This window comes from Simochromis diagramma, unplaced genomic scaffold, assembly GCF_900408965.1.
Source record: "Simochromis diagramma unplaced genomic scaffold, fSimDia1.1 OVJJ01000576.1, whole genome shotgun sequence".
In the NCBI taxonomy this organism is placed as follows: domain Eukaryota; kingdom Metazoa; phylum Chordata; class Actinopteri; order Cichliformes; family Cichlidae; genus Simochromis; species Simochromis diagramma.
In genome coordinates this window covers 242,829-309,329 of record NW_024387394.1, presented here as the reverse complement: position 1 = coordinate 309,329, position 66,501 = coordinate 242,829, and the positions used below count along the sequence as shown (strand labels likewise).

General features: G+C 42.2%; 1 protein-coding gene and 1 long non-coding RNA gene across 2 annotated transcripts; one reads left to right on the top strand and one right to left on the bottom strand.

Annotated features, from left to right (window-relative positions):
• The first annotated feature begins 7,475 nt into the window (after positions 1-7,475).
• LOC120720316 lies at positions 7,476-13,265 on the top strand. The gene is made up of 2 exons (XR_005692883.1): positions 7,476-9,621; positions 10,159-13,265. It is a non-coding gene; the product is annotated as an uncharacterized LOC120720316 (long non-coding RNA).
• A 4,146-nt stretch (positions 13,266-17,411) lies between these two features.
• Positions 17,412-36,796, bottom strand: LOC120720319 (transient receptor potential channel pyrexia-like). The gene is made up of 18 exons (XM_040009935.1): positions 36,505-36,796; positions 36,234-36,336; positions 36,005-36,165; positions 35,537-35,920; positions 35,293-35,454; positions 34,186-34,295; positions 33,997-34,108; positions 33,839-33,867; positions 27,736-27,827; positions 27,543-27,657; positions 27,274-27,444; positions 27,131-27,201; positions 20,126-20,293; positions 19,935-20,053; positions 19,655-19,859; positions 18,104-18,311; positions 17,972-18,030; positions 17,412-17,893 (listed from the first exon to the last, which is right to left on the bottom strand). The coding sequence occupies exons 4-18, from the start codon at positions 35,658-35,660 to the stop codon at positions 17,659-17,661; spliced, it is 1,980 nt and encodes a 659-aa protein (XP_039865869.1). The 5' UTR covers positions 35,661-35,920; positions 36,005-36,165; positions 36,234-36,336; positions 36,505-36,796; the 3' UTR covers positions 17,412-17,658.
• Between the last annotated feature and the right edge of the window lie 29,705 nt (positions 36,797-66,501).

The window sequence follows — 66,501 nt, the reverse complement described above, 5'->3', positions numbered from 1 at the left end:
TTAAGCCATGTAACACTTTTTAAAACAATGTAAACTTATACAATTCTTTAAATTATAATGAAGAGGATAAAAGTTATTGAATAGTGTTGAAATAAACTGACAGAATTGAAGGATTAAAATATTCCAGGAGCTCAACTTACTCCATCTGAACATGTTTCAATCGTGTTTTATGAACACAAAATGCACAGGTTTACTAAATATGAAAAGGTTGTGTTGATTTAACTCAGTTGTTTAAGTTTCTGCCAAAGCAAAACATTTGTGTGCAACCAGTGTCCCCTATTGAATCAAGTAAATCCAACATGTTTTTTCAGTGCAAAAAGGAATTACGGTGCCTGTATTCCTGCACAATATTGTCCCGGGAGCGAGAAAAACTTTCTGGTGAAGTTTTGGTTGATTTTTGGGTTTTGCTTGACACTAGCTTTATTTTATTAGTGAGGTTTGGATTGTTTTCTTTCTCTAAGAGAGAGAAAGATGGCTTTATGCTTGGACATGTTTGCAATGGGCCCCAGTATTTGTTATTATATGAGTATTTTATTGGTTACGTTTGTTTTTGCTTTTGTTACCGTGCACTGAAATAAGAACATCTGAGAGGTGTGATCCACCGGTGGCGATATTTTGGTATTTTGTGAGTTCCTGATTTAACAAATCAGCTCTTTAATCCAGGCCTGAGAGATTGAACTTTAAAGCGCTATAAAATATTCTTACTGAAAACAGTCGCAACGTATTTTTCTCCATGATTGTAATGGGCTCTGGAGAAATTCACTTATATGGGACATTGATCACATGAGAAGTTCTGAACCCAAAAGGATTGCAGCGAGTCAATCCAGTCCAAAGAAGGAAAAACAAACAAGGAACTGTTTCCTTTAAAATGATGACGTCATCTTGCTGGTGAGGGAGGCTCGAATAGGTTGCGCGTGAGACTCCATTATCAGCAATATCTGGAATGAATGTGTGTGGATGTATGCATGTGACTGGACTGTGATGGACTGATGACTAAAAGTTTTAACTGACTTGATACTGAGAAAAAAACGGTACCGACTTTAGGATTAGTAAATGTCCACAAACAATTCACCCAGCCTGTAAAAGAAGGGTGGATGTTTTGTCTTGCTTTGTTTTGTTTTTACAGGAACAGAAGGATGACAGAGACTAAAGGGGGAGGCTGTGGCTTCACATGAGTGTGAACTGCAGACTTAACCCTTTGGTTGCTAATTTTGAGTTACTGATGTTTGCATTAAGAAAAGTGTGTTTTAGTAGCTGTGTTTCGATTAATGTATCACATTATATTGTTGGGAAGGTTAAATGCTAAAGTGAAGAAAAGCTTTGATTTCACTCATGACTGAACATGTTATTATTAACCATAGCGGGCCACTGTAAAAAGTCAATTAACTGTTATAGAGGGGGGGGGAAGCCAAAAAACTCTATTAACTCATTCACTGCCAGCCATTTTCAAATCAGGTAACTCCCCACTGCCAGGGTTTTTGAGCATTTTTGCTCATTTTTGAAGAGCCACAGAAAACTGTGTGTTATAATCATATAAACGCTGAACCTACCAAAATGAAGAACAGACTCTCTTCTTTCATCCAAAAATAAAAGCTTGTTTCTACCATTTTCCATTCTTTAGTAATCAGCTGTAGAAGACAGGTGGGTTCCACCAAAAATGCCTGTTTTGACCAAAAAAAGGGAGAAAACGAGCTTTTTGTGAAAAATACATTTCAAGCAGAAAAGTGCCTTTGACACTAATATTTCTTGCTTTGTGACACCTCTAACATATAAAATAGTTTTTCACTTCTATAAAACAGAAATAACACTGAGAAAGGTTATGTTTTATCAAAACAATTTAATTACAAATATATGAAAAAATAAAATGTACATAGTGAAACATTTATTCACAATGAATAATTCATTGCCTCCCATTGAAAAACGTAATTGACGTCTATAGACGTCAATGGCAGTCAACGTAAGTTTTTCAATTGACGTCTATAGACGTCAATGGCAGTCAACGTAAGTTTTTCAATTGATGTCTATAGACGTCAATGGCAGTCAACGTAAGTTTTTCAATTGACGTCTATAGACGTCAATGGCAGTGAATGAGTTAATATCTATGGATAACAGGGAAATGGTAGGCTTGTCACATTCAAAATGGAGATATGTAATAATAAACACTGGTCCCCGTTTTTTAGGTGCTTTCTTGAAATAGTCAGCAATTTAAAAGTAGGATAGAACCGACAGGGGCATGTGCTGAGAGGTGGTGCTGCACAAGAACAAGAGCAAAATAAAGAAAAATTATTGTGTTTAGCTTTGATAAATTCAAATTAAAATGTACCATTACACTCAGAGGATCAATATGAAATCAAATATATGCTAATTTTGTATGAAGTACATGACTGATAACTGTTCTGTCCTGAGCTTTTGTTTTTACAGCACCCACTTGACCACACCAACAGTTTCTTGCCACCAAAAGGAGGTACTTGCAAAGAATAGGGAGGAATATCATCAACACTAGGAAAGGTAAGCCCCGAAGGGGGTGATGATACCATAAATTTCACTTATGGTCAAATTCTCAAAATTTGACCCCAAACATGAAAAATTCTTCAAACATTTAGAGACAGAGTGGATAAACATAATGTCGCAAACCACATAAGGATGGAGCATTGGAATCGATAAGATGGTGAAATAACACGCAGTAAAATGTTGATCATGTTGATTATGTTTATTCCAGTGTGCAGAGCAAGGTTATTATCATTAACGAAAACTAACGAAATAACGAAAACTAGAAGTGAAAAAACATTTTCGTTAACGAAAATAAAAATAAAATTAAAAAAAGGAAAACTAACTAAAACTGTAATGAGTGTTCACAAAACTAACTAAAATTAACTGAATTTATAGCAAAAATGTGTTTAGTTTCATTGATGTGTGTGTGTCCTACAATAGTCAAGGGTGAAAATGAAGTTTAGTTTCCAGATTTTTTCTTGCTGGCTCGTTATGCCAGCAGGTGGCAGTACGTTAGTCGAGTCGTCTGTGTTACCGCTCCGTCCACGCGCAGAATCATGTCAGGAAAAGTCGGGAGAAAGCGCCAGAGTCCAATTTGGGATTACTTTGAGTATGACTGTGCTTTGGATAAAGCAAGTGTCTTGTAGTGGAAAGAGACAAATTATGAGGGACATTTCTAAAGGGAAAAAATCCCACAAACCTTAAAGTGCACTTGAAAAGCTCACACAAGAAGGCTAACCTAGCTTACCTTGAAAAGGTAAGGGGGAGCACACTCCCCCTCCTCAAAGAGCTCCCCCCACTCAACCCTCATCCCCAGAAACAGAAGCTAACCCCATGCAAGGCAGCGTGATGAATCCCGAGACAACAGGACGGGGACATCTACATAACTGTGTGAGTCAATTGCCTTCAAAAAGTTTATTAATTCACTTGAACCAAAATTACGAACACCCGGTGCGGCAAGAGTTAATAGTCTCAATACCCAAGGATAAGCAGAAGAGCATGACTGGTTGCATGAATTTTTGCAAACACAACTAAAAATATAACGGAAACTAATCAAAACTAAACTGAAACTAAGGATTTTCAAAAAAAAAAAAATAGAAACTAAACTAAACTAGCAAACAATTGGTAAAAACTAATTACAACTGACATAAAATTTAAAATCTGAAGTCGAAACTAAATAAAAATAAAAACTAATGAAAATTGCAAAACTATTAAAACCTTGGTCCAGACTAAGATGGCGTTGGACATCTTCAGGGCGGAAAAGGGTTAGTGTGACCAAGGTGTGGTTTGGCTTGTTGTATGTATATTTCAAGATGATCTGGCTCTGGATGGACCAGTTACCAGGGCATGGAAGGAGGACGGACTCATTAAATAAGGAGAAGGAATTTTCTGGGATTGGAAATCCTCTGGGTGAGTGGTTGACTAAAAGCATGCATAAAATAAAAGCTATTTTTCATTATTGATTGGTAATAGATTGATAATTGGCCACATTTACAGCTGTATTGACTTGTTGTGGACGTAGTCTACTTCATGTTTAAGCACTCTAATTAACAGATTGGAAATAGTGACATTAAAGGACGAGTATGCAGCGCCACTCTGTCAGTTGCCAGTGACGGTGGGGCTCAGTGATGAATCAGGTGAGCTGCATTCATGGCTGAATCAAAACAAAGCTTCCCCTGCTGTGGTCAGTGAGGGGAAAACAGGGGGAAATATAATTTAAAAGAGGCATTTATAAACGTTTATGTGTGAAGTTTATGAACGGGATAAAAGGGGGTGTTTTACTGTTATTTCAGCATCAGCATTATCGTTACATCAGAATCATATAACAAGCATTGCATTAAACATTGCTTGAAGCTATTGACATTACATTAACATTTGTATTACAGTGATTGCTATAACCTCAGGTTAATCTTCTATTTACAGGTGTCAGGATAATCATATGATCTTTCATTGCAGGTGTAACCATGATAATTTTTATACATATTGCAGTTTGTTGCTCATTATAGAGTTGTGCTCAAGTTAATAAGGGTTAAAAGCTACAGTCAGCGCGATGTTTGGCTGATCTATGGACTGGAGTGACTTCGAGCGCTGAAGGCCGCACGTGCTTACATAACACTGATATCATGCTTTTCTTTGTGATCTTTTATTCAGTTATATCTTTTGCTAAGTTTTAAGTAGTGGCAGTTGATTAAACAACATTCATTTAATTTTACATACCTGATTCAGAGCATTATACAGATAAACTTAACAATCTGCAAAACCTTGTAGCTGCAATGTTGTGTCTCCATAAGGGACAGTTGGCTCCAGGAGATAAGTGGGAGTCAGTGCCTGTCCTCGAGAAGGAGAGCATGTTCCTTTGCTGTGTCGACATGTTCATATTCAAGTGAAGTTCATATTAATACAGGTTTTGTTTCATGGCAATTCTGCGGACGCAGGCTCTGGGCGGAGCCAGGAGTTGAACAGATCTAACATGACAATTAAATTGACTTCATTCCCTGGCACAGGATGACAGAACTGGAGCAACAACACTGGATAGGAGAAGGTCTCATACTTTCTAAGATATGAGGTCACTAACCTTTTCTTTTAATTTTCTAGCTCCGTTGATTTGACACATGGGAATGTGTCAAAAAAAGGGGGGGGGGGGGGGAACGGGGGGGCAAATGTTAGAATTAAAAATGGCTAATTTGTTTTTGATGTCTTTTGTTAAAATGAGTGGTTTTAATAATTTTCAGACACACCTTGCAAATGTGCTTATAATGAGTTGGCACTCGGTCTTTTGAAGGTCATAAGCTTCGTTCGGCGTGATGGTCCGGACTGATAAAGTGTAGGAAATGCCTTGAGTGCAGAGGGCTAAATGCAAACACGCTTACACACACATAGGATATGATTAGAATAAGTCCCTGGGACATTCTGAATATTCTAAACCAATTCTGAATCGCCAGAAGATCAGTAGATAACAACATTAGATTATTAGAGCTAGGCAGAGAGGTGTTTTGGTTTTCTGTCTCTTACAGAGAAAGGAACAGACACCAGACGAGGTCACAGATATACGAGGATCCCTCGCAGCAGAGACAGACACAGTGACTGGGTTCAAGTGTCATGGCATTTGGGCTCCGATTAGTCACCTCAAAGGATGGATCCCATAAACACAGCAATAACCATGAAGGGGTTGGCGGAAATCCAGGAACACCAGACCAACAAGGTTCGAGAGGCTCTTGGTCAAAGGGGGGACGCGTTCCTGTTGCTTTTTCTGGAGGATACACAGATCGTTGTTTGAAATCGGGGCAGAATAATCCCCTGATCTGTGCAATGACTGAAGGGTTGTCTAACCCCTGAGGTTGAAGAAAGAAGAGCAGAGGATCACCCAACTGGAAGACACTGGTGGCTGCAGCAATAAAATAAAGGCTAAAAGCTCCTTGGACAGAGGTTCTAGTCTGAGTACGTTTGAAGGGTATAAGGTAGCACCAAAATAAAGCTGTGGGAGAATTGGGGAGTGTCATCTGTACCTGCTACTGTTGTAATAATAGTTTTTCTTGCATCTGAACTGCACAAACACAGAGGTCATCTCACATATGGTTCACCCAACAGGGGGACAAAGGACCTCAGGAGTGAGAAGAAATGAACCCGGCCACACTGAATTGCAGGGTGTAGGTGAGCTCTTTATTCTAAAGAGCTCATCAGGGGGACTGTGGGATTATAATATTATTTTATGCCATGTTAGACCCCTAATTAAAGATTGTGAATTATTATGTAGTTTTTGTTTGCATTATTCTCCTGAATTAGAAGAAGGTGATAACTATTGCATTTGTTAAACTGATTTGCATTGCATTAGACTGCTGATTTATTGTGAATGAATGATATTGTTTTATGATGCATTATACTGCTGAGTTATAAGAAATACTGTTTGCAGAAAGTCATGGCCTTATTTGTCTGATTAGAAGAGAACAGAACATACTGGAGTTTTCTGCCCCATCTCGGCAGGAGCAGATAAACAGGGAGCCAAGGTCGTAGCGTAGGCGCCGTGTGAGAGAAAGCATGTGAATGTTTAGGCTTTTATGATTAGGTGGGGGCCACTAGAGGCTATAAGAGTTTGATCAATGCTCCACCATTTTGAGATCTGATGCTGTCTGCGTACGGTGTCCATCTCCCACGCGTGTGATCATTAAAATCATCGTTTGACTTGACCCGGCCGGACCAGTGTTGTTATTGTGGTTTTTCCTCTTGTATCCATCCCCAATATTTGAATTCGTAACAGCGTCCAGAGTTCAGCTGAGACAGTGTCCTTCGCCCTGCCAGGCTAAGTAAAGAGTCTTCCAGCCGACCCAGGTGGCCTTGCTTCAGTCTCTGCTTCTGTTCTGACCCCAATCTGCAGCAACCACCTCTTCCCTGGTGGACTCCTCCTTCTGTGGCTTCTTTGAAGCCTCACAGTAAGGCTCTAATATCACAAATATATACTTTAATTATGGCATCGGGCAATTACTCAACCAAAAAAATTGCTTCAAGTTGGGAACAGGGACTGGGTCTTAAGCTTGGGGAAGGTTACTGGGACAAAGTAATTGACAAAATTCATACCTCAGCCTCATGTGCAAGACTCTCTCTTATTCAGTTTAAGACTGTATACAGATTATACTTCTCAAGATCTAGACTATCTAAAATATACCCCGGCATTCCTAACCTGTGATTTAACTCATATGTTTTTTGCCTGCCCGACACTTCAGTTATACTGGACTATTGTTTTTGAAGTGCTTTCTCATGTTTTGAGCGTTACACTCAAACCATGCCCATTAGTTGCCATTTTTGGTGTTTCTGAAGATGCCAGCCTAAACCTTAGTTGTAAGCAGCTGGATGTTATCGCTTTCACTTCACTGCTGGCACACCGTAGAATTTTGCTGTCTTGGAAAGCTCCTCACCCTCCAGCCCGATCATGTTGGCTGGAAGATGTCATGTTCTTTTTTAAAATGGAGAAAATAAAATTCAGACTGTGGAGCAGGGAAATTATTTTACTGCTATTGTTAAGTAATTGTCATCATTACCATTGCATTAATAATATAATCTGGAGTTTATATTGCGTTTAGAGGTTGAACAGTGTGTGTGTCTTTCAGAAAGACTAAGTGGCAGGAAACAGGCTTGGAGAGAGTTTGCAGAAGTGAAAGTTATTTTGAGCAGCAGGCTAAGACGAGGCTTTAACAATGTAACAGATAGCTTTAAGAAGGCCTTAAGATGTTATGCATACAGTTATTATGTTAACCTTGTATTTCAGGTGCAGTTATAACTATTTTATACATATTGCATATCTGTGCTTATTAAAGAGTTGGAGCTCGGTCAATTAATTGGGGGTTGGAAGCTTTGTTCGGCGCGATGTCCGGACAATCTATTGTGCAAGTGACTTGGAGCTATAGAAGGTTAAAACTGCAATACATGCTTACAAAACACTTATATCAGGTCATTTTATATTAAGCTTTTAGTAGAGGTTCTTGATTAAAACATTTATTTAACAGATGATATATCCATAGTTTCAGTTCGATTATTACATATACGAGAGTGGTTTCTGTCTCTCTGTCTGGTTAGAGGTCAGGAGCTAGTCGCGAGGTGAAACAGGGTGCGATTGTGGTTAGCACACAGACACAGACACACATACACTCAGTTAGAGAGAATCATTTATAGGGGAAAGTTTAATTATGTTTTGCTGAGGTTGCAAAAAGCAGTTTGTCGCAGAACTGCTGCTGAGGTGTCAAGATGACAAGCGAGCATCCGGCAGTGACAGGATGCACCTGCTATGAAGATGGAAGACGATGCTCTTTTAAAAACTGTGTTAAAAGTTATTGTGGTGTTGATTTGACGTATGTCTATATCCTGTCTGTGACGTTAAAGGGGCGTCAGTAAATTTAAGCCCTGACGGTATAAAATATCTGTTCATGCTTTGATTAAGTCGAAGATCAATTGCTGTCTGCGTACAGAGTTGTCTTCCCACGCGTGTATTCATTAAAATCATCGTTTGACTTCACCCGGCCGGATCAGTGTGGTTATTCTTCGATCACCTCTTGTACCCTTCCTCAATATTGAACCCTTAACATTTTGGGGGCTCGTCCGGTTATTGAGGAGGGAGAGTTGGAGGTTTAGACGGAGAAATCCGGGGTCCAAGGTGGTCGGACGGGCAGACATGAGTGCCAGTGGTCGAAGTGAGTGGGCATAGGCCGGCTTATCCAAAGGTAAGGCACTACCTGTTGAATTATTTCCAAAGTGTGCCAAATTGGACATGATAAAATTTAAGTCTACTCACTGAAATTACTGGTGGATGTCTGTTTTGATTTTGATGAAAAATCTCATGAGTTGAAGCAGTTAGAGTTCTGCTAAGAAGAAATGAAAGCAGTTAGAGTCTGCTAAAGCAGTTAGAGTCTGCCAGGAAAAGTTTAAATACTGGGTTGAAGTCCCAAAGAAATTGAGTTAGAGTCTCAAGTAGTTTGGTAGGGAATTTGGTCATTTTGTGGGTTAAAGTCCCGGTTGGTCATTAGGTCAGACCTTTGTTGGTCATTTTGTGGGTTAGAGTCCCCATTGTCCATCAGGGTAGATCTGCCTCAGTCATACACTTGTTTTGGGTGTTGATTGTTGTTTCAAAGTGTTATAAATTATTCTAGAACGGCAGTTAGAGTCTGCTAGGAAGCGCAGTGCTCAGAGGTAACGCTTGCCAATGCCAAGGACGCTTAGGCATTGTCCTCGAAGAGGGATAGTCAGTTGGTCACTGTGGAGCTTGGGGCACTCCAGAATAACTAGGAGTTAGAGTCTCCTTACCGTTTGGAACGGTAGTCTGCGCTTTTTTGGTCAGCAGAAGTTGGACTTCGGGCGTGTAACTTTAACTTAAAACTTCGGGGTAAGCCTTGGCTGTGAAATGCCAAAAATAGAGCTTCAGGCAAAGTTTGGGTTGGTTGACGCTTTTAAATTAACTTAGGGATGTTAGAGATTAGACCAGAAACAGTTAGAGTCTGATACTGGTGAATTGATCGCAAAAAACTGAGAGTTTATCCGCTGGGCGGTTATTTTAAATTTGTCGAAATTGTTTAGGCGCTAAAGCTGACAGATCTGACAGTGGTTGTAAATATAAGACGTCTTTGTAATATAAAATAAGCGAGTTTGGTGTGAGAGGAGGCTGTGTGTGTCGAGTCAGCAATGCACTGACTGCCTGCTGCTATTTTTAGACGGTATGTGTGTGAGTGAAAATGCAAATGAGTAAGCAGTGAACTGTTTAAACCACAGTTGGTTTTACAAATACTGCTGCAAACATTGTTGAGTGTGTGTTTAAAATGCCATTTATGTTTATTAGAGGACTATAAATAAAGTTTTGAGTTGCCGTAGTGGATGTATAGTAATTGACTGAGTTTGAATGTAGATATATAAACATAGAATGCACTGTGTATATTTAAGATTAACATATTACTTTCAGTAGTAACTTCTCTCCAGCAATAGTTGCTGGTGTGTTTTATTTTTTCAATTTCTTGTGTGTGCTGTGAGAATTAATAGAGGTTTCAATTGTTTTTTACTTGCTCTTTCTGATTATGACAAGCATGTCTAAAATACTCTTAGGAAAGTGTGTTTTGAGTTATATTCCTCAACTCTGGTCACAGTTTAAGTGTGTGAATGCGGTGACTAGAAGGTTTTGAAGGATGAATAAAGGTGTGAGAGGTATTTCTTTGGTGATGTAAAGTAGGAGGTTTTAAACTTTGAAAGTGTTTTTAATTTAAGAGATGCATGAGTGATGTTATAAGAGTTTGAGTTTCTTTTTCTTTCAGTTCAAAAACGCATAAGTACATACACTTGGTACACCCATTTACTCTTTGACTTTATTAAAACAGACGGTGTATTTGAGTTTGAATTTCAGTAATTGTATGTTGATATGGTAATTTAGTTTTATGTTAGGTGAAGGAGATGTCCATCTCTGCGTCTTGCAGGATTGAAAGTGAGCACGTTGAAGGTTGTGATGTGAATGCTGTGAGTACTCGATTTGAATGATTCTGTGTGATTTGTACAAAATAATAAAGAACTAATAATAACTCATAGGCAAGTGTGTGAACAGAGGAAGTCTGAGAGAGAAGTGTGTGCGTAGGCAAACTGCAGAGTGTGCGTGAAATAAGGGTGTATTGTTTACATGAAGATTTAGTAGAACTAAAGTAGAACGTTACAAACAAACAGATAAAAAAGTAAAATGAAGAGAGAAAATAACTGACAATTACATTAATGAATAGAAAACACACATACACAAAGTGCCATATGTGAAATTATTCGAGGAAAGAATCAGAAGTGAGATAGTTTAATATAAGATGCAATGAAGGAAGCAGCTAACACTCCTTTAATTTCCAGAGCCAGTGTGTTCCCTCCCCTGCCCACTTGGGCCCCGTATCAGGCGAGTATGGAAGGCTGGATAGCCCATGACGGGTAAGATCCCACCTCGAAACCCTGGGACAACCTAAGGCAGGCACAGTCACAATTACTCGGCCCCACTCAGTCCCTGTGAGCTCAGACTCACTGGTGAGATGAAGTGAAGAAGACGGGACCTCAAGGGTAAAGCCGCTGGGCTAAGGCGGAGGTGGAAAGTGGCAAGTGGAGCCCTAACTTCTGGCTGAGGACCAGGAATGCTGTTAATAAGGTGGGAACTTAAAATTTGGGTTGGCAAATTTGGGAAAGAAAACTGACGGCTTAAGTGGAGAATTGTGGAAGAGTCTGACATACTGCGAAAGCAACATATGCAAATTTACATACACAAGCAGAAAATGCATTAACCTTACAAGGACAAGCTCGTGGAGATTAATGCATAGACACTGATTAAACCTGGCTAAGAACACAAACATACGCAATGAAGAACAGCTTGCTATTTGTATGAGTGATAGAATGGTGTGAATGTTTAATAAAATACATTTGAGTTTGTAGTTGAGGAATAACTCAAAGAAGCTATATGACAAAGGGAGTGAGTTATGAAAACAAAGAGGTGATTAAAGTAGTTTTAAAAAAGAGTGACTTAGGAGTGCTCTGGTACTGAGTGATCAACAGTAGTGATCACTGTAGAAAGAAATAAAATAATTTAATAAGTTGGTAATGTTTAAACATATGTTTCTCTTGTTACGGCAACTCATTGAGATATGACTCAGTATGCAAATTAGCTGGAGTGAGTGGTGACGAAGGAGCTTCCTGTGTGTGTGACTGAGGCTTTCAGGAGAGGAAGCATGGCAGAGAAGAGGAGTGCAGATTTGGATAGGAAATTTATAGTTTAGTGATTATATGTTGTTGTAAGGGGGTTATGTCTTATGCTGAATCTAAGTATGTTAAAATGCATAAAGGGGGTGATTGCTGTGTGCAAATTGTGTGGTTTTATTGAGACTTTCGGTGTATTGAGGAGGTGAAATTATGTGGTGGCAAGACTTGTGTGTTTAAGGTTGTTGAGGTTGTTGTGGTGATGGGGTTGATTCTGTCAGTTAAGTTCGGGTTGTTGTTGTTTTTGTTTTTAATAAAGGGAGTTTGATTAAACATGGACATGTTTGAGGGGCCCATTATTTTGTAACGGTGCACTTAAAGAAAACCTGTCAGGTGATTTTGTTTTGTGTTTTGTGAGCTAATAATCAGCTCTATTTTCTCATTTCTGTTCTAAGCAGGCCTGCAACAGAACTGAAAATTCTCGGGAAGAGCAAATATAAGGGGGCTTTCCAGATTACAACTGGCTGAGGAGAAAGCTACCTGTGGGGACTGATCAGGTCCTAAGTCCCTGTCTAAAAGGATTGTAGCGAGTCAATCCAGTCCAAAAGCATAAAGAAATATTTTCCTATGGAAAATAAAAAATGAATGAGCTCATTTTGCTGAGGGTGGAGAATCTGATCGTGCGGGAAGCTCCACTATTAGCAAATATATGGTGTGACTGCATGTGAGTGAAGGTGTGACTGGATGAAGGTGAGGATGAATAAATGTGGACAAACAATTGGCTTTTACCAGAGAAAATTTCTGTTTTGTAGACTGGGGTTAGATTGTGGGATTATAGTATATTGTTGGGAGAATGCCAAATGTTAAAGGGGAAACATTTTTTGATGTAACTCATGTTACCATTAATTGAAGAAAAGACATGACGGATAATTGTTCTGTTTTAAGTTTATTTTTATGACATAGATTGGATCGTGAGTGGGGAAAACTGAGCATTTTAAGTTTTGTATAGTATTTTGACACATGAAATGTGTCAAAATAAAGGGGGAATTTAGGGTTTAATAATTTAATTGTTTAATAGTTTAGGATCATTTTAGGACTTTTGTGGTTCTTATTATGCGTAATTATGTTTGGGGGTTTGTTGATCATTTGGGTATGGTAAAACTGGAACTGTTATTTTTATGTTAAGGTTAAAGGATTAAAGTGAACTGAATCCTGTTTAGAAGATACAATGCCGGTTTTTCAAAGCTGTGAATAAATCTTAGAGGGAAAATTAGTGAGGGTTGAAGGAGGAGAACAGGTTTGATTTCTTTTTGATTTCTAGAAGAAGTGGTTATAATGTAGGCGTACATATACAGATATTATATAGATTTATTTTTAGGATAAAGGGGAGAGTTTATAAATAGAAATGATTTTTATACATATTGCATTTTGTGCTTTTAAAGGAGTTGTGGCTCAATCCGTCTTTTGAGGGTCACGAGCCTTTGGCTAGCGCTATGATTAGCCAATCTACTGTGAGGATGATATGAGTCATTGAAGGATTGCACACGCTTACAGACACAGAGTCCAGAAACACACATGACAGTATTGATTCCAGGCAAAAGGCCTCAAATTCATTTAGCTTTTAACTGAACTTAAAGAAGGACCAAAGAGGAAGGAAAGCATATATTTTTGTTAAGTCTGATAAATTAGAATTAGAAGGTATTTTTACATTAAAAGGAGCAAAATGAAATAAAAGGCTATACCAAAAACAGGTTATAACATAGAAAATGTGAGGTTTCAAAATGAAGTTAGGGTAATACACAGGAGTTGTTTCTAGGCAGCATTTAGCTATGATGAGATGTATGCAGGAGTAATTGCTTATATGCTTAAACTTAATTGATTAAAGTGGTTGTTTTCTTTTGGATCTTTTAGTAGAATAGGCTTTATAATGATTTTCTTGTTAAATAGGTGACTTCAGATTAGAATAGAGGAACTGGCAGCAGCAACTGTTTGTGTACAGGAAGTTGATGATCAGATAAGGGAAAAATAGAGCGAGCAACCGAACGTGAAAGCAGCGCTTAAAGAGTTTTAAAGTGATGAGTAACGTTGAAGAATATATAAATACAAGTCAATAAGTTAAGAACATAATTAGGATCAGGCTTTTGATTATAGAGTCCCAAATAGGATGAGTTAGGGAGGTGCAGGAAAAGGTGTTTTGCTTCCTTTGCAGAAGATCTCGGCGAGGATCCTGGAGGTCTCGAGGCCTGATGAACCACAAGAGAGGGACCGAGAAAACCAAAGCTTACACATGGAGTGTTCTCGAAGGGGAGCTGGTGTTTATTACCGGACCAATTAGATGACATGAGGTTGTCTGACTTGCTGAGCGAGGACACAATGTATTGCGACCTCTGGTGTGCCAGAGGTCGAGAGAGGGAATGTGGAGCAGGGAAATTATTTTACTGCTATTGTTAAGTAATTGTCATCATTACCATTGCATTAATAATATAATCTGGAGTTTATATTGCGTTTAGAGGTTGAACAGTGTGTGTGTCTTTCAGAAAGACTAAGTGGCAGGAAACAGGCTTGGAGAGAGTTTGCAGAAGTGAAAGTTATTTTGAGCAGCAGGCTAAGACGAGGCTTTAACAATGTAACAGATAGCTTTAAGAAGGCCTTAAGATGTTATGCATACAGTTATTATGTTAACCTTGTATTTCAGGTGCAGTTATAACTATTTTATACATATTGCATATCTGTGCTTATTAAAGAGTTGGAGCTCGGTCAATTAATTGGGGGTTGGAAGCTTTGTTCGGCGCGATGTCCGGACAATCTATTGTGCAAGTGACTTGGAGCTATAGAAGGTTAAAACTGCAATACATGCTTACAAAACACTTATATCAGGTCATTTTATATTAAGCTTTTAGTAGAGGTTCTTGATTAAAACATTTATTTAACAGATGATATATCCATAGTTTCAGTTCGATTATTACATATACGAGAGTGGTTTCTGTCTCTCTGTCTGGTTAGAGGTCAGGAGCTAGTCGCGAGGTGAAACAGGGTGCGATTGTGGTTAGCACACAGACACAGACACACATACACTCAGTTAGAGAGAATCATTTATAGGGGAAAGTTTAATTATGTTTTGCTGAGGTTGCAAAAAGCAGTTTGTCGCAGAACTGCTGCTGAGGTGTCAAGATGACAAGCGAGCATCCGGCAGTGACAGGATGCACCTGCTATGAAGATGGAAGACGATGCTCTTTTAAAAACTGTGTTAAAAGTTATTGTGGTGTTGATTTGACGTATGTCTATATCCTGTCTGTGACGTTAAAGGGGCGTCAGTAAATTTAAGCCCTGACGGTATAAAATATCTGTTCATGCTTTGATTAAGTCGAAGATCAATTGCTGTCTGCGTACAGAGTTGTCTTCCCACGCGTGTATTCATTAAAATCATCGTTTGACTTCACCCGGCCGGATCAGTGTGGTTATTCTTCGATCACCTCTTGTACCCTTCCTCAATATTGAACCCTTAACAAGACTCAGAGGAAATGTTAAGTTCTCACGGTCGAGTCTGGCATTAATATTTGACATCACAACAGAGAGGTCGAGTCTGGCATTAATATTTGACATCGTTTGGTTTTTTCCCTTTTTCCTTTTTTTTTCTTTATTTTTATTTTATTTGTTTTATTGTTATCATCCAAATTTTAATGGCCTAATCTGTATTGAGATATGTCTTTGTATTGGTTGGTACTTGCTTTATTGGGCCTGATATGTCAACTTACATGTAAAAACTCTATAAATAAAGAGGAAAAAAAACTTGGCCAGTTTCCTTTCCATGGGCACAGAGAGTCTCCAATCCAGTGTTTTTAATCCCAGCAGAGCCACACAAATCCTAATTAAAATGAGTCCTCCCCCCAACATCCTTGGATTATTTTAAAAGCAAAACCAGGCCAGGTTAAAAATCCATTCCCTTAAAATGTGCACACTTCATCCTGGAGTCTCAGAGGCTTCCCTGCTGCACCAGTGTCCTACTAAAAGTACAACAACCCCCCTTCCCGTTTCCTCTCCCCTTTATAGAGAAGGGCTTCAATCCTTCCCAATCAGCTGCTCCCTGTACTCGACTCCAAATAACTGGCAGCTGGACTAGAGTAGAATCTCCACTCCCACCTCACACCAAACACACACAAAAACACCAAAGCATGTAATTAATACAAAAAAACTAAAGTAATGCCAACCCAAAAGTTTAGTGGGGGATTCTCTCCATTCTTTTCCACCATGCTATACTCCGCAACAGTTGATTTGTTTTGTGTGTCAGTGAGGGCACTAATGAATTCACAAAGGCACTTTGCAGTGTGCAGGTAGAAACCCAGCGGAGTGATACACCTCCTGCTGTCAGGCCTGCAGGTTTATCCCTGTGCTGTTCTCCTGTCTTGTGATGGACAAATTTTTATGTTTTTTTTACTGGCACACATAATTTGTGGGGCATCTTATTGCAAAACCTGATTGTTCTCTCGTGTTAGTTTTAGTAATATTTTTAAATAGTTGTGGCCAAATGTGTTTACAAAATGTGTGCATAAATTTTCAAAATGTACAATTTATATTTGCATTTTAAGTTATAAAAATAATTTAGTCAACACGTCTGTGGTTTTTGCAGTAAAAAAAACAAACTTCTAGGATTTTAAGTTCTTTGTGTGATTTCATATCAATTGTGTTAACACAGTATGTCAATGAAAAAACAACTAAATTCAGACACGTGAGGTTGAGCTGAAAATAATGATACCAAGCAAGGCAGGAAAAAAATAAAATGAAACAATTTGAAGGTGAAATACAAATGTCAAAAATGACCAGTTATATTTTGGACCTCGGAGGGTGACTCCAACAAATCATGAAGAATTAGGTTTACATTTTTGTTCTTGACAGTGCAGATTTCTGACATTTTGTGTAATTTAAGCGTGTAACACTTTGATTATTTTCTAACTGGAGTTAGACCTGTGTTTGTAAATGAACCGCCCCATGTTGTGTAGCTTTTCTGGATACTTATTGGGCTACATATTTATTTATCATACAGGCTATACAGTACATAACATCAAAACTCACATGTTTTATGTAACTAAAGTGTTTAATTATGTGGGTTTCAGACAATAATTAAGTTATGTAATTTTGTTTATATGAAAAACGTGTATACTTACTGCATTTGAATAATTTTAACCATATGTAACCACCTGCATATGTGTTTGAAAAAAAAAGGCTTCGATTTTGCCACCCCATTTGATTTCTTTGCCACCCTAAGAAAATTTCTCTAGATCCGCCCCTGTTTCAATCCCCTGCAGTCTTCACTACTCAGGTTAAACATGATATATAAGTCACTTAGATAACTTAAAAATGTTATTGTTTGGCTTCTTTCAGTGTTTTATTTGTTTCTGAGTAAATCAGTTTGGCTGAGATTAAAGTTCTAGTTTTCACACAGCTGAATAAACGTCAAACAGAAAACTGATTAAACAGAAGTGTGAGATGGTCGAGAGTTTACGCCAGTGTCCTGTTATATTTTAGATAGCAAGGAGCAGATGGCTGAGTTTATTAAATTCCACCGAGACAGCGGTGACGCAGATCTGAAGGCTAGACCATCACATTTCACAGCCTCACACTTCCGGCCTTCTCGGTCTTCGGAGAACCCGGCCCACGTAGACTGTGAAGGCCGGGTCCTGAGGAGGATGGGGCCTCTGAATTGGGACACAGCTAATGTCTCTGGACTGAACCATTAATGAAGCTGTGATGTTATTTTTTGGGGGGGGACTTTATTTTCAAATAACAGTCCACATTCATTCCAAGATGGCTACCAAAATACCAGCCAAAGATGAATGACACTGAACCTTTAGCAAACTTCTTACTGGTATTTTCATTTATGAGAGTTTGTAAATAACAATTAAACAGGAAGTCCTGGACCAGAGGAGATTCTGGAGAAACAGAAACATGAAACAATGGTTCTGACATTCCTCCCAGTCTAACCCACAGCTCTTATACAGAGTTGGTCTTGGTTTTAACCAGCTGCAAGACCAGAGTCTGGAGCTCCTTCAGCTCTGCTCGCAAGGCCTGAAGCTCCTGGGTCTGCTTCTGTAGGATTTGGCGACATTTGTCTTTGTTGCCCTGGTTCTGATTCTGTTTATCATGGTCCTCTTGAAGATCCTGGCTCTGCTGGCACTTATTCCTTTGGGTCTCCTGCTGGTTCTGCTGGTCCTGGTCCATCTGGACTCTGAATGAGAATCCACATTAGAGAAGCTGAATGAAGAAGAATTGTGTGTCAGTAGTGATGGAGTTCTGCTAATCTCACCGTGGACCTCCTGTGGTCTCCGCCTCCCGCTGCAGGACCAAGAACTGGTCTAGAACCTCCTGCAGACACACAGATACCATGAGAACCTGAAGCACAGGACTTTAGATCAGAATTTGTTCTTCAGAAACGCACTTTGATCTGCACTGTAATTCGTCCCATCTCATCATGGTAATGCAAGTTTGTTGTCATGCCATCATCAAAGGGTTCGACCAATGGCGAGCAGTGGCTGGAGATGTACTGGTTGTCGTAGAAATGACGCAGGAGGGGCATGGATTCCTCGACCTGCAGGATGACAGCGGCCTGCTGCATCATAGCATTGGCCTGTGAGTTATCGTGAACCCTACAATGCATAGACACACACACTTGTTCTCTCATTTTAAATAAAGTCAAGATGTGATTTTTTAAAATATATTTTTGTACATAATCCTCTTAAGAATGACTGGGGCATTGTGACATTTTTAACATGAAATGAGGCGACAGAATGTTTGGAATTAGTGGATTTTACTGAGACATAAAGCAGAGAAATCAAATGTATCTTCCTAAAATGTGGCGTTGTTGCTTTGGCTCATTATCCCTCTGCACTTGGAAGTGCTGCATTAGTCTGAATGTGAGCAGAGAGTGTTGACGTGTACACCTCACAGATCATCCTGCTGCTTCTATCAGCAGTTACATTATCAAGAAACACAAAGACTTCTGGAACAATGTCCTTCAGACAGATGAGACCAAAGTGTAGATGTGTGTCCAAAATGCACAGCAGCATGTTTACCTCATAGCAGCTGTCAGCTGGTGGTGCACACATGATGATCCAAGCACTGTCCTTAGAAAATGTGGTTTTCACCATTTCTTCCCGCACAAAACGTAAGATAGTATTTAGAAAGTTGTATTGCATGTGTGTTGTTGCTGCATGTGTTTGATTGAGTAATTTCTGTAACTGTGAGACACTTGCTGCAGCCAATCTTGGCCAGGTCTCCCTTGAAAAAGAGTTTTTAACTCTCAATGGGATCTTCCTGGTTAAATAAAGGTTAAAAAATAAATAAATAAATAAAATAAAATAAAAGGGAAAACTGGCATATAGTTTGAAGTCTTGAACACAAGCTGAAATGGAGACTCAGCATGGCTGCAGCTCGTAGCTATGTCCACTTAAATCGGTGACGTGATTCGGGGTGCGGCGCGTGTCGACCCCAGCGGGTTAATAACACTCATGTTCATTCCATTTCCAGAGTGTAACAACCAACCGCCTGTGCTGAAATCTGAAAATGTCCACGTATTGATTCAAAATGATTGTGTGGGACAATTGTCAGCATCGGTTGCTACTGACAACAAGAAATAAAGCCAGTCCGTGCTATGGGCTGAACCACTTTTTAGTGGTGTGTGTGTGTGTTTGTGTGGAGGAGGGGAGGTAACACTATGCAATATATTTAGTTTTAGAATTTATATTGAGTGTTAATTGCAGCCAGGCTCAAAGTCCAAACGCTAGCTTATTATTTTAAATAAACAGCATTGTGATAAGCAAACTAGGGTGGCTCTAGGATCATGCCACCCCCATAGATCCACCCCTGCTACTCTCACCAGCGGCTGTTTATAACAAGCTGAAATGATTATTGACTTCAGCTTGTTGGTGCAGCAGTCCCAGTTTCTGCTCCCCAACATAAAGTTTTATCAAATGCAGGTGTGACCTCTGACCTCTGGAAGGTATCAGTCAGCAGGGCAATCAGCAGGTTAACACACAGGATTGAAGACGCTGCCAGAAACGTCCCACACAGCACAGGAGCCATGACATCATCCACAGCCACCATGGCAGCGTACTCGTACTCGTCCACCAGAGTGATCCGATACAGACTGTACAGCAGGCCCAGGACAGACTGCATGCTGGGAACTGAAGCCATCCCTGGGGGCAGAGTTAACTTACTGTTATCATGATGTCATCAACTACCAACACACCAACCTACTCCCACACACAGACCTCCGAACATGATCCAGAAGCTGCAGGCATACGGGATGAAGATCTCCGCGTAGAGGAACAGGAAACGCATCACATCCCCAACAATCTTCCCCAACATGACGATGAACGGCCCCATCAGCCTGCAAGTACACACTAAACTTTATCTGTGCAATAGCCATACGGTTCTGCAGTAGACTGTAGCTTTTCAGTACCTGAAGCCTCTGACGTGTTTCATGAGTCGCAACCACAGGAAGACAATGGTGATGGAGAACATACGCAAACTCATGGTGTTAAGAATGGTGGACGGTCCAATCACATCGGCCACATGGACGCTGAACGATGCAGTCAGCAGAAAGTACACCAGCCAATCAAAGACATTCCTGAAGTCAGAGTGTTGCTTTGTGATTTAAAAAAGTTTTAAATAAAGATTTCATGAATATAACCTCTGAAAAAGCAAATATGCATCTGTATAAACTTCAGAAAAATCACACAAACCCATCAGCAGGATCCAACAAGACGACATCTTCAGATATTAAAAAATGAATTAATACAACAGAGAGTTGAGGTTTCTTTAAAATTTGGGAAAGAATAAAGAAACTTTACAAAAGTCAGTTGTGAAAATCCAGTTAATCTAATGAAGAGAAAAAAAACGAAAAGACAAGGACTCAAAATGTAAAATGAAGCACACAGCAGCCAAATGGGTGAGAACACTGATGAGCAGACAGATACCTGGAGAGAACAACATGGGCACAAGTGGAGCTGGGGTGCCGTGGGTGTAGTGAAACTTCCTGTTGGTGTAAAGAAGTCACAGAGGGGTTTGTGTGTCCCAAGGATCCTAGGGGCTATGTTGTCAAGGGGCTTTTGGCCCCTGGTATGGTCTCCCATGACAAATTAGTCCTGATTAGTCCAAATTAGCCCTTTAACAACCTCCGTCTGATTTCTAACCTAACTTTAATTTCTAAAACACTTGAAAAAACGGTTGCAGCTCAACTTCATTCACACCTGCTTAATAATAACATTTACAAGAGATTTCTGGTTTTCGTTCATGTCACAGTACAGAAACTGCTTTACGTAAAGTTACTAATGATCTTCCTCTCGGAGCTGACTCTGGTCTTCTCAACATTCTTGTCCTTTTGGATCTGAGCTCAGCCTTCGACACCATCTCTCACTCCATCCTCCTAAACAGACTTTCCTCTCTCGGCATTTCTGACACACCCCTAGCCTGTTTCCAATCATATCTCCTTGTCCCAGTTTATTCAGCTGAAATCATTCCGCTCTCATCTATTCCTGGTCACTTCTGGTGTACCCCAAGCCTCAGTCTTAGGCCCTCTTCTCTTCATAATTTACATCCTCCCTCTAGGTACCATTTTCCACAAATTTGATCTTCACTTTTTTGCTGAGGTGAATCAGGCCTGATTCCTCCCTCCCACCTTCTTTCCCTACAGAATGCCTATCTGAACTAAAATCCTGGTTCAGCTCTAATTTTCTTAAGCTCAATGAGGATAAAACTGAAATCTTCCTTATTGGCACTAAATCCAACCTATTGAAGGCTAATCATTTCTCACTCACTATCGATAACCCCACAGTTTTCCCTTCTCCTCAGGTTAAGAGCCTTGGTGTCATAAGACAAGATAAGATAAGATAACCTTTATTAGTCCCACACGTGGGAAATTTGTTTTGTCACAGCAGGAAGTGGACAGTGCAAAAGTTATGAGGCAAAAATTAGAATACAATAAGAATAAATACAGTACACAACTGTACAGAATAGAATAAAATACTATATACAGTAGAATAAAATAAAATAAATATACAATAAGATAAAAATAGAATACAAATACAAATACTATATACAACTGAGTAAAAAATACAACGATGACAGAAAGGATTATTGCACTTAGTATTATTGCATATGTATGGATGTGTGTGCTTGATCAGTTAAAGTCTTTATTATGGAGTCTGACAGCAGTGGGGAGGAAAATCCTAGACAGTTCACTATCCTTTAACTCTCCCATCAGTAATCTCACCCGTTCTGCCTGTTTCCATCTACACAACATTAACAGGTTACGCCCTTCTCTTTCCACCCAGTCTATGGCTGTCTCCCAATTCAGGGTCTGCAGCCTTAAAGTACGCAGCCTCAACGATCCTCAAGGGCCGCGTACTCAAAGACCACTAAGGCCGGAAGTGCGAGGCTTGTGAAATGGGACGGTCTAGCCTCCGTTGCGCTGATACTGTTGTTTGTCAATAAAGTTAAAAAAAAAAAAAGCCTCCGTTGCGCTGCCCAGGTTGCCTAGCAACCATGATACTAACCACTGGAAACGTGTCATATAGCTTTGTTTGACAGAAATGAAGGAGAAAATCTTTTGTTCATTTGTTTGTTTGCTTCTACATGAGCTTTGATCATTCTCTGTAAGATTAAGCTCAGCTATTGAACGGTGTATATTTTAAAGTAAAGGCTTTAAAACCAAGTTAGTACAAACGTCACTAATGTCACATAACTTTGCCGACATGTGGCCAACAGTAATGTTTAATGGTCTTCGTTATTAAACATTTGCACATAAATAAGTGACATAATATTCAGTACTTACTTTTCACAGTTTACTCTTCGGCCGCTCCGCTTCTGCCGTCTGCGGCAGAATTCTCCACACCGACTGCCGCGCTATGAATTGTGGGATATATGGGACCACGAAGTCTACACTGCCACAGCCTTAAAATTCAGGGAAATGAAGGACGCATTTCAGAGCCGCATTTCGAGCAGCCTTTGAATTGGGACAGCCTTCGGCGCCGCTGTGACGTAATCGGCCTTGAAATGCGTACTTTAAGGCTGCAGACCCTGAATTGAGAGACAGCCTATGTCCATTCTTGTCCTCCCGCCTTGACTGTTGTAATTCTCTCTTTCATGGTCTCCCCCAAAAATCCCTCCATCAGCTTCAACTGGTTCAGAACTCTGCTGCTCGCATTATCACCAGAACCCCTCCAACCAGCACATCACCCTGTTCTTCAGGAACTTCACTGGCTCACAGTGAAATTCTGGATAATGTACAAACTTCTTCTGCTCACCTTCAAGGCCATTCATAACCTCGCACCTCCTTACCTTTCTGACCTGTTATGCACTACCTTTCTGCCCACTCACTTCGATCTTCTTCTTCTATCCAGCTTGCTATGCCTTCCTTCCGCCTCACCACCATAGCAGAGCTGCTCTGCTCTCAGGCGGTGGAACTCTCTGCCCCCACATATAAGAAACATTGCTTCTCTCCTCCAGTTTAAATCTCAACTCAAAACCCATCTGTTCAAATCTGCAAGTTCACTGTGAACCCAATGTTTGTTAATTTTATCTTGTGCTTTTGTTCTATTGTTCTTCATTTTGTCTTTGTTCTATTATGTGTTTTATTCTATTGTTAAGTTTCCTTGGGTGTCTTGAAAGGTGCTTCATAAATAAAATTTATTATTATTATCATTATAAATTTATTGAGTGGGACTTATTTGTCCCACTTAGTCCTTCTTTGCCTGGTGAGGGACCAGGTATGTATGTTGGGGTTTCTCCCAGTGGATGAGAGGATTTCTTCCCTGTGCCTTTGGGTTGGGGAACGGGTCCTGACTGTTGTCTGCGCTTATGTGCCAAATGATGGTTTAGCCTTATTGGTGTCCCTGAGTGCTCCACCTGGGGACTCTATTGTCCTACTGGAAGACTTCAGAGCAGTGTTTTGTTGTTGGATTTCTGTGCAAACAGTTTGTCCATAACAAATACCATGTTCGAAGGGTGTCCCTTAGTGCAGAAGACTGAGAAGAGGATCGCCACAGGGCTGTGTGCTTAGTGCACTGCTGTTCACCCTGCTAACACATGCCTGTACTGCACAGTACAGCTCAAATCACATTATCAAGTTTGCAGATGAGACAACAGTGGTGGGTCTCATCATCAACAACGATGAGTCTAAATACAGAGAGGAGGTACAACACCTGGTGGACTGGTATCAGAATAACAACTTGTCTCTAAATGCTCAGAAGACTAAAGAGATGGTTGCTAACTTCAGGAAGAGCTCAATGGTCCACACCCCGCTGCACATCAATGGGTCTGCTGCTGAGATGGTCAACAGTGTGAAGTTCCTGGGAGTGCACATATCAGCTGACCTCTCCTGGAACCTGAACACCACCACCATCATGAAGAAAGCCCAACAACGTCTTCACTTTCTTAGGAAACTGAAGAAGGCCAGTTTCCCTCCTCTAGGGATGGGTATCGAAAACCGGTTCTTGTTGAGAACCGGTTCCCACTGTTTCAATTCCTTGGAATTGTTTGCCATTTTTGCAAACGATTCCCTTATCGATTCCAGTCACCCCGAATGACGTCATCACGTTGCGGAGCGTCATTTACCTGGCAGGAAACACGGCGGCTCAAACGCTCAAAAGTTTGGTCATACTTTACGAGAACGGATGACAACAGGGCAACTTGCAGTACTTGCAAAGTAGATATTTCATTTAAGGGAGGAAACACTACGACTATGCAAAAGCATTTGCTCACAAAACGCGCGACCTTAAATGAATATCGTGTTTTTAATTCCGCTCGACTCGTGAATCTCAACCCAGCAGCAGCGGTAACGTTTGCACGTCCTCTCCCATTAATGCGGCAGGTAAATAATCAACTAACAGTGCATATTATGTTAGCGCGATCTGCCTTATTACAAACCTGCCATTACTGTGTGTTTAGGTGACCATGATGAGACAGACAGAGTCTGGCTCAGATGCTGGCAGTTCTCGCTGCAGTCTACCGGTAGCGTCTCCTTTCAGGCCAGGATAGACGAACGTCACCGAGCAGAGACTCAGTTTGTGGTCAAAGGCTTGCACCCGTTTGCCACAGCAGGTGATTTTCAGTAAGTGAATGTGTTTAATTGTAGGCAGGGACATTACTTGATATTCTTGTGTAATTGCTACAGAATAATTTATGTTATACTTTGTTATTGCTACAGAAGAATATTTATTTTATTATTTTACATTTACAATGTTTTTTCCTGGGGACCCTGTGACACCCCATTGAAGAGGCTGTGGATCTCTTAAGATCTCACTGTTGGGTTTGTAAGGCCATGCTACTCCTAATTTTCTATCTTGTTCAAAGAGAAGATATAAAACAAAGTTCTAAGCTAATCGACCTTAGTGTTCTCCTTTTTTAAAAATAAGAATCGATAAGAGAACCGATAAAGAATCAAATCGTTAAACAGAATCGAAAATGGAATCGGAATCGTGAAAATCTTATCAATGCCCATCCCTACCCTCCTCGCATTCTCACAGCATTTTACCGGGGAACCATTGAGAGCGTCCTCTGCTGCTACATCACTATCTGGTACGGGAACTGCACCCTTGCTGAAAAGAAGTCTCTGCAGTGGATAGTGAGGACAGCAGAGAGGATCATTGGAGGCCCTCTCCCACCCATCTCCCAACTCAACCACAAACACATTATCCGACGTGTGAACAGCATAGTGAAGGACACTTTCCACCCCTCACATGCACTGTTCTCCCTCCTTCCATCTGGCAGACGGTTTCGCAGTATCAAAACTTAACGACCAGACACTGCAAGAGCTTCTTCCCCCAAGCAGGCAAAGCCCTCATCTCACTACCACAAAAGGACTGATAAACACAAACACCCTTATAAATACCTTACAATACTCATCAAAAGACTCAAACTCAAACTTACACAATCCACCTGGGAATAATATGCCTGTTTGCACGCATCTAAATTATACTACATTTGCACATTTTGCACGTGTCTTTGTCATGTCTCGTCTGTAAAATCCTGACAATAACTTGAACCTGGTATTCAATACCGCTGCACAATCCACTTTGTATTGTCTCTGTCCTGTCTTTCTTTATCATACAGCTAGTATTGTGTAGTTAGTGATTAGTACCTTAATTGCTTTACCTTAATTTTACCGAAATTTAGCACGTTATTTATTTGTAAATCCCAGTTTTATATCTCTTGGAGATATATCTTTTATATACTTATAAATGCACCATGGGAGGCTTGGGGTGAAACAGTATACTGTGTATACTGTTGTATTGACAATAAAGCTCTTGAATCTTGAATTGAATCTTGAATCTGGGCTTCTCTGCTTAGGCTGCCCCCGCTACCCATGCCCCGAATAAGTGAATGAAGAAGAAGTGGATGGATGAAGAAAAATTGCTGTGATAAAGAAGGAAATCTGTCAGCACAACTCTTTAAACTATAAGAAATAAATGAGTGAAATTACAGAAAAAGTTCTGCTAGCTCATTGCGCACACTGTTCAGATTTTTTTTCTAACTATACAGACTTGTGCTCTTTATGATTATTGCAGAAAGTGAAAAACAGAAACTATTCTGTCATTTAATGGTTTATGGCTTCATGACTTTGTGTTGTATGAATGGCCATAAGGGAGGTTTTTATCAGTAGGAAAAGCTGTAAAAGTTATTGAAACACAGTTAAAAGTCCAACATTCCTGCTTGTGCTTATTTACGGAGAGCAGCAGATTAAACAAATTAAGAATTATAAATTATAATTATAATTATGAATGGCTAGAAGCGCACAATCAGGCCTGTGAGACTCATTTAGACACCAAGCCATGGCTCTGTGCTACATGCACACATTTCTGCATCGCTGCCATTCAAACACACTTTGTGTATAGTTTATTTTTTTGTAATATTCAATACTGAACTGCACATTTATTCTCTTTCAAGAAAGCAATTTTCTCTTTATCCAGCTGCTAATTTAAAAAAAATGATGCACTCAGCTTCTCATTCTCAACAATCACAAAAGTACAGCCAGATGCTCTTTTGACGTTTTCACTCTTTTCTCTTATCTACCCCCTGCTCAGCTGATGATGAATTTCTTCCTTTTTCATTGATCCATGCAAATGATCATTTAAAGATCACACCAAACATATTTTAACCTTTTCTGAGCTTTTTCTCTGCCTCCTTCAGTGGATTAATGTGGACTGATACTAGATACTAGATACTAGAGCTGAACTTGATTTCTCTGCGTTATACTTTTGATGGTGGGGGTTTCAATGTCCTGATTTCTTGCTGTGATATTGATCTGCACACCTGATGTCCATCGTGATGCAGATACTCTTTCTGATTGCTCTGACCATGCATTCACACTGGGACATAGTGAAGCTAAAATGTAATAAAGTGATTGTTTCACACATGATTACATTTGGTTTTTGTTCTGTGTGTGTGTGTGTGTGTGTGTCAGTACCACAGGTCCCGGCAGTAGCTTCCTCTCTTCCTGTCAACCAGTTTGAACTGGTTTAGTAGAAACTCTCTCTCCTGCAAACACAACATACACCTGAAACATCTGATACTTCCTGTTCCTGTCCACCACATCATCCTGATTCCTACCTGTGGCCACATGGGATGTGAGCAGCTCAGGTCACTCTGGAGACGATGCTTCGCCAACTGCTGCCAGAGGTAGAGCTTTTTCCTTGAGCGCAGGATGTCCCGCACATCCCTTAGCACTTCCTCTAGGGTCAACAGGAGCGCCAAGACCACAAAGAGGACACACCACCAGTCCTGAGACAGACAGGTGTAACATAAATGTTAGAGTAACGCATGTGAGAGACACACAGGTGACACATAGATAGATGGGTTAGGTGTGACAGACAGGTTACCTCGGGGAGGACATAACGATCAGGTGAGTCTCGGTGGACAGACACTGAGATAGCGACAGTCGTCCAGGAAACATTAAACAGGAAGTTAAGGATAAGGAGAAGCCATGCCCCAAACCTGTCAGCAGGACAGACAGACATGCAGGTAGAAAAGTGTCCTATCACCTGACATAACCGTCAGCCAGAGAGACTTTACCTGCCGTAGAGATTCCATTTGACGTGGATCAGTTTGAGGAAGACGGGATTCATGATGAGATCAAGTTTCTCCTCCTGAATCACCATCTGCAGCTGGAACAGATACAGGTACAGCTGATGTCCAACTGCATTTATAGCACGTAAAATAAAATCCTCTGTGCACTGATGCCATCAAACAAAAATAACCTGCACTGGTTCTTAAGCTCCGTCAAGCAGTGCTGTGCAAAAGTCTTGAGCCATCGCTTATGTATTTGTTTTGTTCCTCTTTGGACATTGGCTGCTTTTCACTCATGTTCAGTACAGTCCTTGTACTTGACCATTTTCACTGGATGGTTTTGGTTATTGACCCTCTGAACTCTGACCCATGAATTATTCAAGCAATGACTCCTAGCCCGAGGATGAACGAGAATTGTGTTGACACATACTAGAAGCCGTTTTAAGTAGTGTAGTGGTAGTGGCTCTACTCCAGGCTCCTGCCCTGTTGTAAGGCTGGGCCCAGATCCTCTGCAGAGGAAGCTTGTTTCTGCTTCATTTATCTTCAGTCTTATACTTTTGGTCACTAAGCACAGCTTGTGAGCTAGTGATGTGTCGGTCACGAGAGAAACGGCTCTTACAGGGAGTGCAGAATTATTAGGCAAGTTGTATTTTTGAGGAATAATTTTATTATTGAACAACAACCATGTTCTCAATGAACCCAAAAAACTCATTAATATCAAAGCTGAATGTTTTTGGAAGTAGTTTTTAGTTTGTTTTTAGTTTTAGCTATTTTAGGGGGATATCTGTGTGTGCAGGTGACTATTACTGTGCATAATTATTAGGCAACTTAACAAAAAACAAATATATACCCCTTTCAATTATTTATTTTTACCAGTGAAACCAATATAACATCTCCACATTCACAAATATACATTTCTGACATTCAAAAACAAAACAAAAACAAATCAGCAACCAATATAGCCACCTTTCTTTGCAAGGACACTCAAAAGCCTGCCATCCATGGATTCTGTCAGTGTTTTGATCTGTTCACCATCAACATTGCGTGCAGCAGCAACCACAGCTTCCCAGACACTGTTCAGAGAGGTGTACTGTTTTCCCTCCTTGTAAATCTCACATTTGATGATGGACCACAGGTTCTCAATGGGGTTCAGATCAGGTGAACAAGGAGGCCATGTCATTAGTTTTTCTTCTTTTATACCCTTTCTTGCCAGCCACGCTGTGGAGTACTTGGACGCGTGTGATGGAGCATTGTCCTGCATGAAAATCATGTTTTTCTTGAAGGATGCAGACTTCTTCCTGTACCACTGCTTGAAGAAGGTGTCTTCCAGAAACTGGCAGTAGGACTGGGAGTTGAGCTTGACTCCATCCTCAACCCGAAAAGGCCCCACAAGCTCATCTTTGATGATACCAGCCCAAACCAGTACTCCACCTCCACCTTGCTGGCGTCCGAGTCGGACTGGAGCTCTCTGCCCTTTACCAATCCAGCCACGGGCCCATCCATCTGGCCCATCAAGACTCACTCTCATTTCATCAGTTCATAAAACCTTAGAAAAATCTGTCTCGAGATATTTCTTGGCCCAGTCTTGACGTTTCAGCTTGTGTGTCTTGTTCAGTGGTGGTCGTCTTTCAGCCTTTCTTACCTTGGCCATGTCTCTGAGTATTGCACACCTTGTGCTTTTGGGCACTCCAGTGATGTTGCAGCTCTGAAATATGGCCAAACTGGTGGCAAGTGGCATCTTGGCAGCTGCACGCTTGACTTTTCTCAGTTCATGGGCAGTTATTTTGCGCCTTGGTTTTTCCACACGCTTCTTGCGACCCTGTTGACTATTTTGAATGAAACGCTTGATTGTTCGATGATCACGCTTCAGAAGCTTTGCAATTTTGAGACTGCTGCATCCCTCTGCAAGATATCTCACTATTTTTGACTTTTCTGAGCCTGTCAAGTTCTTCTTTTGACCCATTTTGCCAAAGGAAAGGAAGTTGCCTAATAATTATGCACACCTGATATAGGGTGTTGATGTCATTAGACCACACCCCTTCTCATTACAGCGATGCACATCACCTAATATGCTTAATTGGTAGTAGGCTTTCGAGCATATACAGCTTGGAGTAAGACAACATGCATGAAGAGGATGATGTGGACAAAATACTCATTTGCCTAATAATTCTGCACTCCCTGTAGAGCTGGATCTTTGAAGTGAACAACGCGAGTCGGCTCCTTATTGGGAGCTGTGGGGGTTTTTTTTCTTTCTCTCTCACTTTTTTCCGCTTCACTCCACATGTAAGCCTTGTGCTTTGCGCTGGGAAGAGGGGGGAGGGGCGGCAGTTACACTCGCAGTAGCACAGGATATATGATTTATTTATTACATTTTATGTCGAGTGAATAAATAAAAGTATATTTACGGTGGCCCCTAGAGAAAAAGCACGTACAAACTCCGAAGCACGTACAAACTCCGAAGCACGTACGAACTCCGAAGCACGTACGAACTCCAAAACACGTACGTACTCCAAAACAGGTAAAACCTCCAAAACACGTAAAAACTCAGAAGCATGTAAAAACTCAGAAGCACGTACAAACTCAGAAGCACGTAAAAACTCCAAAACACGTACGAACTCCAAAACACGTACAAACTCCAAAACACGTACGAACTCCAAAACACGTACAAACCCCGAAGCACGTACAAACTCCAAAGCACGTACGAACTCCAAAACACGCACAAACTCCAAAACATGTAAAAACTCCAAAAACACATAAAAACTCTGAAGCACGTACAAACTCTGAAGCAGGTACGAACTCCATAACACGTAAAAACTCCAAAACACGTAAAAACTTCGAAGCACGTACGAACTCCAAAACATGTACGAACTCCAAAACAGGTAAAACCTCCAAAACACGTAAAAACTCAGAAGCATGTAAAACCTCAGAAGCACGTACAAACTCCGAAGCACGTACAAACTCCAAAACACGTACAAACTCCAAAACACGTACGAACTCCAAAACATGTAAAAACTCGAAAACACGTACAAACTCCGAAGACAGTACAAACTCCAAAACACGTACAAACTCCGAAGCATGTACAAACTCTGAAGCACGTACGAACTCCAAAACACGTACGAACTCCAAAACACGTAAAGACTCTGAAGCACGTACAAACTCTGAAGCACGTACAAACTCCGAAGCACGTACAAACTCCAAAACACGTAAAAACTCCAAAAACACGTAAAAACTCCGAAGCACGTACAAACTCCGAAGCAGGTAAATACTCCAAAACACGTAAAAACTTCAAAAAACGTACGAACTCCAAAACACGTACAAACTCCAAAACATGTACAAACTCTGAAGCAAGTACAAACTCCAAAACACGTACAAACTCCGAAGCACCTACGAACTCCGAAGCACCTACGAACTCCAAAACACGTACGAACTCCATAACACGTAAAAACTCCAAAACAGGTAAAAACTCCGAAGCACGTACGAACTCCAAAACACGTAAAAACTCCAAAACACATACGAGCTCCAAAACACGTACGAACTCCAAAACACGTAAAAACTCCAAAACACGTAAAAACTCCAAAGCACAAACAAAACACAACAGAAGTGCTCCAGTATGCTAGGGCGCAGTGTTGAGCTTTTGTTACCTAGTGGCTACATAAGCCAAGAATTACCAATGACCAGATTTGGTGTGTGGTAGTAACAGGTAAATGAACTTTTTTTTTTTAATTATTTGAATATATATGAGTGCTTGTGTATAAATTAGAGATGGCACGATACCACTTTTTTTATGTCCGATACCGATACCGATATCATAAATTTGGATATCTGCCGATACCGATATGAATCCGATAGTGTGTTTTTTAATCAATAAAACTGTTTTTTAAATATCTTGCTGCATTTTATATAAGTTCATACTCAAGTTTAAATAAACAACACTAATACTATTCTGTTATACCTGTATGTAAAAAATACACTGCACCCAAAATATTTCATAGTTTAGCAAAACCGATCAATCTAATAAACTTAAACCTCCTCCATCCTTCCTATTCTGGTATTTTAAAGAGTACTTAGCAGAAATATTAAGCAACCTAACTAATAGGGTTCCAACTCCCAGCAAAAAAAAATAGGGAACCACCCCCCACCCTCCACTTCATGATGCTTAATCGACGTAATCAACGTTAATTTGATGCAGTGTGAAAAAAAAATGCACAGAAATAAATTATTTTTCAAGAATAATTAAATAGATTCAACATCTTTCTTCAACAGAACTGCAGACTGCACAGATGGTATCTTCCCAAAGGAAAAAGTACTATAGCTTACTAGGATATATTAGACTTAACAGTTACTATATACAGTAATGGACTTCTATACATTTTAGATCAGATTAAAACTTGGGTGTAAGATTCAGATAAATATTTATTAAAAGCTAGACATTTTAAATGAGAATAAGAAAGAAAAGTATGTCTTTGTGCCCCCTTTTCCCTGTTAATGCCCTATCGGCCCCCCTGGCTAAACTTTGCTAGATCCGCCCCTGCACAGTTACCAGCCGTCAGCTGTGTAGAAAAAGAACCTGGTGTAGAAAGTAATATTAAATAAATTCTAACACAGCTTATCAAGGTTAAACGTGCTGCTGTTGTTCAGCCGCTGGTTTCCTCTTTCTGGTGCAAAAACAAACAAGAGAGACGGACTCGCGACAGAAAAGCCGATCAGCTGATCATTGTTCAGTTTCATGATTGAAGTAGCAGCAAGAAGAGGCAGTCGCTCCATATATCGGTTGTTAAGCTTAACGTGGGAATGCTTTACAAACATTCAGAGATGAACTTACACACTTGCTTTACTTCTCTCTGGGATAACTTCCTCGGAGATGAAATGCCGGTTTGGTAGCGAGGCTACAAATACACACAGCCGTTCTATCACGTGACACATACTGCTGCAACATGCTACGGTTATGAGGCGAGTTATGCCGTGTCGCAAGTTTTGTGAGGTGCTTTTTTTGATATTTAATGGATTGGATTACATTTTTTATTTCTCTCCGATATCCGATCCAGTAATTTACGTCAGTATCGGACCAATACCGATACGTAATATCGGATCAGTCCATCTCTAGTATAAATACACAAACAATACACATATGCTTTCAATTGTGTAATTTAAGTGATCTAGTTAGCTCTGTTTTGGAATTTCAATTAACGCTAGAAATGTGTTTTGCCGTTTGTATGTGCTTTGTCTCTAGGGGCTATCGTATATATTTATATATAAACATATATAAATAAAACCACTTTTTTTTTTACATTAGTAATTCCTTTTGTGCATAATTTTATATTATTGTTAATAATAAATTAATTAAAGCAACAAAACAACCTGAAGAGCCGGCTCTTTTTAGTGAGCCGAGCCAAAAGAGCCAGTTCTCCAAAAAGAGCCGGAAATCCCATCACTATTGTGAGTGTAGATGAGGGTGGGAGTAGATCAGCTGGTAAATGGACACCTTTGGTTTCACCAAAGCTACAGTGTCACTGCAGTCATGGTGCTACACTATGTGTTGACATGTGTCTGCCCTCACTTAAACAAGAACCCAACATACTTAAACTCCTCCACTTTGTCCCTGTTCTGGAGTACGGCCTCCACCCTTTTCCTATTGAGGACTATGACCTTAAACCTGAGGCGTTCTCTTTTCTGCCACTTCACGCTCGGCAGTGAACCATCAGGATAGCTCAATGAGGCTAAAATAACCGCATCAACACAAAAAGCAGAGCGGTGATCCCGAGGCCACAGAGTAGATGTGTACCCGCACCGTCATACATCCTTCAGAGGACGAGGAGTTGATCCAAAGAGCTGTTTAGAACTTCAGACAGGCACTTAGTGAAGGAACCTGACTCAGTCATGTAGACGCCCCAACTCCCAGTAAACATCTGCATCATCATCTTTTTTTTTTCTACAGTTTGATCCTAATTTTAGTTTAAGAGGACACTAATCCATGAGTAATATTATAGGATGCCTTATTAAATCATGGGGATCCCTCCGGACAAGATGATTTTTTTTCTTTAAATGTAGCTCAGGTGGTGCTAATGGGGATGCCGAGGTTTGAATCCCTTCACTTACTGTTGAAACTTACCGGAGACATTGGCTCACCGACCCACACACCTACAGACAGACAGACAGACAGACAGAGGGGTGTTAGGCAAGACCAGCAGCTGTAATATCAACACTACTGCAGAAGTACTGCTGCAGCTGTGAGGCTGCTGTACGCCAGACTGCACACTGTAGTATCACCTGACAGCTGGTCCTCAGGTGAGTGTAGTTCTGGTTCCAGCAGGTTCAGGTAGTAGTAGTGCTGCCTGGTCATTCGGTCGAATACATGGAACTGACTGAGAGCCAGCTGAGCCTAAACACAACCACATGTTACATAACAATGTCTGTGAACGAATCACAGCTGTGTTGTTTTTATGTGGGACGTTATACCACTGGGCTCATCCGGCCAATCAGAGCTGTTATACAGAACTGTCCATCAGAGTCCTTCAGCCCCGCCTCCGCCCCGAGCTCCAACAGCACACGAGCTGCATCACTACGCTCTGAAGACACAAAGAGATGATTACAATCAGACAGTGGGAAGGAAAAACTTCCTCTTGACAGGAAGACACCTCTGGCAGAACCAGGCTCAGGAAGGGGCGGGGCCATCTGGAGGTTAGCAGAGGAAGACGCAACAAAGAAGTACTGTGGAAGAGAGCCAGGGGTTAATAATAACGAATAATCAAATGCAATGAAGTAAATAAGTGAAAAGCTGACTGAAGAAGAAACACCCAGTGCATCATGGGAATCCCCCGGCAGCCTACACCTGTTGCAGCATAACTAAGGGAGGATTCAGGGTCACCTGGTCCAGCCCTAACTATATGCTTTAGCAAAAAGGAAAGTTTTAAGCCTAATCTTAAAAGTAGAGATAGTATCTGTCTCTGAAATATCTTATTATAGAAAAGTTAGACATATTTTCCTAGCATGTGCTTAATTTTGCTTGTTAAGAATATGGTTTCTTTTTAGACAAAAAATACGAAAAAATGTTCAGAAACAAAGTTTTTTTTTTACTTTCTTGAAAATCGATTTTTGCAGTGCAGTTTTTTCTTGTACAGACTTTTAAATACATGGACAGGAAAATGGTCCAGTAGCTAGCACCACTCCCTCCATCAAGAAGGTTCTGAGTTCAACTCCAGCATCTGCCTTGTGCCTCCCCCTCTGGGTTCTCTCCCACAGTCCAAAGATTGAAGTTAATCGCTTATTCCAAATCGTCCACAGGCAAGACTGTTAGCCCTGTAACAGACGGGTGACCAGAAGATCCTTCCTCTCAAAGTGAAAAAGAAACAACACTGAAAGCATTACTGACGGGTTTGTTTTCAGTTGATCTGACTTCAAACATACTTCATTTCTCACTTGTCTACATAATTTTTCTTATTTCAAGAATTCTTATCGAGTGTAATTATCTTATTTCACTTATTATAGTCAGGATCTTCTTTAAAGTCAATTATTATTTTTCCTTATTTGTAAACAGGCAATTTTTGCACTGTGTGTCAGTGGTACCTGCGTTAGCGGCGAGCTGCAGTGGTGTCCTGCGTTTGTAGTCAGTGCAGCCGATGGAGGCTCCGGCCTGCAGCAGAAGCCTGATCGAACCGACAGCATCATTCTTCGCAGCGTAGTGAAGCGGGGTCTGCTTGTCCAGAAAGGTGCGAGCCTCCGGATCAGCTGATCATAACACAGATGCAGTCACGTGACTCTATCACATGACTTCCCATCACACACTGTTCATGCTTTAGTGTCCACAGACCTTTTCGGTCCAGCAGGAACTGCACCATGTCCTGATAGTCCAGCGCCGAGGCCACATGCAGCGCAGTGACTCCAAACTGATCCGGCCGCAGGAGGTCTGAGCCCCGGTCTAGGAAGAACCGCATCACATCCACGCTCCACGCTCTGGAGATCTGAAGACACACGTACCTGCATTAGTTCTCTGCAGACACACACCTGTACCACACAGACACAGCACAAGCTCTCCAGAAGCTCTCAGTGACCGTCCTGCAGTGTGTGAACAAACGGCTAACAGGGCAGAAGTGACTTCCCGTGTGACCTCGTGCAGGACGGTCTGTCCATATCTGTCTGAGGTGTTCGGATCAGCTCCGTCTGAGATCGCCTGGTCCAGAAGCTGAAGGTCCACCTGAACAAACACACAAACATGAACACAAACAGAGGAAAAGAAAAACGGTTTGATTTTATACGGACACTTCTCACTGATTATTACCTGGTCAGTGTCCTGGTTGGTTGCAGCCAGATGTCTGAAGTGATCGAGCAGTTTTTTGTTGAGTTGTTGGTTTTTGTTGATGTTGTCTATTTTGTCCCTCTGCTCTTTGTCATCTTCATCATCCTCAGCCAGACCACAGTATTTGACCTCCACCTGAAATCCTGAAAAAGAAGCTTTGATGGTGACCAAACTCAGACTTGTTGCAACGACTGAGCTCAGCTGGACTTACCTGTAAGCTTTCTTCTTTTCTGCCTCCAGCGACCTCTGTAATAAGACACCCACCAAGCTGCTGCTGACACAGAGGACCTGGATCCCTGTGGACACCCTGATTCCTGAGGACAAGTAGATACCTGAGGACACCTGGATACACTGTTTTTTCTGCTAAATTCTGTTAAAGACACCCACCAAGCAATCGAATAAAGTTTTTTATGAGTACAAATATTTTTAAGCATTGAGGAGTTAAGCTCCAGCTGGCTGCATATGAGGAAAATCCCACTCACCTGGACGGTTCTTCCTGTCATGTCCTCCAGCTCCAGTCCAGTATTACATAGACCCCCCTGGGCTCCTCTCTTCATCCTGCTTCTGATGTACCTCTGAGCTCTCTGCTGGTTTCAGTTGACGAAAACAAACCTTTAAAGTCAGCTGATGGTGACGTGTTGCAGCTCAAAGGTTTATGGTTTATCTTATCAGTGGGTGGAGATTGTTCCACCACGGTCCATGTTCAGGTGTTGACCCAAGGTTCAAGCAGACGAGTATGATATATATGTTTCAGTTTTACTTCTTTGTTAGTAGAAAAAAAACAAAAGCTGTACAATTTTTTGTTTTCCTGTTTAGTCACATGATGAATCTGAGCTGTCTCCTAAACATCAATGATGTGCTCGCAATCAGTCCCAACACGAGGACCAGATTCAGAGCGTGAATGAACTCATTTTAATACAAAAAGCATCTGTGCAAACTCATAAAGGGCTTCATATATAGTTAGAGCTTTCTTTCTCTTTCACTCTTTCTCACACACACACACACGCCAACTTCAAACCACCAAGACTTCAGCAGGGACCAAACAAAGCCAACTGATGTGACCTCTGCATGAGCCTAAAGTTGCTCAGAAATCTCAAGAAGTTTATTCTGTTCATCTGGACGTTTTCAGTGTGAGAAACGTTTCGTCATCACGTCACCTTCTTGATCAGTGGTTGTTGATCAATGGTCATGACAGTTTGCATATCATAAACTGATATGCAAACCACTGTTCATTCAGTGGTGCTGGTTTCAGTCATTGTGTAAATGTCCTGTTTAAGGTTGGAAACCTGCAGTCAGCTGAGACTGAAGATGGCACCTTACGGTGGCCCCTAGAGACAAAACATGTACAAAATCCAAAACACGTACAAAATCCAAAACACGTACAAAATTCAATTGAATTTAATTCAATTTTATTTATATAGCACCAAATCACAACATAAGTCGCCTCAAGGCGCTTCATAGATACAGAGAAAAACCCAACAATCATATGACCCCCTATGAGCAAGCACTTTGGCGACAGTGGGAAGGAAAAACTCCCTTTTAACAGGAAGAAACCTCTGGCAGAACCAGGCTAAGGGAGGGGCGGGGCCATCTGCTGTGATTGGTTGGGGTGAGAGAAGGAAAACAGGATAAAGACATGCTGTGGAAGAGAGACAGAGATTAATAACAGATATAATTTGATGCAGAGAGGTCTGTTAACACATAGTGAGTGAGAAAGGTGACTGGAAAGGAAAAACTCAATGCATCATGGGAATCCCCGACAGCCTACTGTCATGATTCGGCTGTGTGCAGGCTGGATGAGGACCCAATCGCAAACTCACAGAGGAAGGAATGAACTCAAAATTCACAGCTTTATTGCTGGAGAGCAGAACCATACAAATTAAACCGGGAAACTATAACGTAACACACAGAGAAACACACGGCCATGGATGAGGGAGAACGCGACCCCGAACTGAGGGAGACGCAGAGATAAATACACAGAGGGTTAACGAGGGAAGTGGGAACACAGCTGACACAGATAACCATAACGAGACAGAGCAGGAGTGAACACAACATGACGCATACTGACGAGAGACTGTCAAAGTAAAACAGGAAGTACACGGAGGTTCAGACAGGAGGAGAGACAGCACGGGGAGAACACAGACATAACGGGCTGGGGAAAACATGGAATAAAACACAAGGAGAGACAAGGGCTCACAGATACACCGGGGCACACAGGAGGTAACCAAATAAGGAACATCTTAACTAAATAACCTAGGAACCAAGGCATAAATAGGGAACAAAATACAAAACACACAAAAACTAAGAATACTGGGCCAACATGGCCCAGGACCATGACATCACCCCCCCCTCAAGGGCTGGCTCCCGACAGCCCAAACCCGAGAACCAAAACACAAGACAAACAGAAAACAACCCACCCAGGGCGGGAGCCGGGGGACCAGGACGGAGGGAACGAAACCAAACAAAAGACGAGGAGCATGAACCAAAACTGAGTCCACAAAGACACAAAAAACAGTTCAAAACAGGGAGGCAAATGTCCAAAAGAGGTCAGAGGGTCAACCCGGGGGGGCGACAGCACAAAAGTTCACAGTTCAGCTGTTCCGGGGGCCGGCCACGTGAAAAGTGGCAGTGGCGGCAGAACAGATTCGGAGGCCGGCCGCGTGGAAGACGGCGGCGGCTACAGAGCGGGTCCGGAGGCCGGCCGCGTGGAAGACGGCGGCGGCAGCAGAGCGTCGGGCGTACTGGTTGAGGCTTGGTGGGCACAGGACCAGACGAGGCAGGACCAGACGAGGCAGGACCAGATGGTGGCGTGGCAGCCACAGGCGACGACGGAGCCGGACCAGACGGTGGCGTGGCAGCCACAGGCGACGACGGAGCCAGACCAGGCGAAGGCGACGAGGAGGCCGGACCAGGCGTAGCAGAAGCAGAGGCCGGACCAGGCGAGGCAGCTGCAGGTGGGGGCTGGACGGGCTCCTCGGGCCCTCCAGCTGACGAGGCATGGGGCTGGACGGGCTCCTCAGGCCCTCCAGCTGACGAGGCATGAGGCTGGACGGGCTCCTCGGGCCCTCCAGCTGACGTGGCATGAGGCTGGACGGGCTCCTCGGGCCCTCCAGCTGAAGCAGTGGCAGGACCAGTAGGTGCAGAGACTACTGGCTGAACAGAAGGCTGAGCGGGTGATGGAACAAATGACTGAGCTAAACACTGGGGAGCTGGCTGAGCTGCACAGTGGGCTAAGGGCTGAGCTAACGGAAACACAGGAAAATGAACTATGGACTGGGCTGCTAACACAGCTAATGACTGAGCTGTAGACTGAAAAGCATGCAGTAGTGATGGTGGTGATGGTTGTGGACTGAACTCTCCTGAGCCTCTGGAACACAGGGAGGACTGCTGGGCGGGGTTGCCTGAGCCTTCAGCAGAAACAAGAACGGGTGCAGGCACCTGCCGGATACTAGCCGCTCCCACCCGAGGAGTAGGTACGGGTGCAGAGACGGGCTGTATCCTGGCTGACCTCACCCTGGGGACCGGCATGGGTGCAGGGGTGGACTGGTTCATAGCCCTCCTCACCCTGGAAGCCGGGACAGGCACCGGCAACGGCTGGGCAACTGCCCTTCTCACCCGAGGAGCTGGTACGGGTGCAGAAACTGACAGAGCCTCAGCCGGCCTGGAAACCAGAGCAGGGACCAACTGGACCTCAGCCTCCCTCACCCGAGGAACTGGTACGGGTGCAGGGGTACGCTGGGCCCGAGCTGCCCCGGGAGCAGGAACACGAGCAGGCAAAGGAGCAGGCTCAGAAAAAACAGTCTTAGAATTGGCAGGCTTAGGGTTAATATGTACTGGGTCGACAAAAACAGACCTATCAAAAATGAACTTAGCATTTTTCCCACCATGTTTTTCAGTCTTTGTTTTAGCAGGTTTTGACGTCCTCTGCAGGCACGTGCAGAGGGGGGGGCTAGAGGGGCTTGAGCACCCGCCCCTTTCCTGATGGGTTCCCAAAGTGCCCTTTTGTTGAGGCAACTTTTTAAAAAAAAATTATTATTATTATTTTTTTAATGTGTGCGTGCGTGCGGAGTCCTGTCTGTGCCCCTCAACAATAATATTTAACTATTAATCACAGTTTTGCTAAATAAAAGGATCTGGCTTGCATCAGTCACATGATCACATTTAACCAATGATCGCCCTTGACGGCAGAACGCGCTGGTTACGAGCCGGGAACGAGCTCACAAAGAGCACGCGCATTTTTTGCGGTCCGGAGCTGTAGGAGAAACACAAGTTAACTCAGAGACACAGACTGATGCCACAAAACCAGTAAGTAGGTGTACAGCGTACACTGTAGTCTATAGCACCCAGGAGTATTAGCTTATTACGTACACGTTGGTAAGCTGTCTTGTTGCAACTGACGAACTGAAACAAACGAGCGTGCTGTGTGTGTAACAGCGTGACAAACATTACCTGTCCTTTTATTAACTGCACAAGTAGTGCTGGTCATCGCAGCTACCTGTGTAAGGCTGTCATGGGTCTGTAGCTCTGTCACCGTTTTAGGGAACATATTTAGTTTTAAAGTATTTAGAACATATTTAGTTTTAAACTAAGTTTCCGGGCTTTTCCTGCCTTTCTGGAGGGATTATATTTCACTAAAAAACGATCTAATATGCATGTCCACATAATAATTATTATAATTATAATATATTAAAAAACACACGTTGTATTTTAAAGAACATGCATTAAGAAGCAGATTATATTAGATTTATATTTTAAATAAGACAAAATTTGGATTTTACAGCAGTAAAATTATTGTATCTCTACAGTTTAAAAATGTAATAAACTTTGCCCCTGCACAGAGTGGATAGTGAAACAAATGGAATCATCATAATGACATTATTTCATATTTATTACTTCCCCCTCCTCTTTGCTTTATTATTGTAGCTCTAGTAATAAATAATAATGTAAGGATTCTGGATCAGCACCATGATGCCCATAGTATATACAGTATTCTGAAGAAGGTCTAAAATGTCACTGTGTGTGCGTGCATGTGTGTGTTTTATGTATATGGATTATTTTAAATTATTACTCATGATATAACATTGTCCAGACATGGCTGGTAAGGACATGAGGAGGAAACAGTAGAGCTGTGTGGGGCTACTAAAGGCAGTGCTATAACATTTTTCTCTCATCATTTTATTATAGATTAAGTGCTGGAGTTGTTAGGTGTGGATAATTAGATTATAGTTTATTGCAATAACAAGTTGTGCCTTGTTCTCAGAAAGACAGCAAGTGGAGAGTGATATATGAAATGATGGGATGGAAGGAAGAAGAGAAGCAAAGAGTGATTCACAGGCAGAGCCTAAGCGCTGTCACCAATCTTTGCATTTAGTTATTATCTCATGACACTTGTTTAATCAGCTACCATCTCTCCTATGGACTTTTTAATGTCTACAGTCTCAGATCAACACAGCCCTGCCCTCCAGCACTATCCACAGCAACCCCTCAACAGCAACATTGTACCCATCAGGTAAAACATCGGCTACGTTTGCTTTGCCTTGTTGCCCATATTAGATTCTTGATGAATGTGTGTCATTGTTATTCAGCCTGGCTCAATGTGCCCCGCCCCTTTAAACCTCTCTGCACGGCCCTGGTCCTCAGGTTAACAGTCATAGAGTGAGCTGACTTGGGGATGACTGAACCAGACTTGACAAAACCTGAACTGACAGAACCTGAACTGAGTGTTTTAGACCTGGTGACATTGCTCACAGTTTTTCCTTTAACAGTATTTACAGCCTTTGGCGAGTGCTTATTGTCTTTGATTTCTCCCTGTTCAGAGGGAGCAAAATGAAAAAACTTTTCCCAGTCTATGTCATCGTCCAAAAGGGAGATTCCAACAGTGTCTGGGGTGAGTTTATTGTTCTTTTCAGTTATGGCTTCAGGTGGGATGTGTGAAAGGCAGTCATTATAACTCACCCCCAGGAGTTGCTCAGCAAGTGAAAAGTGACGGTGGCGTGAGCGTCGCTTCCTCTGAGGTGAGGAAGCTGACGGGGCATACAGCTGAGCCTCTGACGTGCGGGATGGCAATGCAGAGGCTGGAGCGTGAGCATCCGAAGAAAAACGGAGCACTCCCACCTGAAGCGGCCGAGGCTTGGGTGCGAGCGGGGCAACAGGCGGAGGCTTTTGGCAACTTCGGGGACCTCCAAAAGCCAGCCGAGTTCCCCGGAATATGTGCTCAAAATCCGGAGCGCGCCACGGCTTCCAGCGGAGCTCCTCCTCCAGCTGGGCGAGGGCTGCCTCCTGGCGCTCATACAGCTCACTGTCTGCTGGGTCCATGTAATGGTCGCATTCTTCTGTCATGATTCGGCTGTGTGCAGGCTGGATGAGGACCCAATCGCAAACTCACAGAGGCAGGAATGAACTCAAAATTCACAGCTTTATTGCTGGAGAGCAGAACCATACAAATTAAACCGGGAAACTATAACGTAACACACAGAGAAACACATGGCCATGGATGACGGAGAACGCGACCCCGAACTGAGGGAGACGCAGAGATAAATACACAGAGGGTTAACGAGGGAAGTGGGAACACAGCTGACACAGATAACCATAACGAGACAGGGCAGGAGTGAACACAACATGACGCATACTGACGAGAGACTGTCATAGTAAAACAGGAAGTACACGGAGGTTCAGACAGGAGGAGAGACAGCACGGGGAGAACACAGACATAACGGGCTGGGGAAAACATGGAATAAAACACAAGGAGAGACAAGGGCTCACAGATACACCGGGGCACACAGGAGGTAACCAAATAAGGAACATCTTAACTAAATAACCTAGGAACCAAGGCATAAATAGGGAACAAAATACAAAACACACAAAAACTAAGAATACTGGGCCAACATGGCCCAGGACCATGACACCTACGTCTATTGCAGCATAACTAAGGAAGGATTCAGGGTCACCTGGTCCAGCCCTAACTATATGCTTTAGCAAAAAGGAAAGTTTGAAGCCTAATCTTAAAAGTAGAGATAGTGGGGAGTCCGGTGACGTAGGCGGTCAAGATGGCAGCTTGAATGGGGAAGCTCCGTCGCAGCGGCAGCTAATTTGCATTAGACTTAGAGCATTACGCTACACAACACTTACAAAATATCACCTCAGGACAGTGGGAAGCTTGAAGACTCTTTGTGAAAGCTCAGAAATGCCAACAAAAACTTACGCTTCGATGGCAAGAAGGCGCTAGCAAGGAAACCTCGGCGAAAGCTAATGATGTGCACCCGCCCTCACCTCCAATGTCGGATACTATTCAGACTGCTACAACTGAACAAATGGCCAAAGACATTGCAAGTATTTACATGCTACTTAAGGAAGAGAGCAAGCTGAATGCTACCCAAACTGCCACGAGGGCAGTAGAGGCTAAGCTAGCGGATATGGTTACCTGAATAAGCTACAGTTCCAGGACAGGGAACGGATTGTGGAAGGTATGCGGAGGCTGGGACAGCTGAACTGGAACGGCCACCGCATTATGATCTTCCCTGACTACTCCAAACTTGTCACGGACAAACGAGCGGCATTTAATCCCTGTAAACGGCTGCTGCACGAAAGGAAGATAAAGTTCTCCCTACTGTTCCCAGCGGTGCTGGTGCTGAAAATGACGGAAGGCAGACGTGAGTTTACCGACCCAAAAAAAGCCCAGGACTACATTCTGTCTTTACCTTAACCTCCTAAGACCCCAACTCTTCCACGACATGCATTTTTAATTTCTCTTTGATATTTGGGCATATTGGGGCCCGATGAATGTAAAAACAAAGAATTACCAGTTTTTAAAAACCAAAGTTTTTAAGAAAAATAAGAGCCACATATGAGGATATTAATTTAAAATTTTGATAGAACAGTAGCAGTATAATGCCCTCGTAAGTGGATATCAGGCCCATGTAGAGCAAAATTGAGTATTTTAGTTTAAATAACCCAAAATGTGATGTCCACATATGTGGATGCCAGGTCCTAGGAGGTTAAGGAAGTTATTTACAGTCAGGGCATGGATTTAAAAACTACCCTTTTTCTTTTCTTTTTTTTTCTTCTTGCCCTAGTATTAATTAACACGCTATACACGATATACTTTGCACCTCCAAACTGTTTAGTTTCAATATTATAGGGCTTCGCAGTTTTATTTGATTTATTCAGTTGTGCTACCCTACCATTGAGAATACGACACAATCTGCTTGGTAGAGAAGCTCACTAAGACTATTAAATTCCTCTTTTAGTAATTCAGTTGCCATGAAGCCCTTTTCAGTTTGTCAGGGGACAGTTCTAACCAACCTGCATGGAGGTCTGTTCAGCTAGCTAAGTCCCGGAATGACTGTTTTCCTCATATTACATCAACTTAATATGCTGCTGCTGCTGGCAACGGGTCCTAGTTATGACTGTTCGACTGGTTAGAGTCACGGACCATAAAGTTTATGTTTTGCTTTCTGGGGCTCATAGCCCACCTGAGGGTAACTAGTGTTCTCGGTTGCCCCAGACATATCTGTTTAAATGTTTTATCAATTGTTATTTTTATTTACTTCCAAACCCCCCCCCCCCCCCCATTTTTCTTACAGCCAGCCTTCCAAATATTGTCCACTAAGTACTGAACTCCTGGTTCTAATAATAAGTTACCCCCACGGTTATATGTCTGACACGTATTGCATGATGGCGAATAAGCCACAAAGGGCCCTTACTTTAATGACCTGGAATGTAAAAGGCCTTAACCACCCAATAAAAAAAAGAAAATCATGACATTTATCAAATCAAAAAAAGTTGACATTGTCTTTCTTCAAGAGACTCACTTGTCTCCCCAAGACTCAGATAAACTTTGCCGTGATTGGGTGGGTCAGGTATTTTTTTTCGTGTGGCAGCAGTCAGAGTAGGGGTGTCGCAATTTTAATTCATAAGCAGTTACAGTTTACATGCTCCCGGATGGTTAAGGATGAAGATGGGCGGACATTACTACTCTTGGCTGAGATTCAAGGCCATAGGATGATTTTAAGCAATATCTATGCACCAAACATTGACGACATTTTTGGAAACTTGGAATGCAAAATTAGTGATATGGGCGACTACCCAATCCTGATAGCAAGGGACTTCAATTTAGTCATGGATGATATACTGGATCGAAGCACTCCCTCACAGCGACACTCTAGATCAGCTTTGGTCGCTATAAAAATGTGTAGGACCTTGGGTTTGGTAGACGTATGGAGAGTATTCAACCCATCCACAAGAGATTACACCTTTTATTGTCTGTGAAGTTTCTCAGTCATCCAGGTCATCATAGTCAAAGGAGCTTGCAAAGAAATGCGCCTGGACTTCTTTAAGTTGCTTGAAGATGTTTCACCTCTCATCCGAGAAGCTTCTTCAGTTCTAAGGTCAAATGGTGGAGAGTCCCAGATTTAAACCTAGTGGGAGTTTCCCCCCAAAGAGGGACAAAAGGACCCCCTGATGATCCTCTAATCGCCTGAGCCAAGGTGTGAAACTGGGTGTGGGTCCCAATCAGCCAGGGTTTCGGGTGAGCTCATTGTGAAACCTGGCCCCACCTTATCATGCAAATTCCTGAGGTCAGATGGCCCAGGATGTGAGTGGGCGTTAAGGCGTCTGGGGAGGGAACTCAAAACTGGATTATAGATGGCAGACAGTTGGTTTCGTAAACCACCGCCTCTGTTCAAAGATGGTCGCTCACAGTGGACATAGATGGCTTCTTTCACTCCTCTTTCAAACCATCTGTCCTCTCTGTCCAAAATGTGAACATTGGCATCTTCAAAAGAGTGACCTTTGACCTTTAGATGCAGATGGACTGCTGAGTCTTGTCCTGTGGAGGTGGCTCTACTATGTTGTGCCATGTGCTTGTGAAGTGGCTGTTTGGTCTCTCCAATGTAGAGGTCTGGGCATTCCTCGCTGCACTGTACAGCATACACCACATTGTTAAGTCTGTGTTTTGGAGTTTTGTCTTTCAAGTGAACCAGTTTTTGTCTGAGCGTGTTGCTGGGTCTGAAATGCAGCGGGATGTCATGCTTGGAGAAAACTCTCCTGAGTTTTTCTGATACACCTGATACATAGGGGATGACAATGTTGTTGCGTCTGTCTTTCTTATCCTCCCTTGCTGGTGTCTGATCTTCTTTTCTGTGCCTCTTTGCTGACTTTAAGAACGCCCATTTAGGATAGCCGCACGTTTTGAGTGCTTCCTTTACATGTGTGTGTTCCTTCTTTTTTCCTTCAGGCTTAGAGGGAACATGTTCTGCCCGGTGGTGTGGGGTCCTAATTACTCCAAGTTTGTGTTCCAGAGGGTGATGGGAGTCAAAGAGGAGGTACTGGTCCGTGTGCGTGGGCTTCCGGTAAACTTCGATGTTGAGGTTGCCGTTCTCTTCAATGTGCACAGCGCAGTCCAGGAAAGGCAAACAGTCGTCCTTTGTGTCTTCCCTGGTGAACTTGATGTTTATATCCACAGCGTTAATGTGCGCAGTGAAGGATTCCACTTCTTGTGTCTTGATTTTGACCCAGGTGTCATCTACATATCTGTACCAGTGGCTGGGTACTCTTCCTTTGAAAGAGCCAAGAGCCTTCCTTTCCACTTCCTCCATGTAAAGGTTGGCTACAATAGGTGACACGAGGGAGCCCATGGCACAGCCATGTTTTTGTCTGTAGAAGCCTTCGTTGTATTTGAAATATGTAGTGGTGAGGCAGAGGTCTAACAGTGTGCAGATCTGATCAGGTGTGAAGTTGGTCCTGTCCTCCAAGGAGCTGTCTTCTTGTAGTCGTTTTCTGACAGTCTCCACGGCCTCCGTGGTGGGTATGCAAGTGAAGAGAGAGACTACATCAAAGGACACCATGGTTTCATCTGGATCCAGGGTAAGTTTCTGGACCTTGTCAGTGAAGTCGGTGGAGTTCTTGATGTGGTGTGGGGTGTTCCCCACGAGAGGAGCAAAAGACAACGCTCGGCAAATTCCCCCGGCACAACATCGCCAGCCGGCAAAGATATTGCCGACATACTGGAGTCAATCGACAAGCGATTGTCCAGTTTCGACGCAAGGCTGTCCTTGGTGGAGATTCTTCACCGAGAATTTAAATGCTTGTGAGAATCCCTGGAGTTCAGCCCGCAGCAGGTGGAAACGCTCGCTGCTGAAAATGCCACGCTAAGGGAGTCAGTGAAATGTCTCACAGAAAATGTTACCCAGCTCAATAGAGAAAATAAAAAAATAAAAGAAACAGTTATTGATCTACAAGCTCGTAGCATGCGTGATAATCTGGTATTTTCTGGTATTCCAGAAGCCGCTGGAGAGGATGCGGAGACCACGGTAAAAAGCTTCATCAAAACCCACCTGAAGCTGCCGAAGGACACAGTGAAGAACATCGTCTTCGATAGGGTGCATCGCCTCGGCCCCATTTGGGCTACGGCCGGGAGACCACGTCCTATCGTGGCCAAATTCGGCCACTTCAAACAAAAGGAACATGTGAAAAGCTGCGGCAAGGAATTAAAAGGAACGGACTTCGGCGTGAACGACCAGTTCCCCAAAGAGATTCTGGAACGACGCAGGGTCCTCTTCCCAATCCGACGCGGCTTCATCCAGAAGGGCTCCCGCGCTGTCATCGCTGTGGACTGGCTGTACGTGGACGGACAGCTCCACCGCGACCTCGACATTACTCCGTGGCTGTATTAACTACACACCAGATAAGAATCCGCTACACCCTTTCCCCATCCACTCACACTAACTTGCATTAACATCTGTTTAACTTACTAGTATCAAATCGCATCTTAAGTGTGATATCATAGCAGAATTAACACCGTCACTCTCCGTCAGTGAGTTAATTGGAATGTTTCCGGGGTTTTTTTGTTTTTTTTTTCTTCTCTCTTTTTCCCCCTCTTGTTTTTATGCTGCTCACCCTTGTCCTTGGTTTCTTTCTTTATTTCTTTCACTACTTCGATCACCTGCTTCCACACTCATCCACAAACAACATCCTTTATTTCGACACATAGGCACAGCACAATCACGCACAGTCATGCGCTCAATGGCAGCACATTTACATCACTCAGACAGCGCACACAGACCTACAGGATACACACACTTAAGCCAAGCGTACTCATATTAGTAAATATGCAAACACATAGTCAGACTCAGGGAGCATCTCACCACACATTTTTTCTCTCTCTCCCTCTCTTTATTTATGAACAAGTGATGTATTCTCTCCACCTGTCTAAGCGACACACACAGAGTACACCCCTAGTTATGCACAGACATCTATGGGTGCACTAAGATTCGTTACATGGAATATAAATGGAGCTGGCTCCAGAGAAAAGAGGTTAAAAATATTTAACCAACTCAAAAAACTACAGGCAGATGTTGTCCTTTTACAAGAGACCCACAGACCTCTTAGAGGTTCGAATGAACTTAAAACACCTGAGTTCCCTAATGTGTTCTCAGCTTGTTATAATTCTAGACAAAGGGGAGTAGCAATTTTAATCCATAAAAAAATTAATTTCACAGTACTCGATACAGTTATAGATCCAGAGGGCAGATTCTTAATCATTAAACTGTCTATACTCGATAAAAAGCTATGTATTGTAAGTGTATATGGTCCAAATGTTGACGATCCCTCATTCTTTCAAGGTTTTTTCAGTGCACTCTCTGAACACTTAGATGGCACACTTGTTCTTGGAGGCGACCTCAACCTTGGACTAAATGAAGAAATGGATAGGCTCAATACAGCGGGAACTCAGCGTAATTGGCAGTCCACAAATATAATCAAACAGTATATGAGCAACTTTGGTCTTTGCGATGCATGGCGCTCCCTTCACCCCACCAGTAAGGAATATACTTTTTTTCACATGTTTATCACTCCTACTCTCGTCTGGATTATTTTCTGGTCAGCAGCTCACTGCTGAGTGACATTTCAGACACTGAGATTCACCCTATAGCTGTCAGCGATCATGCTCCTGTATCTTTAACACTAATGCACAAGAATAATACTACGCCAAGTAAAAACTGGAGATTTAATACATCACTGCTTAAAGATGAAGACTTTATTAAATATTTTAAAAAGGAATGGACTTCATACTTAGATTTTAATGACACTCCCGGAACATCAGCTTCTGTTTTATGGGAAGCAGGGAAAGCTGTGATGAGAGGTAAAATTCAGGAATTAGAAAAAACCATCAAATCACTAGAAGAAGCCTACGCGTCCCATCAAGATCAGGAAACATTGAACAAAATACGCAAAACAAAACTAGAATTAAATGAGATAATTGATAAAAAAACAAAATACTTAGTACAAAGACTACGCTTACAAAATTATGAACATAGTAATAAATCCGGTCAATTTCTAGCAAACCAGCTAAAAATAAATAAAGAAAAAACAACTATATGTGTCACGGCTAGACGGTCCTCACCGATCGCCTTGCCAATTTTTGGTAGTGTTTGTGTGTACTTTGTGGTGTTCTCCTCTCCATCCTGTGCATGTGTGTTTTTCTGCTGGAACATGTACTTCCGGAAGCCGTGGCACGGAACGGCAGCTGACCCGGGGGGAGTGTCCTGAGCTGGAATTGTTGCACCTGTGCGTAATCACTTCGCCGGCTACTACTAATCTGAAGCAGACCTATTTAACGGTGCGGTCGAGTCACAACCAACGCTGGAGCGTTGAACTAAACCGGGTAGCGTAGTCGCGACTAGCATACCCAGTTTGTGAAGGAGAGAGAACGTTTTCGTTACTGTGCATGTGTTTTTCTCATCTGCCTCCAGGATTCAGGGATCGGAGGAGGAGCGGGCACAAGGAGTTGTTTTGGATTGTCACTGCACTGTCACCACGGGGAGAAGCCACCGTATCACTGCACTGCCCTTTTTGGATTACAGACTCAAACTGTTGACTCACCTTTTCACTGTGAATAAATTCACTGTCACTCTGCAAGGAGTCTCGCACCTGAGTCCTTTAACCCAATTCCCCATGACAATATGTGCTGTTCAAGATTCATCTGGGAACACAATATATGAACCGAAACAAATAAACAACATTTTCAGGGATTTCTATAAAACGTTGTATTCACCACAAATAAACCCATCTAAAAAGGAAATTGATCAGTTTTTAGACAATATAACTCTCCCAAAATTATTAGACTCTCAAGCAATGGCACTGGATTCACCACTGACATCAGGTGAACTCCAGGAAGCCCTGATAAGTATGCCCAATAATAAGGCTCCAGGTCCAGACGGCTTTCCTGCAGAATTCTACAAAGAATTCTGGACGATTCTAGCACCATTTTTCTACAGAACGTTGTTGGAAATCAAAGAAAAGGGCAGACTTCCGTCAAATATGAATTCTGCAAACATTAATCTCCTGCTAAAACCAGGCAAAGACCCTGTATATCCCTCAAGCTATCGTCCAATATCCCTTATAAATGTAGACCTTAAAATAATCTGCAAAGCTCTCTCAAAGAGACTGGAGAAAATAACCCCCCTCTTAATTTATCCTGACCAAACTGGTTTCATAAAAGGTAGGCACTCATCAACAAATACACGTAGATTATTTAATTTGATAGACTACTCATACAGTAAAAACCTAGAAACTACAATATTCTCTTTAGACGCAGAAAAAGCATTTGACAGAGTTAACTGGAAATTTCTATTTGCAAATTTACACAAATTTGGTTTTGGATCCTCTTTCATAAACTGGTTAAAAACATTATATAATTCTCCAACAGCTTGTGTCAGAAGAAATGACCAGACATCCTCCAGCTTCTGTCTCCTGAGGGGCACCAGGCAGGGATGCCCACTCTCCCCTTCACTGTTTGCAATTTTTATCGAACCACTAGCAGCAGCAATTAGACAGAATTCAGCAATTAAGGGCATAAAATGCAAGAACGTGGAACATAAAATCAGCCTTTATGCGGATGATATGTTACTCTTTCTCCAAAATTCACAAACCAATATCTCTGGGGTGATTGAATTGATAAACTCTTTTGCAAGAATATCAGATTACTCAATTAACTGGTCAAAATCTACAGTCCTACCGATTAATTGCTCCCTCCATAATTCCTCTTCTACACCACTGCAATCGGGAAATATAAAATATTTAGGTATTAATGTTTCTCCCAAGCTTGCAGATCTAACTAAATTAAACCATATCCCACATTTAAAGAAAGTAGAAGGTGATCTGGCTAGATGGAAATGTCTACCCATATCACTCATGGGAAGGGTTGCCGCTATAAAAATGATGGTATTACCAAAAATAGATGATTTATTCTCAATGAGCCCAACTAAACCACCGCAAGATTGGTTCAGATCTCTAGATTCATGTATGTCCAAATTCCTTTAGAAAAATGAACCCCCACGTATAAGCTTAAAAACACTACAAAAGACCAAGGATAAAGGAGGATTAGAACTACCTAACTTTCAGCACTACTTCTTAGCCAACAGGCTTCAGTTTATCTCAGGATGGCTAAAACATGCCCTCTTAGATGAACCTTGGCTAGATGTAGAACAAGCACTTTGCAATAATCTAGAGATTTCAGATCTACCATTTATCAGCTCAAACATCCAACGACATGAATGCTTCAAAAGCGTCAACATCAGCTCTTCTCTGACAGCATGGTGGGAGTTTCTGAAGTCTGAGTCTTCATTAATCCCATGCAAACGTACACCTATCTGGAACAACCCTGAAAGTATTCAAGGTGCAGGACACTGACAATCGTGTCGCATTGGACAGTTACACCTCCACTGTCTTGGACTACATCTGTTTCTGTGTGGACATTGTAACAACTTGGAAACGATTCCGTGTGTTCCCTAATAATCCACCCTGGATGACACACGGAGTTCAACAACTTATTCGAACAAGGAACAACGCTTTCAAATCCGGGGACCAGGAGGCATACAGTGCTGCCAGGGCCAACCTGAGAAGAGGCATCAAGACTGCCAAGCAGCAGCACAGGAGGCGTATCGAGGCCAGGTTTGAGAACAACACAAACCCAAGGCAGGTCTGGGAGGGCATCAGGGCTATCACGGACTACAAAAGGAGAACACCATCACCCTCAGCCGACAGTTCTACTCTGGCTGAGGATCTAAATCTCTTTTATGCCCGTTTTGATAGGGAGAACACCGACCCTGTCCTGTCCCCTCTCCCCTCAACCGATCCTGCTCCAGTCCTGAGCACTCATGAGCTGAGGCGTGTGTTCCGGAGCATTAACCCCAGGAAGGCGGCCGGGCCAGATGGAGTGCTGGGCCGGGTGCTAAAAGACTGTGCTGCGGAACTGGCGGACGTCTTCACCTCTATATATAACACCTCGTTGTCCTGTTCACTGGTACCATCCTGTTTCAAAGCAGCAACCATCGTTCCCATCCCAAAACAGTCAAATGTCACATGTCTGAACGATTTCAGACCTGTGGCACTCACCCCCATTCCCGCCAAATGCCTGGAGAGACTGGTCATTAAACACATCAGAGCTGCTTTTCCACCATCCCTGGACTCGCACCAGTTTGCATACAGGGAGAACCGGTCAACCGAGGATGCGATCGCCACAGTGCTGCACACATTACTGAAGCACTTGGAACACAGGAACACCTATGCACGGCTCCTCTTTGTAGACTACAGCTCGGCTTTTAATACCATCCGGCCATACAAACTCCGTCCCAAACTCCACCAACTGGGACTTAACTCCTCTCTGTGCAACTGGATTGTGGACTTCCTCACTAACCGTAGACAGAGTGTCAGAGTGGGTAAGAACACCTCTTCCACCCTTGTGGTCAACACCGGTGCCCCTCAGGGGTGTGTTCTGAGCCCTCTGCTATACACTCTCTACACCCATGACTGTATTTCCTCCTGCGCGTCCAATCTCATTGTTAAGTTTGCCGACGACACTACAGTGCTCGGACTTATATCCAACAACGATGAGACAAACTACAGGACAGAGGTGCAACAACTAAAGTCATGGTGCCACGACAATAACTTGGTCTTAAACACCAAAAAGACCAAGGAGATCATTGTAGACTTCCGGAAGAAGGGTCATAACAACCATCTGCCTCTCTTCATTGGCAGTGAGGCGGTGGAGAGGGTGAGCAGTTTTAAATTCTTGGGGGTAACTGTGACCGAGGACCTGTCCTGGGGCAACCATATCACCTCAGTTGCACGGAAGGCCCAACAGCGCCTCTACTACCTGAGGAGACTGCGGAGCGCACACATTCCCAGATCTCTGATGTTGAACTTCTACAACTGTGCCATCAGCAGCGTTCTGACGTATGGATTTCTAGTGTGGTTCCCCAGCTGCACCAAGGCCGATCAGCAAGCACTCCAGCGGGTGGTGAAAGAAGCTGGCAGAATTATTGGAACAAGTCTGCCAGAGATCAGTAATATCTTCCCCACTCGCTGTCTGAGGAGGGTGCACAGTATCCTGCGGGACCAACATCACCCTGCGCGCCACCTTTTCCATCTGCTGCCCTCAGGGAGAAGGTACAGGTCTATACAGGCCAGAACATCCAGACTGGCCAACAGCCTGTATCCACAGGCTGTGAGGCTCCTGAACTCTCTGCCCCCCTCTCACGGACAATAACCATATCCAACTTCTTAATAGCAATGAACTGGTCTGCATTGGTGCATCATATCTTTATTCTCTTCCCCCTCCTGCCCCCCCCCCCCTCTTTCTTAAATAGATAACTATCATATCTGATATCATATCTCACAGTACAATAATATTGAATGGGTTGCACTGTTGTACTTTGTCATGTTTCTCAGGTCTTTGTCTGAATTTCTACCAACATTACTTGTCAGGTTCTCATGTTATTGCTAAGGATTGTCTATTGCATTGGAGTCACACTGGGTTAAATATGTACACTTGGGTTTTAAGGGGTATTTATTATTTTCTTCTTTTTTGGGTTGTATGGAAGCCCCAAACGCAATTTCATTGTTCTTGACAATGACAATAAATAAATACTACTACATACAATACTACATATTACCAAACAATAATATGATAAACTTTTCTGATTGGAGTGATAAAGGAATCAAATATGTAGAACATATACTAGAAGGAACAGAATTTATTTCATTTGACAGAGTAGTTACACAATATGGGATCAACAAGAAAAGATTTTTAGAATATCAACAAATTAAATCCATAATAAAAAAGAAATTTAAACTAGAGATGGCACGATACCACTTTTTTATGTCCGATACCGATATCATAAATTTGGATATCTGCCGATACCGATATGAATCCGATATAGTGTTTTTTAATCAACAAAACTGTTTTTTAAATATCTTGCTGCATTTTGTATAAGTTCATACTCAAGTTTAAAACAACAACTACACTAAAGCTATTCTGTTATACCTGTATGCAAAAAAAAATATTTCATAGTTCAGCAATACTGATCAATCTAATAAACTCAAACCTACACCATCCTCCCTATTCTGGTATTTTAAAGAGTACTTAGCATAAATATTAAGCAACCTAACTAATAGGGTTCCAACTCCCAGCAACAACAAAAATAAATAAATAAAAAATAGGGAACCACCCCTCACGCTCCACCTCATGATGCTTAATCGACGTAATCAACCTTAATTTGATGCAGTGTGAAAAAAAAATGCACAGAAATCAATTACTTTTCAAGAAATATTAAATAGATTCAACATCTTTCTTCAACAAAATTGCAGACTGCACAGATGGTACCTTCCCAAAGGAAAAAGTACTATAGCTTACTAGGGTATATATATATATATTAGACTTAATAGTTACTATATACAGTAATTGGCTTCTATTCATTTTGCATCAAATTAAAACTTTGGGTGTCAGATAATTATTTATTAAAAGCTAGACATTTTAAATGAGAATAAGAAAGAAAAGTATGTCTTTGTGCCCCCTTTTCCCTGTTAATGCCCTATCGGCCCCCCTGGCTAAACTTTGCTAGATCCGCCCCTGCACAGTTACCAGCGTCAGCTACGTAGAAAAAGATCCTCGAGTAGAAAGTAATATTAAATACATTCTAACAACAGCTTATCAAGCTTAAACGTGCTGCTGTTGTTCAGCCGCTGGTTTCCTCTTTCTGGTGCAAAGTGGGCCAAAAGCAAACTAGAGACACGGACTCGCGACAGAAAAGCCGATCAGCTGATCGTTAAGCAGTTTCATGATTGAAGTAGCAGCAAGAAGAGGCAGTCATTTGTTAAGCTTAACGCAGGAATGCTTTACAAACATTCAGAGATGGACTTACACACTTGCTTTACTTCTCTCGGGGATAACTTTGTCGGAGATGAAATGCCGGGTTGCTAGCGAAGCTCCAAATGCTATCCAGACCACCGACAGGTCCCGCATGCCACAGCCGCTCTATCACGTGATGCATACTGCTCCGACGTGCTAACGTTCTGAGGTGAGTTACGGCGTGTTGCAAGTTTTGTGAGGTGCTTTCGTGATATTTAATGGATCGGATTACATTTTTTATTTTTCTCCGATATCCGATCCAGTAATTTAGGTCAGTATCGGACCGATACCGATACGTAATATCGGATCGGTCCATCTCTAATTTAAACCGGGTCAAGTTGAACTACAAACACCACCAAGTGTGGTTCAATTTCTTACTCTTAAACCCCCCAAATTACTATCCAAAATATACAGAATGCTTTCTAAAACAGATGAATCAACATCACTTCCTATTGCAAAATGGGAAGCGGATTTATCAGTTAACTTAGACCAAAACTTCTGGTCTCAGATTTGCTTAAAAACCTTTCATCTAATCAGAAATCCCAGTCTTCAATTAATTCAATACAAAATACTACATAGAATGCACTATACAGGTCATCGGATGTTCAAGATGGGCTTTACGTCTACCAACAACTGCTCACACTGCCAAACCAATTCACCGGACAATTACATCCACGCTCTTTGGTTCTGTCCACCAGTTCAGAAGTTTTGAAGGCCCCTTCCACCCCACCTGTTTCTGTATGGCATGTTCAACTAGGCAGACTCGCTGCACTAGAACAACTCTCATACAGGCTTCCTTTTTTGTTGTTTTGTTGTTGTTGTTGTGTTTTTTTTTTTATCTCTTGCTTTGTTTGTCCCCCTCATTTTGGTTTTGTATTCTCTACTGTTCTGCTGCTATGCTGATGTTTTATGTGATGTAACCTGTCTCTGCAGTGGACTGTAGTGTTATAAAAGCACAATAAAATATTAATCACAAAAAAAAAACTGAATACATTTGGAGTGCTTCTTCAGTACATTTGAAAAAAAAAAGAAAATAGTAGAGATAGTGTCTGTCTCCTGAATCCAAGCTGGAAGCTGGTTCCACAGAAGAGGGGCCTGAAAACTGAAGGCTCTGCCTCCCATTCTACTTTTAAATTCTCTAGGAACAACAAGTAGGCCTGCAGTGTGAGAGCGAAGTGCTCTAATAGGGTGATATGGTACTACAAGGTCATTAAGATAAGATGGGGCCTGATTATTTAAGACCTTGTATGTGAGCAGCAGGATTTTGAATTCTGGATTTAACAGGAAGCCAATGAAGGGAAGCCAATACAGGAGAAATCTACTCTCTCTTTCTAGTCCCTGTCAGTACTCTTGCTGCAGCATTTTGGATTAGCTGAGTTTTTAGGACTTCCTGATAATAATGAATTACAGTAGTCCAGCCTGGAAGTAATGAATGCATGAACTAGTTTTTCAGCATCACTCTGAGACAGGATAATTTTTTTTTTGTGATTAATATTTTATTGTACTTTTAGAACACTACAGTCCACTGCGGAGACAGATTACATCACATAAAAAAAAAACATCAGCATAGCAGCAGAACAGTAGAGAATACCAAACCAAAATGAGGGGGGGGCAAACAAAGCAAGAGATAAACAAAAGCATGGAAAGAAAAACAAAACAAAACAAAACAAAACAAAAAAAACACACAAAAGAAACAAAAACAGCCAGCCTTTGACTATGTGGGTCTTACTACATGCCACACTCTGACATCCCTGAGAGTGCTTCATCAGAATTCCAATGACTATCCCACTCTAAGGTCTAGTCTGGTCGTTTTATTCTGGACAGATATGGATCCCACTTCAGATGAAAACTCTCCACTTTATTCAGGAGCCTGTATGAGAGTTGTTCTAGTGCAGCGAGTCTCCCTAGTTGAATATGCCATACAGAGACAGGTGGGGTGGAGGGGGCCTTCCACTGGGAGATAATGAGTTTACGCCCCAGCATCAATGCAGTCTGTACCCATTCAGCAGCCTTAGGTGGAGCATAGTTAAGGAGTGATGGGTCTCCCAAAACAAATAGTCTTGGTGAAAAAGGAATATCCCATCGTATGGTTGATTTGATAAAGTCATGTATCTCAGTCCAAAAGATTTGGGTTTTAGGACAGCTCCAAATCATATGGGTCAATGTGCCTACCCCAGTCTGACATCTCCAGCATTCAGGGGACTGAATGAGGTTCGCCCTATACAGTCTGTGTGGCGACCAGTAAATTCGGTGTAGTAATTTGAATTGGATTAGTCTCGTTCTAAGTTCCCTGGACATCTTTTTACTGTTCTGCAAAATTGCAGTCCATTCCTGATCTGTAAAAGCCACACCAAGGTCAGATTCCCAAGCTAACCGGAGGGCAGGTAGTCCTTTACTCGTGCCCGTAACAAGCATTGAGTAATATTTAGAGACTTCACGACCCCCCCCAAAGATTTTTTTGATGTAGCTGAGATATTCAATATTTGGAGGTGGTGTGGAGGAGGAACCAAAGGTTTTGAGCAATAAGTGCCGGAGCTGCAAGTACCTCCAAAACTGACTTTGTGGCAACTGAAACTGTGCTTTAAGGTCGTTGAAGGACTTGAGAATCCTCCCCTGATACAGGTCTCCGAGAACAAGTATCCCTCTCTGGACCCACAGTCTCCAGAAAAACGGCGATTTATTAATGCAGAGTTTGGGATTGAGCCATATGGAAGCCTCAGTGTGAAGGTGGGAGTTAAAATTTAGTAGCAAGGCCACCTTCTTCCAGACCGTCTGCAGGAAAGAAAGAATGGGGTGGGTTTGTATATCTGGTGGGAGCTTGGTGGTTAAAATGTGCATCGGAGGGAGTGGTGAGCACAAAGTACTCTCCAGACTAAGCCATGGGGGGGCTCGTTCTGGAGGGAGAGCCCAGTGAACCATGTGTCTCAGACTGAAAGCATAATGGTAAAATAGTAGATTTGGGACCCCCAGGCCACCCGACTCCACTGGTTGCTGTAGCTTTTTAAGCTTTATTCTAGGGCGTCTGTTATTCCATATGAATTGGTTGCATAATCTGTCAAATTGATGGAAATATTTTGATGGGATTTTTAGCGGGAGTGTTTGTAGTAGGTAATTAAATTTTGGAGCACAATTCATTTTGATGATGTTAACTTTACCCCAAAGGGTGAGGAACAAAGGGGACCATCTAATTATGTCGGTTCTGAACTTGTCCAATAGAGGTTCAAAATTAGCCTGGACTATGTTGTGTAACAAACGGGGGAATGTAATGCCCAAGTATTTAATACCAGTCTGAGGCCAGCTGAAATCCCCTGGCTGGAACAGGGTTTTGGGGCAGAAGGCTGTCAGAGGGAGCGCTTCAGACTTTGACCAATTTACTCTATATCCTGATATATTAGAGAACTGGTTAATAATTCTCAAGAGAGCAGGTAGAGATCGTTCTGGCTGTGATATTAGGACCAGGGCGTCATCAGCATAGAGCATCAATTTGTGGTTATTATTGTGGACCTGAATACCTGGAAAATCAGGGTCTCTACGTATTGTCGCTGCCAGAGGCTCTAAAGCTAAAGCAAAAAGCAGAGGACTCAGTGGGCAGCCCTGTCTTGTACCCCTGTGGAGGTCGAAGGACTGTGATATAATACGGTTCGTTAGTATTGATGCTCTTGGATTGTTGTAGAGAAGTTTGACCCACCTTATGAATTTTGGGCCAAAGCCAAATGCTTCCATTACACAAAATAGAAAACGCCACTCCACCCTGTCGAATGCTTTCTCTGCATCTAGGGAGAGGGCTATAGCTGGAGAAAAGTCCCCCGTAGGGGATTTATTCTGGGTTGCCCACATAATATCAATTAGGCGTCTAATATTATCGGCAGAGCAGCGAGTCCGAATAAAACCAACTTGGTCGGGGTGTATTAAGTAAGTCATGACCTTATCTAATCTGGTTGCTAGTAACTTGGCTAAAATTTTGCAATCACAATTGATCAAGCTTATTGGCCTGTAACTCTTACAGTCAAGCGGGTCTTTGTTTTTCTTTAAGACAAGGGAAATAAGTGCCTCTGACAGTGTTGGTGGCAAGCTGCCCTTATCCAGGGCTTCCTCAAACATTTGCAGGAGTAAAGGGGAGAGCTCCTCTGCAAAGTTCCTGTAAAACTCTGCTGTAAACCCATCCAACCCAGGGGCCTTGTCAATTGGGAGATTTTTGATGACCCTTAAGATCTCTTCCTTTGAAATTGGGGCGTCCAGGGAGTCCACCTGTGTCCTAGAGAGAGTTGGGAGGTTGAGGGGGGAGAGAAAACTGTTAATTTCCTGAGAGTTTGCTTGTATTTCTGAGGAGTAGAGTTGCATATAGAAATCTCTGAAGGCTTCATTCACTTCAGAGGGTTTTGACACCATAGTGCCATCCTGTGCTCTAATTGCTGCTATGATAGTCTGAGCTTCTTTTTGTTTAATATATCTTGCAAGCAGTTTGCCAGGTTTATCTCCATCTTCGAAGTATTTCTGCCTAGCCCGAAATAGAGAAAACTCCATTTTCTGAGTCAAAATTGAGTTAAACTCATATTTAAGTCTAGTTAGGTGGGTCAGATTTGCCGAGCTCATGTCTGCCTTAAAAGCGGCTTCAGCTATGGCAATCTTCCTCTCCAGGTCTATCTGCTTGGACAGAGCAGTTCTTTTCCTATATGAGGCATGCTGGATGATGAACCCTCTAATAAAAGCTTTCAAAGCTTCCCATGCTACACCCGCACTGGGAGCTGTAGAGAGGTTGATTTCTATATAAGAATTGATCTGCTCTCTCAAGGAGTGGAAAAAGTTGGGATCCTGTAAAAGGCTTGAGTTTAGCCTCCATCTGGGAGACTTGGGGGGGGGTACCAAATGAGCTCAGATGTAGGAGCACCGGGGCGTGGTCAGAAACGTGTATACTACCAATAGAGCAGGACATTGCTGAGGGCATGATAGAATTTGACACAAGAAAATAATCTATTCTTGACAGAGTGTTGTGGGGGGCAGAATAAAAGGTGTAATCTCTTGCGGATGGGTTGAATACTCTCCATACGTCCACCAAACCCAAGGTCCTACACATTTTTATAGCGACCGAAGCCGATCTAGAGTGTCGCTGTGAGGGAGTGCTTCGATCCAGTATATCATCCATGACTAAATTGAAGTCCCCTGCTATCAGGATTGGGTAGTCGCCCATATCACTAATTTTGCATTCCAAGTTTCCAAAGAAGGTGGGGTCGTCGGTGTTTGGTGCATAGACATTGCTTAAAATCATCCTATGGCCTTGAATCTCAGCCAAGAGTAGCAATGTCCGCCCATCTTCATCCTTAACCATCCGGGAGCATTTAAACTGTAACTGCTTATGAATTAAAATTGCGACACCCCTACTCTGACTGCTGCCACACGAAAAAAATACCTGACCCACCCAATCCCGGCAAAGTTTATCTGACTCTTGGGGAGACAAGTGAGTCTCTTGAAGAAAGACAATGTCAACTTTTTTTGATTTGATAAATGTCATGATCTTCTTTTTTTTGATTGGATGGTTAAGGCCTTTTACATTCCAGGTCATCAAAGTAAGGGCTCTTTGTTGCTTATTCGCCATCATGCAATACGTATCAGACGCATAGCAGTGGGGTAACTTATTATTAGAACCAGGAGTTCAGTACCGAGTGGGCAATATTTGGAAGGCTGGCTGTAAGAAAAATGGGGGGGTTTGGAAGTAAATAAAAATAACAACTGATAAACATTTAAACAGATACGTCTGGGGCAACCGAGAACACTAGTCACCCTCAGGTGGGCTATGAGCCCCAGAAAGCAAAACATAAACTTTATGGTCCGTGACTCTAACCAGTCGAACAGTCATAAACAGGACCCGTCGCCAGCAGCAGCAGCATATTAAGTCGTCGTAATATGAGGAAAACAGTCATTCTGGGACTTAGCTAACTGAACAGACCTTTATGTAGGTTGGTTAGAACTGTCCCCTGACAAACTAAAAAGGGCTTCATGACAACTGAATTACTAAAAGAGGAATTTAACAGTCTCAGTGAGCTTCTCTACCAAGCAGATTGTGTTGTATTCTCAAAAGTAGCACAACTGAATAAATCAAATAAAGCTGTGAAGCCCTATAATACTGAAACTAAACAGTTAAGAGGTGCAAAGTATAGCGTGTATAGCGTGTTAATTAACGCTAGGGCGAAAAGAAAGAGAGAAAAAAAAAAGGGTAGTGTTTAAATCCAAGCCCTGACTGTAAATAACTCAAGGTAAAGACAGAATGTAGTCCTGGGCTTTTTTGGGGTCAGTAAACTCACATCTGCCCTCCGTCATTTTCAGCACCAGCACTGATGGGAACAGTAGGGAGAACTTTATCTTCCTTTCGTGCAGCAGCCGTTTACAGGGATTAAATGCCGCTCGTTTGTCCGTGACAAGTTTGGAGTAGTCAGGGAAGATCATAATGTGGTGGCCGTTCCAGTTCAGCTGTCCCAGCCTCCGCGCAGCTTCCATGATCTGTTCCCTGTGCTGGAACCGCAGAAATCGGGCGATGATGACCGTCAGGTTTGCGTCTCACCAGGCTGCGGTGTGCGCGGTCAATCTCCAGCCCGCCTGGGAAGTCGACCTTCAGGAGTTGTGGGATCGCGTTGCGCACGAATGCTAGAGCGTCCGATCCCTCGCAGCCTTCTGGAAAGCCGGCGAAGCGCAGGTTGTTCCTCCGTCCTCTGTTTTCGATGTTGTCTAATTTCTGTCGTAGAGCGTTCACCTCGTCACTAGTAGCAGGAGGATTTTCCTTTAGCGCTCTGCTAGCATCCTCAAGGAAATCTAGACGAGACTCAGTGTTGCTTATTCGAGTAGCCATATCCGCTAGCTTAGCCTCCACTGCCCTCGTAGCAGTTTGGATAGCGTTCAGCTTGCTCTCTTGTGTCTCGGAGGTTTCCTTAAGTAGCACGTAAATACTTGCAATGTCTTTGGCCATTTGTTCAGTTGTAGCAGTCTGAATAGTATCCGACATTGGAGGTGAGGGCGGGTGCACATTAGCTTTCGCCGAGGTTTCCTTGCTAGCGCCTTCTTGCCGTCGAAGCGTAAGTTTTTGTTGGTGACTCGGCATTTCTGAGCTTTCACAAAGAGTCTTCAAGCTTCCCACTGTCCTGAGGTTATATTTTGTAAGTGCTGTGTAGCGTAATGCTCTAAGTCCAATGCAAATTAGCTGCCGCTGCGATGGAGCTTCCCCATTCAAGCTGCCATCTTGACCGCCTACGTCACCGGACTCCGAGACAGGATATTTTTAATTTTAGAGATGTTGCACAAATAGAAGAAAGCAGTCTTACATATTTGTTTAATATGTGTGTTGAAGGACATATCCTGGTCAAAAATGACTCCAAGGTTCCTCACAGTGTTACTGGAGGCCAAGGTAATGCCATCCAGAGTAAGAATCTGCTTAGATACCATATTTCTAAGATTTTCAGGGCCGAGTACAATAACCTCAGTTTGATCTGAATTAAGAAGCAGAAAGTTAGCAGCCATCCAGGTCTTTATGTCTTTAAGACATTCCTGCAGTTTAACTCATTGGTGTGTGTTATCTGGCTTCATGGACAGATAGAGCTGGGTGTCATCTGCATAGCAGTGAAAATGTATGCTATGTCTTCTAATGATACTGCCTAAGGGAAGCATGTATAATGTAAACAGACTGGAGTCTATTAGATAGATATGATACAAACCACTGCAGTGCAGTACCTGTAATACCTACAGCATGTTCTAATCGCTCTAATAGGATATTATGGTCGACAGTATCGAACGCTGCACTGAGGTCTAGCAGGACAAGCACAGAGATGAGTCCACTGTCAGAGGCCATAAGAAGATCATTTGTAACCTTCACTAAAGCTGTTTCTGTGCTGTGATGAGCTCTGAAACCTGACTGAAACTCTTCAAAACTCTTCAGATGCTCTGCAGATGATCTGTTAGCTGTTTGACAACTACTCTTTCAAGGATGTTTGATATGAAAGGAAGGTTGGAGATTGGCCTATAATTAGCTAAGATTGCTGGGTCTAGAGATGCTTTTTGAGTAAAGGTTTAACTACAGCCAGCTTGAAGGCCTGTGGTACATAGCCGATTATTAGAGATAGTTTAATCATATTTAAGATCGAAGAACTAATTAATGGCAGGACTTCTTTGAGCAGTTTTGTAGGAATGGGGTCTAAAAGACACGTTGATGGTTTGGAGGAAGTAATTATTGAAGTTAACTCAGAAAGATCAATTGGAGAAAAAGAGTCTAACTTAACATCAATGGTACTAAGAGTAGCTGTAGATAATATTACATCTGTGAGATGATTATTGGTAATTTTTTCTCTAATGATAAAAATTTATTTGTGAAGAAGTTCATGAAATCATTACTAGTTAACGTTAAAGTGATGGTTGGCTCAGTAGAGCTCTGACTTTTTGTCAGCCTGGCGACAGTGCTGAAGAGAAACCTGGGGTTGTTCTTATGTTCTTCAATCAGTGACGAATAGTAAGATGTTTCTGGCTTTGCGGAGGGCTTTCTTATAAAGCAACAAACTATTTCTCCAGGTTAAATGATGATCCTCTAAATTTGTGACACACCATTTCCTCTCCAGCTTACGAGTCATCTGCTTTAGGCTACGTGTTTGAGAATTATACCACGGAGTCAGGTACTTCTGATTTGAGACCTTAGTTTTCACAGGAGCTACAGTATCCAGAGTTGTACATAGTGAGGAGGTAAAATTATTAACAAGATGATCGACCTCTGTTGGAGTAGCGTTCAGATAGAATTATACCACGGAGTCAGGTACTTCTGATTTGAGACCCAACAATCATATGATTGTTGGGTTTTTCTCTGTATCTATGAAGCGCCTTGAGGCGACTTTTGTTGTGATTTGGCGCTATATAAATAAAATTGAATTGAATTGAATTGAATAGATAGCTGTTCTGCTCTATGTTGGTACAGGTCATTGAAGATGATAACAGTGTGTGGATTATATTCTTAAACTTAGTTACAGCGCTTTCAGAAAGACATCTACTGTGAGAAAGTCTACTCTCCACTGCTGTGTAATCAATTATTGTAAATGTACATGTTGTCAGGAAATGATCAGACAGGAGAGGGTTTTCGGGAAACACTATTAAATGTTCAGTTTCTATGCCATATGTTAAAACAAGATCTAGAGTGTGATTAAAGTGGTGGGTGGGTTCTTTTACATTTTGAGAGACGCCAATTGAGTCTAATAACAGATTAAATGCCATGTTGAGGCTGTCATTTTAGCATCTACATGGATGTTAAAGTCACCCACAATAATTATTTTATCTGAGCTTAGCACTAAATCAGATAAAAAGTCTGAGAAATCAGACAGAAACTCTGTGTAAGGCCCAGGTGGATGATAGATGATAACAAGTAAGACTGGTTTCTGAGTTTTACAGCTGGGTTGGACGAGGCTAAGCATCAGGCTTTCAAATTAATTAAAAGTCTGTCTGGGTCTTTGGTTGATTAATAGGCTGGTGTGAAAAATTGCTGCCACACCGCCCCCTCAGCCTGTGCTTCGAGATTTCTGGTAGTTAGAATGACTTGGGGGTGTTGATTCATTTACACTAACATAATCATCCTGCTTGCAACCAGGTTTTCTGTAAGGCAGAGTAAATCAATTTGTTGATCAATTATTGAGTCATGTCCTAACAGAGACTTGGAGGAGAGAGACCGAATATTTACTAATCCACATTCACTGTTTCATTCTTTGGTTCAGATGTGGATACTGTATTGTTATTTTCTTTGTCATTTTTTATGTTTAAATTGTTTATTGCTGGTTTTTTTAGTTGTTTTTTGTCTGTTTGGGAGCTGAAAGAGTCTCAATGGAGATGGGGTGGGGGGGGGGTAGCAGGAGGAGAGAAGCTCCAGAGAGGCGTGTAAGACTGCAACTCTGCTTCCTGGTCCTAACTCTGGATAGTCATATTTTGGGGGGTTTAATAAATTTGTCCATATTTCTAGAAATGAGAGCTGCTCCATCCAATGTGGGATGGATGTCGTCTCTCCTAACAAGACCAGGTTTCCTCCAGAAGGTTTGCCAATTATCTATGAAGCCCACTTCGTTTCTGGGACACCACTCAGACAGCCACCAGTTCAAGAAAACATGCAGCTAAACATGTCACTCCTGGTCTGATTGGGGAGGGGACCAGAGAAAACTACTACAAAACACATGAAAACTCCAAAACACATGCAAACTCCAAAACACTTACAATATCCAAAACACATGCAAACTCCAAAACACGTACAAAATCCAAAACACATGCAAACTCCAAAACACGTACAAAATCCAAAACACATGCAAACTCCAAAACACATGCAAACTCCAAAACACGTACAAAATCCAAAACACGTACAAAATCCAAAACACATGCAAACTCCAAAACACATACAAAATCCAAAACACGTACGAAATTCAAAACACGTGCAAACTCCAAAACACTTACAATATCCAAAACACATGCAAACTCCAAAACACGTACAAAATCCAAAACACTCCACTCAAACAACTCCAAAACACTTACAAAATACAAAACACATGCAAACTCCAAAACACAAAGGAACTGCTCCAGGATGCTAGGGGCAGTGTTGAGCTCGATTTGCAAAATAAATGGCAAGTTTGTTGCAAACACATGGGCTGTATCCCAATTCAGGGTCTGCAGCCTTAAAGTACGCAGCCTTAACGGTCCACAAGGGCCGCATACTCAAAGACCGCTAAGGCTGGAACTGCAAGGCTTGTAGGCTTGTGAAATTGGACGGTCTAGTCTCCGTCACGCTGCCCAGGTTGCCTAGCAACCATGATACTAACCGCTGGAAACGTGTCATACAGCTTTGTTTGACAGAAATGAAGAGAACATATTTTGTTCATTTGTTTGTTTGTTTCTACATGAGCTTTGTGTGATTTGATAGGTATCTGAGGCTGAGACCACAGGACTGTAAAACATGATTGTTGGACTTCATTTCTGTACTGAACAGTCATTTTAAGATTAGCTAGTAAATAACAATTAGCTAATGCAGGGCTCTAGACTAACTTTTTGCCATGGGCGTACCGGTACCGGCACAAAAGTTAGGCGCACACAATTTTTATAATAATTTATATAATATAATGTGTTTTTCTGGATACACTGTGCTTTTTCAGCATTCAAAGATTGATGACACCGTGTCAGAGCACTGGCTATGAATTTCAGAAGGATCAGGCCTTAACTTAACAGAAAAGTTAGGAATAGTTCTTTTCCTATTACAGCTACATCCACTTCTGTCGTGCCTAGGCTGCTCACTAGAGCT

Coding starts and splice junctions, on each gene's coding strand:
- LOC120720319 (XM_040009935.1), bottom strand. CDS start 35,660: ATGCGGTTCTTCCTAGACCGGGGCTCAGACCTCCTGCGGCCGGATCAG. Junction 27,828..33,838: donor TCGGTGAGCCAATGTCTCCG/GTAAGTTTCAAC, acceptor TATCTGTTCCAG/CTGCAGATGGTGATTCAGGA. Junction 19,860..19,934: donor CTTCTGGATCATGTTCGGAG/GTCTGTGTGTGG, acceptor CTCTGCCCCCAG/GGATGGCTTCAGTTCCCAGC.